Raw genomic sequence first — 60,948 nt, forward strand, 5'->3', positions numbered from 1 at the left:
TATAAAAATATTTTAGAAACATTATATCTTCTTTACTTAAGAGTACAGTTATAGATAAAAAAGAGGGATAGATCAATAGATTTATATCTAAAATATATTAAGGATACAAATTTAGTATAACAAAATTATTTAAATAAGCTCCATAGATAGATATGTAAGTTTAGTCAGAGATGAAAAAATTGTCTCATTGTTCTAGTAAAATCTTTAACCCATTAGTGACGAACCGGCTTTTAACGCCCGGTTCCAGAAAATGCCAAAAAAACTGGTTTTCAGTTTCAGGATTGAATCATGCTCGCATGAGCCTACCCTTTACTGCGCTGTTTTTCAAAACCCCCCCGGAGAGAAGCGTTTCTATCTATTAGGTCGGCCACAATCTTTCATCGAAAATGGGTGAACCAAAAAAAACAAGGTGATTTAAAATACTTCTTCTAACTTTTTTGTTTATGAAGTAAAGTTAGTGATTTTTTTCGTGAAATTTAAAGTTTATTGGCAACTACATTCATTTGTGAAATCGTATTATTCAAATTATTATTTTTTATATGATTTTTTTATCGTTTAATTATGTTCTATATAACTCCGGTTCGGCGTGAGTAAAAATACCCGAAAGTTTTATTGCCCGGCTCGGCGTGAGTAAAAATACCCGGTTTTAACTTTTCAACCATTAGATATATTAGATATTTTTTATCATTTATTATTCTCTTCAAATGTAAAAATTTCTTTATTTCCCAATGATAAATATAATTGATAGATAGATAAATAAAAGGATCAATAGATAGATAGATAGATAGACTGATATATAGGGATAAGACAATGGCCGATAAATTTATGTAGATTCCCAATGATAATCAACAATTGTTAGATAGATAAATAAAAGGATGGATGGATAGATAGATAGACTGATATATAGGGATAAGACAATGGCCGATAAATTTATGTAGATTCCCAATGATAATCAACAATTGTTAGATAGATAAATAAAAGGATGGATGGACAGATAGATAGATATATCTTGGTTTAGACTTTATTACATAAATATTTTTAAGGGGTGACGGGATATGTTTTTTTTCTCTCAAAAAAAAACAATACTATTTTAAATTTTGATTATCTTGTCATAGCCCTACAGGATGGGGGCATAACACACGAAAATTCAATTATTATTACTTGTAAATATGATGGTTTTAGGCCATTTTCATTATCTTGTCATCGCCTTCAGGATGGGGGCGTAACTAACCAGTATTCTATGCAAATTTGATGGTTTTAGGCCATTTTTGTTATCTTGATATTACTGTATTATTCTATTCTTTTGTTTGTGATATTTTTTAAATACTTTAGGCCAAAGATATGTAATAAGTCTTTTCTAGTCTTTCCTTTATCAATAAGAATTATATTTTTTTTTATATATTTGTCAATTACTGATACTACTAGAATAGTTGCTACTCTATAATTCACTTTGGACGTTCAAAAATTACATTATCAATATCCCTCCCATTATTATCAATACAAATATTAGCAAAAGTTTTAAAACTTCCTCGAAATGGGCTTTTTTAACCGAAAACGGCGGCACCTATAGCCAAAATCTTAAATGTGATATAAATTGTTTTGTATGTTAGTTGTAGCTCTATCAATTACATGAGGTTATGTAGTTTTCAATTACGGATCGTATCAAAGTTCTAAAAAGTGTTCATCTCACTTTAGGCGTTCAAAAATTACATTTTTAACTTTTTTGGCCAAAAAACCGGGTATTTAGGTCGCAAACGGGCTTTAATGCCGGGGGAAAGCACCAAAAAACGCCAAAAACGGTTATTAATGCCGAAAGGTTTTTTTACTCGCGCCGAACCGGGTTTTATTGCAACTTTCCTGTGCACGCCACTAGAGCAAAACAAAAAAATTGGAATTCCGTTTTTACCATTATAAAGCTTCCCTGAGATTTTCAGCTCGATCGGTCCATAAAAGTGGCGCTCGGCACTAATGGGTTAATATCAGGGTAACCATAATATGCTGCCTACAAAAGACTGGTCCTTCCTAAGTAGAGATATTTCATGTTTAGAAAGTATTGTGTTATGTTGAGTTGAGTTATTGAGACACACTTAGAAGGAAATGATTGTAAACAAAGAAATTATATAAATAAGTTATAAAATAGTACAATTTTTGCACACTTATTCACTTCATTTGTTGAAATTTTAGTTTCTTGAATTAAAGTATTTTTTTATTTGCTGTTGAATAAAGGGATTTTATGTGTGAAAAGGACCTACAGCCAAAGGTTTTTAGATAAAAAGTGTAAGGAACAATTAATGGGACAAATTTGTATAAGATATTCTATATGAAAAATGGAAAAAAAATTCTCCGTTTTTGGGAAGCTAAATAAATTGATAATATACCACAACTTCTTTTTTAAGTTTAGGCCTTGGTAAAGCTATAGGCTACTTTTTTGTCTCATTCTTACCCCTTTAAATACATAGCCCTTAGAAACATGGAGGAAAAATATGCATCTTATAATTTATACTCACCATCAGAGTTATTTTCTTTAATGTTGGCCCCAGCATCCAAAAACTTTTTTACAAGTTCAGTAGATCCAGTTTCTGCTGCTTCCAATAATCCTAAATAAAATACTTTTGGAATATTAGATATCTAATCCTTATAAATATTTTGAATCAAATTCTAGAAAATTCTAGGGGAATCAAGGGCACACAAAAAACAAGTCAAAAACCACAGTTGAAAATATTTATAAATCTTCCCTGATAAGCATTACCCCTTCAGATCAGCAGTTTTCAGGGATTATTAGCATCAGACAAAAAAATCTTACTACTTTACATCATAGGATAAAAAAAAATGTTTCCAAGCCTAGACAATGTTGATAGCTAGCACCAACATTAAATTACTATTTGACTGTTGCTTTTCTATGGAGTCACAAAATACATACCTTGCGGTAAAACTGGGCTTGATGAGCTGTTATCAAAAAGCAATACTAAACAAACCTAAAAAATATATGCTAAAAATGAGGGTCAAGATCTTTTAACAGCTTGGGATAAAAAAAGGGAAGTTGCCCTTAAATATTTTAGAGTTTTGCTATTAGATCAAGAAGGTAAAAGGGTAAAAATTGCTCAAGGTCATATAAGGTCCAACTATATAATGTAAATAATACTATAAGGAATAATCATAAAAAGTGGTAATTTTAGGGTTCTAGATCATTTTATTGTAAAAAATGGTTTGCTCCTTTTTTACTTTACCTCATCCTCTTCTCTGACCATGGAGGAACCTACTGACCAATATCAAAGGACTATAATAGCAACCTAAATTGATAAGAAAAAAATCCTCTGTCACAATATCTCCATATTCTATATCCATTGCAAGCATGTAAATAAACTAACTTTGAATCTATACACACTCTCACACCCTACACACACACACACACACATGCCTGTATACATTCAGGGACACACACACCCAAACACATACACACATGTCTATATACACTCATGAACACACCACACCCATAACACACACACACAGACATGCCTATGTACACTCAGGGACACACCGAACAAACTCACACACACACATTCTTATAACATTCAGGGACACACCACACTCATACACACACACACACACACACATGTCGATCTATATACACTAATGAACACACCACACCCATACACACACACAAATACCCATATGCACTGAGAGACATACCACACCTACACACACACACACATGCCTTTATGCACTCAGGGACACACCACACCCATACACACCCACATGACTATATACACTTAGGGTCACATTACACCCATACATACACAAACAAACAAACACACATGCCTATATACACTCAGTGAAACAACACAACCATACACAAACACACACACGCACACATGCCTATATACACTCAGTGAAACAACACAACCATACACACAAAGGAGTGGGGACAAAACACCTAGTTTAAAAATACCTAATTTAAAAATGCATAATTTTATAAATGTCTAATGTGACAAAAAACCTAATTTATAAATACCTAATTTAAAAATGTCTAATTTAAAAATACCTAATTTCAAAAATGCCTAATTTTATAAACACCTAACTATAAATACCTAAGTTTAAAAATACCTAATTTTAAAATACCTAATTTAAAAAAACCTAATTTTAAGCATATCTTAAATTTATAATAGACAAATTAAGAAAATCCATTTTTAAAACAATTGAGTAATATGTATATTGAAATGATACAAAAGTAAGATATTAAGTTGAAAATAGGCAATTTATGAAAATGGATTTTAATCATAACTGAAAAACAAATACAACAATTTACGATTTTTCTATTAATTGGGGTGCTAGATTGATTCCTAGATTTTCAGGTTTTCTATGGTTTTCTCATTTCCTATTCAGGATTTGCGGCTGAAATTATAGGGGATTGAATATGCTCAATTTCTTCATATTTTTATCAAGTTTCTTTAAGATTTGTCTATTAACCCATTAGTGACGAACCAGGCATTAAAACCCGGTTCCGAAAAATGGAAAAAAAACGGTTTCCGGCTTCATAATTGCATCATTCTCAGTATGAATCCCCCCTCTACTACCCTGGCTTTCATTTCCCCCTGGAGCAGGCAGTTTTGCTTACTTCCGTTTGCCGTTATAGCTCAACAAAGTTTGAAAATCATGAAAATTCAAAATACCCCTTCTAACTATTTTGTTTTTATAGTAAACGCTGATTTTTTTCGTGAAATCTAATGTTTATTGACAAGTACATCTATTTGTGAATTCGTTTTATTCAAACTATTATTTTTTATATGATTTTTTTATCGTATTTTTACGCCCTATTATGACCCGGTTCGGCTTGGCCATAAATACCCGACAGTTTTAATTACCGGTTTTTATTACCCGGTTTTAACTTTTCAACCAATAAAAATAACAGTTTATGTCATTAGTAAGGGTTTGAGCCACCCTAATAACCCTAGTATATATTATATGTGTAACCCAATAGTTTTATGCTCGTTTTCTGATATGTAACACCCAAATTTTATATGTTCTTTTTTTGTAGTGTGTGTCTTTTAAACTGGGTTTTTTTAACCAAAAAGGGTGGTACCTATAGCCGAAACACTAAATTTGAAATAAATCGCTTTGTATATTACTTGTAGCTCTATAGATTACATGAGGTTGTGTAGTTTTCAATTACAGATCGTATCAAAGTTCTAAAAAGTGTTCATCTCACTTTGGGCGTTCAAAAATTACATTTTTCAATTTTTGGTTGAAATAACCGGGTTTTTACTACAAAACCGGGTTTTAATGCCTGGAGAAACCGCCCAAAACGGGTCATAATGCCTGGTTGGTATTTATGGCCAGGCTGAACCGGTTTTTTTTGCAACTTTCCTGTGCACACCACTAGAGCAAAACAAAAAAATTGGAATTCCCTTTTTACCATTATAAAGCTTCCCTGAGATTTTCAGCTCGATTGGCACTAATGGGTTAATTGTGGTGCTAGATCGATTCCTAGATTTGTAAATTTTCATGATTTTTAAGGTTTTCTGATTTCCATATTCCATCAATATTAATGTTTATTGTATGACACTGCTTTATAGTAATTTTTTCAGATATCCAGTCATAATTTTTTAGCTTCGCTACTTATGGATGTTGTCATCCTTGTTCTCATATTACTCAGATGAAATTGAAGGGACTATTCCCAATAATAGCAAAAAAAAACATCCTTTGTCACACACCAAATAGCCTAAAACCTGATAATAGCCTTAACTTAACCACAATTTCCTAAAAAGTGTTGGGTGATCAATTCAGCAGTTTACAAGACTTTACTGGACAAACACTAAAGTAGAATTGATATTTTGATGTTAAAATCTTTGTGTTTTGTATATTTTAATGGAAATATACAAAAAACAAAATGAATATTTTATCTGTACAAAAACGAACTCTGAATTTACACGTCAGCAATGAATTATTAGTGTGAAAAGGGGCACATTATTACAATAAATATTTAGGTATAAAATGTAATTAGAAATTCCAATGAATAACCAAGGTTATGCAAAGATAACAAAAAAAGAAATGCTATGTGTCTAAAACATGAACTTTAATGTTACCACATCACTTATAATAATAGTTATTTTTCACATCATATTATAAACAGCAGAATTGTAAGATTAAAACCAGTTTAGATGCCAAAGGCACAGGCTAAAAAACAATAAAATGCTACGTGTCTCAAACAGGAATCAATTTATTATAACACGGATGTTGCACATGATTTTGATGTACTTTGATAAAGCAATGCTTGCAACTGGTTAAAATAATTTTACCCACCATCCATCTGTTTTACCCCATTCCCTCTCCTCCTATTAGTTGAATGAAATTACCAATAAATGAGGTTCATATTAGCAACCTAAATTGACAAAAAATTTACCTTGTTCAATATATCCATGTTAATCATATATTTATTAAAACATGAATTGAACTTATTATGTAAAATAAATTAATATGATTTATGTCATTTAGACTGATGAGGGTGCAATGTCCACCGAAATATATTTCAATAAATAGCTGGGAAGTATAAAAGACTTTTTCACTTAGTGAATTTATCATTAATTATAAATAAATTAATAGAAAGAGTAAAAGTATTTTGTTAAATTGTTTATTTATAATATAAAGATAACAATAATCTTCTGATTGAAACTTGATGTTCTTTAGGTGGAATAATGTCAGATTATTTAAAGAACAAGGTGACTGTATTGGACCCATCCTTCACCTCATTAACTGAATCTCCACCTGGTATAGCTTAATGAACAATAATAATCTCCTTTCCTTTCTTACCTCCTAAAAAAATATTTTTTATAGTACTTTACAAGTTTCTCTTTAAAGAATTATCATTTACGTGCAGCTGTGCCTCTAGCTTCTAGGGACTTTTTTTAGGGAGGGAGGGGAGAAATGACACAGCTATAGCCGAAAACCAAACCTAAGATGTATAACAGGCAAAATCAAGAGCATTTATGAATTGGTTGTATTTCTATCCAAGATGCCTCTGATGAATTAATTATGATGATTTATCAATTTTGTCCCTCCTCTTCAATGTTTGGATAAAATTTATGAATAAGCCTACCGTGTTCTCTAAGTATTTTTATAATTTCTCTATTTTCTTTAAAATTTCTTCAGTGGGTTCTAGAATATACTCAGAATATTCTAGAGCATGGTCTAGAGCTGTTTTACCTATAATTTATAGTTTATTTAAATACTCTGTCAAAATACCTCCATTGGTATGTAGTCATAATAACATTTAAATATTGTTAATGTTGTTGGTGTGTCAGTCCACTATATAGTTGAAATAAACTATAATTAAATTTAACACACAAAAACAAAATGTTTCTTGTTTTGACAGGGTAAATGTACAAGCATCATAGCAAAGTATTACTGAGTAGTACAAAATTAAATTTAGATATTTAGGTATATTTCTAATTTAATGTATAGATAGATAATAAGATAAATAAATAAAAAAAGTGGTCAGTTAAATAAAGAGATAATAGAAAGAAAGATAAGTGGTTGAATAATTTTTAAGATAAAAAGATAAATAGAGTGATATATTATTAGAGAGATACATAAATTGATATAAAAACAGATGAAATATTATAAACTAACCATAATTATCTTTAGTGTTGACTTTAGCTCCATGTTCTAGCAGCATCTTCACTATATCTGTTTTTGTTGCAAGAATAAGGCTGGTCAATCCTAAATATTAGGTACATTCAATGTAATATTTTTTCAGACTAAATAAATAGATAGATAAATATTGATTTTATAGAAAAATAGATGTAGTGATAGAAGAATAAAAAATAGGATAGGAGAATGTATAAATAGTTTGATATAATATAATAAAGTTGCAATTTTAGAAATATAATATGATAATATTATATAAATAACCTTCATTAGTTTTGGCATTGACATCAGCTCCATGTTCTAGAAGCATCTTCACTGTATCTGTTTGTCCATTAGATGTTGCAAAAGTAAGGCTGGTCCTTCCTGTATATTAGATACATTATAGTTCAGAGTAAATAGATAGATAAGTATATAGATGTAGAAATAGACAAAAAATAGGATAGATAGATACATAAATAATTTACTAAAGTTATAATTTAGAAATATAGTATGATAGTATTGTGTAACTTGATTATCTTTAGTGTTGACATCAGCTTTGTGTTCTAAAAGTAGCTTTGCTATATTTTTGTATCCGTATTCTACTGCATAATTAAGACTGGAAGATCCTTCATAGAAATATTTAAGATAAATTATTTATTCTGTACTTCAGAGCATAGTTATAGATACATTGATAGATAGAAAGATACATAGACAGATAAATAGATAGAAAGATAGATGGATAATATTCCTGGCCATCAAGGAGGCCAAGGATACATTGATCATATAAAAGATTGAACTTACAAATGTATTATAGTTGTATTATGTACTAACCATAATTATCTATAGCATTAACATCAGCTTCATATTCTAAGAGCACCTTCACTATATCAATTTGATTTGACTTTGCAGCCCATATAATACTAGTCTGACATATATAAATATATTAGATATATTATTTATTCTGTTGTTTAAAGTAAAATTATAATACAAAAATGGTGTCAAAATTAGGTATAAAATACTAACTAACCCCTATTATCTTTTTGATTAACAATAGCACCAAATTCTAGAAGCATCTTCACTATAGTTCAGAGTAAATAGATAGATGAGTATATAGATGTAGAAATAGACAAAAAATAGGATAGATAGATACATAAATAGTTTACATAAATAATTTACTAAAGTTATAATTTAGAAATATAATATGATAATATTGCGTAACTAACCTGCATAGTCATCTTTAGTGTGGACATCAGCTTCATGCTCTAGAAGCATCTTCACAATATCTGTCAATCCATTAGATGTTGCAATAGTAAGGCTGGTCATTCCTATAAATCAGATTCTTCCTATATATTAGATACATTCTATATTCTGTAGTTCAGAGTAAATAGATAGATAGATAAATAGATGTAGAGATGTAGACAAACAAAAATAGGATAGATAGATACATAAATAGTTTTATAGAATTTACTAAATTTAAAGTTTAGAAATATAATATAATAATATTGCGTAACTAACCATAGTTATGTTTAGTGTGGACATCAGCTTCATGCTCTAGAAGCATCTTCACAATATCTGTCAATCCATTAGATGTTGCAATAGTAAGGCTGGTCATTCCTATAAATCAGATTCTTCCTATATATTAGATACATTCTATATTCTGTAGTTCAGAGTAAATAGATAGATAGATAAATAGATGTAGAGATGTAGACAAACAAAAATAGGATAGATAGATACATAAATAGTTTTATAGAATTTACTAAATTTAAAGTTTAGAAATATAATATAATAATATTGCGTAACTAACCATAGTTATCTTTAGTGTTGACATCAGCTTCATGCTCTAGAAGTAGCTTTGCTATATCTGTGTATCCATTATCTACTGCATAAATAAGACTGGAATACCCTTAATATAAATAATTTAGATAAATCATTTATTCTGTACTTCAGATAGATACATAGATAGATAAATAGATATAAAGATAGATGGATCAAATTCTTGTCCATCAAGAATACAATGATCATAAAAAATTTTGAATTTACAAATATATTATAATTTTATTTTTTACTAACCATCATTATCTATAACATTAACATCAGCTTCATGTTCTAATAGCACCTTCATTATATCCCTTTGTCCTGACTCTGCAGTCCATATAAGACTGGTCCTTCCTAGATATGAATATATTAGATACATTATATATTCTGTTGTTAAAAGTAAAGTTATAATACAAAAGAGTTTTTAAAAAAAATAAGATAATACTAACTAACCCATATCATCTTTATGGTTGACATCAGCTCCATAGTCTAAAATCATCTTCACTGATTCTGCAGATCCAAACCTTGCTGCAACATCAAGACTGGTAGCTCCTAGATTAAAATCTATTTGATACATAATTTATTCTTCATTTCAGAGTTAGTTATACATACACAGTAAGATAGTAAGATAGATAGTTATCTTCAAAAAAATTTTAGATAGAGAGAGAGACATACATTTTTTGATAGAATCTTGTAAGACAAATTACAATTATAGTATTATAATATTACGTAACAATAACTAACCACCATATTCTTTTGAAGATTCTTTGACATCAGCTTTATGGTCTAGAATAATCTTTAATGTATCTATGTTTCCATTCTCTGCAGCATAATGAAGACTGGTACTTCCTAGATATAGATATATTATATATACATATTTATATATGATTTAACATAGAATGAATAACAAAAAGTTATAGGTAATACACTGTGTTTCGTAATGATACTCTTCAGTTACACTAACATTTTGATACTGACAATAAAATCAAAATTCAAAAGTTTCAACGATTTTTACAAAAAACATTAGAGGATTTTTCATGACATATAATTTTCTGAGTGCAGTTATAGAATTCACAGATATACAGATAGATGGACAATGGGAGCAAACTCAGAATTTATAAAACCAATTAAAACCCTCCAAAAATCATAAATCAGAAAAATTCCAAAAAACAAAGATAACATATTAATAATATGTTACTAACCATAATTATTTTTTGCATTGACATCAGCTTCATGTTCTAGAAGCAACTTTACTATATCTGTATTTCCATTCTTTGCTGCCTCCATAAGACTGGTAGTTCCTAAATACATCACATATTCAGTTTTGCAAAGTACAGTTATTGATATATTGATAGATAGACAGATGAAATGCTTGACAAATAAATTATAATAGTACTAACTAACCCCAATAATCTTTTTGGTTGACATCAGCTCCGATTTCTAGAAGCATCTTCACTAAATCATAGTTTCTATACCGTACTGCATCTATAAGACTGGTTCCTCCTAGGTATAAAAATATTTTATAAACATTATATCTTCTTTACTTAAGAGTACAGTTATAGATACATAGAGGGATAGATCAATAGATTTATATCTAAAATATATTAAGGACACAAATTTAGTATAATAAAATTATTTAAATAAGCTCCATAGATTGATATGTAAGTTTAGTCAGATAAAAAAAATTGTCTCATTGTTCTAGTAAAATCTTTGATATATCAGGGAAACCATAATATGCTGCATACAAGAGACTGGTCCTTCCTAAGTAGAGATATTTCATGTTTAGAAAGTATTGTGTTATGTTGAGTTATTTATACACACTTAGAAGGAAATGATTGTAAGAAGAAATTATATAAATAAGTTATAAAGTAGTAAAATTTTTGCACACTTATTCACTTCATTTGTTGAAATTTTAGTTTCTTGAATTAAAGTATTTTTTTATTTGCTGTTGAATAAAGGGATTTTATGTGTGAAAAGGACCTACAGCAAAAGGTTTTTAGATAAAAAGGGTAAGGAACAATTAATGGGACAAATTTGTATAAAATATTCTATATGAAAAATGGAAAAATTCTCCATTTTTGGGAAGCTAAATAAATGGATAATATACCACAATTTCATTTTTAAATTTAGGCCTTGGTAAAGCTATAGGCTACTTTTTTGTCTCATTCTTACCCCTTTAAATACATAGCCCTTAGAAACATGGAGGAAAAATATGCAACTTATAATTTATACTCACCATCAGAGTTATTTTCTTCAATGTTGGCCCCAGCATCCAAAAACTTTTTTACAAGTTCAGTAGATCCAGTTTCTGCTGCTTCCAATAATCCTAAATAAAATACTTTTGGAATATTAGATATTTAATCCTTATAAATATTTTGAATCAAATTCTAGAAAATTCTAGGGGAATCAAGGGCACACAAAAAACAAGTCAAAAACCACAGCTAAAAATATTCATAAATCTTCCCTGATAAGCATTACCCCTTCAGATCAGCAGTTTTCAGGGATCATTAGTGTCAGACAAATAAATCTTACTACTTTATATCATAGGATAAAAAAAAATGTTTCCAAGCCTAGACAATGTTGATAGCTAGCACCAACATCAAATTACTATTTGACTGTTGCTTGTCTATGGAGTCACAAAATACATACCTTGCGGTAAAACTGGGCTTGATGAGCTGTTATCAAAAAGCAATAATAAACAAACCTAAAAAATATATGCTAAAAATGTGGGTCAAGATCTTTTAACAGCTTGGGATAAAAAAAGGGAATTTGCCCTTAAATATTTTAGAGTGTTGCTATTAGATCAAGAAGGTAAAAGAGTAAAAATTGCTGAAGGTCATATAAGGTCCAACTAAACCCCGAACAAACATATTATGCAAATCTGAATTTTAAAAATAGCAGCTTTATTATTCATGTAGGATGATTTTACAATAAATATGAAATGTAGATGTCTCTTTTGGTTACAAAATTCCACTGTTATTTTTTAATTAATCAGCACCAATAAAGCACAAGATCTCAAAAACAGCATTTGGGAGTAATACTGGTGAACAAACATATTATACAAATCCAAAACAAAGCAACAAAAAAAGTTTTTTTTGCACTTTTCTCCTCTTTTAAAGATTGATTATGATAAAATAATATTTTTTTAATGGATTTATGCATTAATTATTATGAAATATAGTATAAGGCAGAAATTAATGATTTTTCTAAATAAGAAATGCTTGAAAAAATTAAATTCAATCCCTATCACTTTAGAGGACAGCTGCTAACCCCCAGTCTTATGGATGAACCTAAATGCATGTTAAAGATAAAAATTACCCTGAAAAATATACAAAAATGTTTTTTTATGTGTTAAAAAAATTCATTTTAAAATCTTGATTTTGAGGATGATGACCTTTAAGATGCCCCTATTGGTGGTGATGGTGAGCCAAATGTTATCAAAGTGCATGTCCATGATGACAACTTATATATTAACATGTATTTAGGTTCATCCATAAGACTGGGGGTCAGCAGCTGTCCTCTAAAGTGATAAGGATCGAATTTATTTTTCTCAAACATTTCTTATTTAGAAAAATCATTAATTTCTACCTTTATACTATATTTCATAATAATTAATGCATAAATCCCTTAAAAAATTATTATTTTATCATAATCAATCTTTAAAAGAGGAGAAAAGTGCCAAAAAACCTTTTTTTTTGCTTTGTTTTGGATTTGCATCATATGTTTGTTCACCAGTATTTCCCCCAAATGCTGTTTTTGAGATCTTGTGCTTTATTGGTGCTGATTAATTAAAAAATAACAGTGGAATTTTGTAACCAAAAGAGGCATCTACATTTCATATTTATTGTAAAATCATCCTAAATGAATAATAAAGCTGCTATTTTGAAAATTCAGATTTGCATAATATGTTTGTTCGGGGTTTATATAATATAAATAATACTATAAGGAATAATCAAAAAAAGTGGTAATTTTAGGGTTCTAGATTATTTTATTGTAAAAAATGGTTTGCTCCTTCTTATGATAAATAACTAGGACATTATGAATACTGTGTGAACTTCAACTACACATTTTAATTAAATAACATTAAGTTTAGGAGAAGCTGAATAAGGAAAAAGATAACTTACTAAGCTAAGTCTTGTCATGTTACCAAGTTCACAAATAATATAATACTGAGTATGAGAACTTGCTCTTTGTGGAATTTGAAAGTAAAATCAATAAAACCTGTAATTTACATTTTTTTTCTTTGTTAATGAAAGTAAACTCAATGTCATGTATAGAGCTTAGCTACCATAATGGATATTAAAATGCATGGATATTGTTAAATATTCTTACATACCATGATAATTATTTCTCCCACCTGAATATTATAACAATACACCCCCCTCCTTATCCTTCACCCCTTTTTTACTTTACCTCATCCTCTTCTCTGACCATGGAGGAGCCTACTGACCAATATCTAAGGAAATATCTATATTCATTGCAAGCATGTAAATAAACTAACTTTGAATCTATACACACTCTCACACCCTACACACACACACACACATGCCTGTATACACTCAGGGACACACACACCCATACACATACACACATGTCCATATACACTCATGAATACACCACACCCATAACACACATACACAGACATGCCTATTTACACTCAGGGACACACCAAACAAACACACACACACACATTCTTATAACATTCAGGGACACACCACACCCATACACACACACACACACATGTCTATATACACTAATGAACACACCACACCCATACACACACACAAATACCCATATACACTGAGAGACATGCCACACCTACACACACACACATGCCTTTATGCACTCAGGGATACACCACACCCATACACACCCACATGCCTATATACACTCAGGAACACACCAAACCTATATACACACACATGCCTATATACACTCAGTGACACAAAACACACAACCATACACACACACATACACAAACACACACACAAACACATGCCTATATAAACTCAGGTACACACCAAACCTATACACACACACACACACACATGCCTATATATGTACACTCAGTGACATAAAACACACAACCATACACACACACATACACAAACACACACACAAACACATGCCTATATAAACTCAGGGACACACCTTACCCATACACACATGCCTATATACACTCAGGGATCCACTACACCCATACACACACACACATGTCTATTTGCACTCAGGGACACACCACACCAATACACACACACATGCCTATATTCATTCAGGAATACACCAAACCTATACACACACACTCACACACATGCCTATATACACTCAGGAATACACCAAACCTATACACAAACACACACACATGCCTATATACACTAAGGGACACAACCCAACCATACACACACACACACACACACACACACACATGCCTACATACACTCAGGTACACACCACACACACACACTTACATACACACACACACCACACACACATACTAATACAACAGGGTACATCATCATCATCGCCATTTATCTCTTCTTTCCAGAGCATAGGCCACGCACAATGGTTCTCCATTTATCTTTGAATTGGGCCTCAGTAGAGGCTTCACTGAAAGATGAAAAATTCTTTTTACTCAGTTCTTCAAGGAATTCTCTCCTCCAGGTTGTTTTTGGTCTACCTGGTTTCCTTTTTCCTGTGAAGGGGTCCCAAGTCAAGGCTTGATAGGTTAAATCATCATGCCCTTTCCTTAGAGTGTGCCCCAACCATCTCCATTTTCTCTCTTTTATTGTCAGTTTGATGTCTGACATATCACTGCACTCTAAAAGCTCAGCATTTGTGATCTTGTTTGGCCAAAAGATCTTGTGGATTCTCCTAAGACATTTGTTGACATATGTCTGAAGCTTGGAGACCACTGCTGTGTTTAGGAACCAAGTTTCGGCCCCATACAGCAAAACAGACAGAACATTTGACTTGAAAAGTCTTAACTTGGTCTTTATGGAGATGTAGTTGGAATTCCAAATTTTGTTCAAGCTGGCAAAGGCTGTTCTAGATTTGTTAATTCTAGCTTTAACATCTGTCAAAGTGCCTCCAGCTTCATCAATTTTACTTCCAAGATACTCAAAGCAGTTAACATCCTCAAGAATTTGGTTTCCAATAGTTATTGGTTCTTGGGAGTTTGCATTGAATCTGAGTATTTTAGTTTTTGGAACATTTATTTCAAGTCCAACTTTCTTGGAAGTTTCAGCTATCATGTTAGTCCTTCTTTGCATTTGACTTCTATTGCTTGTTAACAAAGCAATATCATCAGCAAAGTCCAGATCTCCCAAATATTTGGGATTGCCAAATAACTGCCAGCGAATGCCATCATTGCTTTCACAGTTCTTCATGATCCAGTCAATGGCAAGGAGGAAAAGGAAGGGAGAGAGAAGGCATCCTGACACCTGTTACAATCTCAAAAAAGGTTGATAGTTTACCTTTATACATAACATTTCCACCTCCTTTATGATAGATAGCTTTAATGATATTGATTATCTTTTCTGGAATGCCATAGTGTTGGCAGATTTTCCAGAGTGATTTCCTGTCTAAAGAATCAAATGCTTTTTTGTAGTCAATAAAGTTTACAAAAAGCTCAGAGTTCCATTCCTTGGATTGCTCTATGATGATTCTTAGAGAGGTTATCTGATCAATAGTGGAACGGTTTGGTCTAAATCCAGCCTGATTAGGTCTTAGCTTTTCTTAACCTTCTTCTTTATTCTATTAAGAAGAATCTTACTAAGGATACAGCCAGGTACTGAAAGAAGCATTATCCCTCTGTAGTTTCCACATTGGGTCAAGTCTCCTTTTTTGGCCAGTATTGAGATATGTCCATTTTTCCAGTCCTCTGGGCATAACTCATCATTCCATATCTTAGTGATCAAAGGTAGGAATGCCTCAGCAGATGTGTCTAGGTCTGCTTTCATGACCTCAGCTGGGATGTTATCAGGTCCTGCGGCCTTGTTATTTTTCAAACTTTTAATGGCCTCTTTGATTTCCAATAGATTTGGCGCTCAACAGTCAATGTCAAGTGCATCTGAGGGTGGAATCTCAGTTTCTTCCTCTGGAACTGGAAGATTCAGCAGTTCAGTGAAATGTTCTGCCCATCTATTTAGAATATCCTCATCAGTTTTAAGGAGTGAACCATCCTTGTCCCTGATGTGTGATCCTGTTTTGTGTACTTTGCCTGCAATGCTCTTAGTAATCTCATAGACATCTTTCATTCTATTTTGATTAGCAGCATTTTCTGCTTGGAAGGCAAGGTTTTCCAAGTGTTCTTTTTTGTCAATTCTGACACTTTTTTGGATTTCCCTGCTGAGCCTCTTATACAGGTCTTTATCTTCTGGAGAGTTTCTAGAGAGTGTCTTTTGTCTTACCTCTCTTCTTTGATCCATGAGATCAATGGATCTTTGAGTGATCCACGGCTTTTGGTTAGCCTTTTTGAAACCTAATTTTTCTTGGCTGGTATCATTATAAACTTTTTTGATACCTTGCCAAATATCTTCCACTCCATCTTCCTCTTGAAGAGTCAGCAACTCAAATCTATTCTTTAGAGTGAGCTTAAACTCTTGCAACTTTTCAGAGTTTTGGAGGGTTGTTAAATTATATTTCTTCCTGGGGCTAGGCTTTGTGTCCTGCTTTTTAAATCTAAGCCGAACTTTAGAAGATAGAAGATAATGGTCTGAATTAACATCAGGTCCTCTTTCAACCCTGACATCAAGGAGAGAACCTTTAAAGCGTCTAGATATACATATGTGGTCTATCTGGTTAAAGGTTCTTTGATCTGGTGATCTCCAGGTGGCAGTATGAATCTTTTTGTGTTTAAAGATGGTTCCACCAATGACAAGTTTGTTTTCAGTACAAAAACTTACAAGTCTATCACCATTGTCATTTTCCTTGCCATTACTTAAGCCTAGGCCATATCTGCCCATAACTTCTTCTAAATTCTCATTATTACTCCCCACTTGAGCATTGAAATCTCCTAGGAGCATGGTCAGATCCTTTTCTTTATGACCATTTTTAAATACAGAGTCAAGCTGGTCATAAAATTCGTTTTTGACCTCTGTATTTGCTTGTTCTGTAGGAGCATATGCTACTATAATTCTCAGTTTGATATTTTTTACTGAAGATTTGAAATAAGCCTCCATAATTCTAGGACCATGGGGTTGCCAACTGATCATGGCCTGCTCTGCTTGCTTGGTCAGCATAAGAGCCACCCCTTGATTATGGCCTAGATCCTCATTCATATGACCTGAGTATAGTATTTTCAAGCCAGAATGATGTTTAAACTCTCCATTGTTTGTCCACCTTGATTTGGTGATAGCCAGGATGTCAACCTTGGCTTTTAGCATTTCTCGGCAAATGTTTTCTGTCTGGCCTGACCAAAACATTGTCCGAACATTCCAGGTGCAAATTTTTGCTGGTCTGCTGGAATTCAGAATCATCCGCCTGACTGGTCCGTTAGCGGTTTCCCAGCCAAACATCAGGGTACATATAAGGTCATATTTTCATAAATTTAACACAAACTTTGTAAATTATTATCATTACTTAAATCTGACTTACATCCTTCCTTCCTTTAAAGTAGGCTAAAACCTGTTATAGCTAAAAAAAACTTCCCTGAAAATTTTAGAATGTTTTTTCTAGTTGTTTTTAAGATCTAACTGGATATTACAAATATTGCTCTAGTATAGTTTTATAACAAAATTATTTTTGTAATTTACAAAAATAAAATTAAGTGTAATTCACAAATATTGTTCAATAAAAGGCTGTATGTAGAGGATCCAAGTGATAGATCTTGACAGTTGTATCTTTCTTGGTTCTAAATCCTTATAATAAAGTAACAGGATGTGTGTTTGTCTGTATGTCTGTCTGTTTGTCTGTCTGTTTGTACCAAATTATCTTGCTAACTGCTGAACCCATCAGGTTCTCCTTAACAGGGTAGCTTCTGATAGGTCCCAGGAAAGTTTATAACTATTTTGGGGGATGGCACCACTACCCTCCCAAGAGAAATCACCCATAGAAAAAAAAAATTTTTATTTATTTTTTAACTAAAATTAAAAAATGGGGGGGGGGTGGGGCACTTCCCATCAATAAAAAACTTTTCCTTCCCCCTAATTTTTTTTAAAAATCTAAAATAACAAATTGGGTTATCAAATTCAAATCTCCCCTCCTCAAGTGCCCCTAGAGGCCTCTAGCCGCTAGTAGTACAGAAAAGAAGAGAGATAGATATTTGTATATTGATGGATAATTAGTTATATATATCATACTAAAGGGTGAGCAAAAAAAAAATACGTAGATTTTCAAAATTCAAATTGCGCGGCTTGTGTTAATAGTAGAAAAATGTTACATATACCATGAGAACAAATAAGAAGCCTATTTTTTTTGGAAATATAAAAACTATTCCTCTGCTATAGTTCAAGAGCTACATGTTAAAAAGTCCCAACTGATTTAAAACTTGACTTGCGAGTAAATTTTGGGACATTTTACCTCCTAGCTCCTAGATTATTTGTAGTACAGGAACCATTTTTTATATTTCTAAAAATCACAGTTCATAGCGGTTCTAAGGGTATGCGTAAAATTTTTCTACTATTAACACAAGCCAGGCAATTTGAATTTTAAAAATCTACGCATTTTGTTTTTGCTCACCCTTTATATAAAGCAGTAGGTATTTATTGTCTGTAGAGTAATAAGCCATGCAATTTGAATTTTAAAAATGAACACACATCTTTTTGCAAGAATTATTGTCTAATATTTACTAATATACTCGCAAATCAAGTTTTAAGTCAGTTGGGACATTTTAACATGTAGCTCCTGAACTATAGCAAAGGAATTCCAAAAAATAGACTTCTTATCGGTTCTAATGGTATGCATAATTTTTCTACTATTAACACAAGCCGCGCAATTTGAATTTTAAAAATCTACACATTTTTTTTTGCTCACCCTTTATATAAAGCAGTAGGTATTTATTGTCTGTAGAGTAATATCTATGATTGATTTTCAATTTTAGAGAAACTTCACTTTGATCCCTGGATCGGTTTAGGCTATTTCCTGATTTTATACTCCTTTGAATACAAATCCTCTAGTTTATAGGGAATCTATATATGAATGGATAAAAAGATATTTATATATGTAGATATATAGTCTTTGAATTTATTTATTGTACATTTTATGCAATTAATGAAACCTAAATTTTTTACTGCACAATTAAAGCTATAAGTCTATTACAATATTTATTAAAATAATCCTACCTTTTCTTTAATATTTTAGATATCTCATACTTATGTACTGTAAATCTCAATATCATTTTCATTTTAATATAACTATATGTACAGTCATTGTAAATATTCTGAAATATATAAAATTGTTGCAATTTTGTGTGAGATAAAAGTAGTAAAATTAACTTTGATAACAGAAATTAATAATAGACAAATCAAGAAAATCCATTTTCAAAACAATTGAGTATATATATATAAATATTGAAATGATACAAAAATAAGATATTATGTTGAAAATTCGGCAATTTATGAAAATGGATTTTAATCATAACTAAAAAGCAAAAAAAAAACAATTAATAGTAAAAATTAGTTTACAGGGTTAGTAATAGAATAGAATATTGGAAGCAATAAGAAAATAAAAAAAAGCTCATTGTATGTAAGTAGGTAATTTATATATCATTCTTCGTAAATAGTTGAATTAATACATATAATAATAATATTTCATCTTTATACTTTTCACAACAGTTGCACTTAGAATCTTCACATCAGCCACTTGTTGGAACCAAGCTATCTCTAGTTCCATCAGGATGAAGATAGATAGGATTTGCAGTTTGATCCAGTTTTCCTTCAAAGAAGTATCCAAGAACTTTCTCCCCATCAGGATAGATGAAAATACCTGGACCATCTGGCTTACCCTTCCAGAAACCTCCAATATAAACAGTTCTGTGTTTGGATAAGAAGGAAATAGAAGCTCCCAACTCTTCTAGGATACCATTCTCAAAGGTTCCAATTAGTGTAGCTGATAATGGTTCACTTTTCAGACCAAAACCAGTTTGCAATCCCTGCTTCATCTCCCCAATATAGTAGCCTCCAACATGTCCTAGTTCTCCAAAACCATCCATAATAATTCTTGCTATCTTTCTTTTTGTTACTGTTACAGTATCTCCCAAATAATAATGTTCAGGGCTACCAAAGAATAAGTTGTCTATGTCATTAGGATTGTTGAAACAAGATTTGATACCATCCTCATTAAAACATTCAATTTCACCATTAGTAAAGTTGACAACTTTAAAACCTTTTCCATTATAAGTTGTATTTTTGTGTGGGGGATATGTAAAGACCAAATCTGAAGTCATTGTCATTCCATGATAAATTTCATCATTCTTAATTTGTCCATAGAAACAAGTTCCATTAGGCCATAACAATAATCCCTGTCCTTCTCTTTTTCTACTGCTCCATTGACCATTGTAAATACTTTTATCTTTATAAACCATTTTTCCATAACCAGTAAAATCATCATCAATCATTTCTCCATCATATTCTGCCCAAATCTTATTAGTTTTAAAAATATATCTTCCCCACCCATTTTTCTTGTCTTGTTTGTATTCTCCCTCAAATACGTCTCCATTAGACCAGGTTTCCACACCCTTTCCTTGTTTGACACCACCCCTCCATTCCCCGTCATATCTAGTTCCAATAAACCAGGTAAACACTCCCTGGCCATGCCTGATACCATCTTTAAAGTCCCCTACATATATGTCTCCATTAGACCATGTATACACACCATGGCCATCTAGGGCACCATCTTTCCATTGCCCATCATATTTGTTTCCACTGGCAAAGTTATAAACTCCTTTCCCTATTTTAAATCCATCTTCATCTACATGTCCTCTGTAAACATCCCCATTTTCATATTCCACCAAAAATTGTCCTCTCATTTTACCTCCTTCAAAATAACCAGTGTAATTGTTTCCATTTGCAAGATTGAAAACTCCTTTACCATCTCATAATCATTAACATCTCCTGTGTAAACATTTCCACTAGGATACTCCACAACAAACCGTCCAATCATTTTACCATTTTTAAAATAACCAGTATATTTTTCTCCATTAGCAAAATTATAGACTCCTTTACCTTCTCTGATTCCATTTTCATCTACATCTCCTATGTAATAATCCCCATCATTATATTCTTCCAAAAACTCTCCAGACATCTTGCCAGCTTCAAAATAACCAGTAAATTTGTTTCCGTTAGCAAAGTTATAGACTCCTTTACCTTCTCTAATTCCAGCTTCATTCACCTCTCCTCTATAAAAATCCCCATTATTATATTCCACTAATAATTCTCCAGACATCTTGCCATCCTCAAAATAACCAGTATACTTATCTCCATTAGCAGCAGTGAGTGTTCCATTCCCCTGGGGTTTGCTTTCTCTTACATCACCAGTAAAGACATTGCCATTGCCTACAGTTATTCCATTTGTTTCCTAAAATGAAATAGTTCTTATAGAAAAATGTCACAGGGCTAGGGCATTAGACAAAAAAAAAAAGAGTTTTGGTTAATTTATGTAGTCAATAAAATGAATTAAGTATTGCCAAATATATGTATACATATACTAAAACTCTTTTTGACCTCTGATGTTTTTTGTAATTATTTCATCTAGTTGTTATTTAAGTAAAGAAATAATTATCACACCTGAATTTTTGTCATTAAAATGACAGCAAACAGGAGTTTAGGAATTTGTCTTGATTTTACAACAAAGAATCTTCTACAACAATCCTAAATTAGAATAAGTACATTGTAAATTTCTTTTGAAATAATTAATTTAAAAAAATAAAGGTTTTGTGAATAATTTTCAGATCACTAGGAAATCATTATTTAAATTATCTATAGAGTGTAACAAAAAATAATTTTTGATACTGGAATGGAATGTAAATTGACAATCTCCTTTATAATCCTTTTTCTCTCTACCACAAAACATATAAAAACAACAATAGTAATAAAATTATTAGATACCTGGATCTTTTGTTCTCCTGTTAGAGTATATCGCCTCCTCATTTTCAATTAATTTCTGTAAAATATTTATATTTCAATTCATTATTCCAAAATTGTAACAAATATTCAGAATTAGTTAATTACACTGTTCTAACTGCATACAGAATGCCACAAGTAGACCCAATTTGAAGCCTACAGCTTCAATAACAAAACATTATAGTTATTTAAAATGAAATTTTAGGTATTATTTGAAAGTTTTCCACACCTCACACCTCAAAGAAGGTGTCTTAACTTTTATTTTTTATAGCTAGTGGGTGTTTTCAGTAAGTAGTAGATGTAAAATTTTCCATAAAATTTAGATATGCAATTGTTTTTTTTTGTAGACTATTTTTTAAAAAGTAATTTAAGGCTTTAAAAAGATTAAGTCAGTTTTAAGGTACTAAAACACAACAAAAAAAAGAAGAAAATTGCCATTATTAACAAAAATAGTAAGATCTTTGATTTGACACCATACTTTTTTTTAATTCTGTTGAGTAATTATTGAAAAAATCAATTTTTTTGAACCCACAAGAATAAAAAATTTGAACTTAAATATATCATTACACAGGCATAAGAAATAGGTGTTTACATATACTTTTAGAATGAGAAAAATATTACAAATCCATTCTAAGCAAAATTTAAATTAAAAGTTTACAAAATAATGAATAAACTACAATAAAGGAAACATCTTAAATCCTTGTTGTGAGAGTAAAAATGGAAAGGGTGTAAAGAGGGGGTGAAATAAGTGATGTCTGTATAACATTTTCTAAATTTTTGTTTACTTTTTTTCAATTTTACTTAAAATGTATTCGTAATATTTTTCTGATTCTAAAGGTATATATGAACTTATATTTTTTATGCCTGTGTTAGGATATATTTATGTTCAAAGTTTTGATTAAACCATTTTCAATAATTACCTGACAGAATTAAAAATGTAAGGTTTCAAATTTAAGATCTTACAATATAATATCTGTAATCCTTTATATTTGTCTATCTATTCATTTGTCTCTCAGACAAAGACAAATAATTTAACCCAAAATTATGAAAAAATAGAGCAACCTAAGGTCTGAAGCATCAGATCTCAGAAATACTTTAATGATTGAATTTTCCATTTAAGAGAATCTTCACATAGGTATAATATTAAGTAGAATAATGTATGTCTGCTGTCTGATTGGACTCAACTATTCAGGAATTTTTAAATACTGGTTCTGTTGTGGTTTTAAGCTATTTTCTTGGGGGTTAGGGACACCCCTAACTCCAGAAAAACAATGAATATCCCCCCCAATTTTTTTAAAGCTAATAATAAAATTAGTACACCCCTTTTTTTTCATTCATAAAATTTAAAAAAACTTCCCCACATAATTTCTTTTCTTATGCAAGCAAAAACAAATAAATGGGATGGTAAAACCCTCATCACACATTGGGACCAAACCCCTTCAAAAAATGCTATTTTCTTGGGAGATTTGACACCCACGAACTTCCCACCCAACTAAAAAAAAATATTCCTCCATAATTTTTTTTAAAAAGCAAAAAGTAAGCAAAGCCCCTAGAGGCTAGGGGCAGAGACACTATTCTTTATAGAAAGTAGAACAATGTTTGCAAGTCTGTCTGTCCTTCTGAAGCTTAAGATCTTGGTAAATGGTAAACATACTGGGCTTTACTCTGTAATAAATATACCTACTTGTTCTGTAATGGTTTTAATTCCTTGGGGAATGGGACATCCCTAAACCACTAAACAAGAAATATTTCCCCACACAACAATTTATGAAATTTACTTCTTTTTCAAAGAAATTACTACTTTACCAAAAAATTAACTGGCGTGTAAATTTTATTTTTATTTTCATCTGCAGAAAATTAACCCTTACAGATAGAGAGCTGTGACTTCATGACTTTTAAAGTTTAGTAATTATATGTCAACAAGAGTTAATTTTATAAGGATATCTGGTCTGTGGCGATCGTGATGTCCGGTCAAAGTCAGTTAGGCAGCACCAAAATTAGAAAAATTCTAAATAAATCTTAATTTCTTCATTATGACTTTTGTGTATAAGGTAGAGACCTAAAATTTTTTTGTTCAATACTTAGATATCTTTGAACATCTGACAAAAGTAGTGATATGACGGATTGACCAGTTGACCACTCCCTTACCTATTTTATGGCCTTTTTTCAAATTCCTACCTGAAATTTTCCTGTTTGTAAGCTGCCAGCTGCCAATTTTCAAAACAGCTCTAGATCAGCCAAATTTTTTATCTATTCTTTTTTTGTGGTAAGAAACAGATAAAATATTAATTGGCGCCGCCAACTGCTGTTTTACCACTGTTGTTATAAAGTGTCCTTTATGTCCTAAAATTTGGTTATCCTAGCTTTAACATTGGCTGCTCTACAGCTGTTTGAATATTAAGCGGGTGACCACTAAAAAGCAGCTAATGAGCAGTCTGACCACTATGGCTAGAAAAAGTACAAACTACGTCTCTAAAGGGTGAGCAAAAAAAAATGCATACCTTTATAAAATTTAAATTGTGCGGCTTGTGTTAATAGTAGAAAAATGTTATGCATATTGTTAGAACCGCTATGAAGTCTATTTTTAGGAAATATAAAAACGATTCCTGTGCTACGCATAGTTTAGGAGCTATGTGTTAAAATGTTCCAACTGACTTAAAACTTGACCTACGAGTAAATTTTGGGACAATTTACAATCTGGCTCCTAAGATATGCGTAGCACAGGAACCGTTCTTATATTTCCAAAAAATACAGTTCATAGCAGTTCTAATGGTATGCATAACATTTTTCTACTATTAACACAAGCTGCGCAATTTGAATTTAAAAAATGTAGGCATCTCTTTTTGCAAAATATCTTCTCTAATTTTTAGTTATAATTTAAACTTTACTCGCAAGTCAAGTTTTACATCAGTTGGGACATTTTAACACGTAGCTTCCTAACTATACGTAGCAGAGGAATCGTTTTTATATTTCCTAAAAATAGACTTCATAGCGGTTCTAACGATATGCATAACATGTTTCTACTATTAACACAAGCCGCGCAATTTTAATTTTAAAAAGGTACGCATTTTTTTTTGCTCACCCTTTATCTGTAACAGGAGCTGAGATAAAGGAGCCAATTTATTAAGTCGGGAATTGGGGCCCAATCTGTAAGGGTTAATTTTTATCCAAAAACATACTTTCATATAGAAAAAAGGAGGCTGAGCTCATTAGTATATGATAAAATTTAATATTTTATGTAACAATGTAAAACATACTATTAACAGCAACATACTCACTTTCACTTAGGCCTAAGCAGGCATACAGCATACTAGACTGGGTGAAAGTTTTTTTTAGTTTCACTGCCTAAGGCAAAACCTGTCTGCTTCTTGGGTAAATTTCTAATCAAATATATTTATTCAATTTCTTTTTAGAGAATGATCCAAATGTCGTCTTTGCTTTAAGATATTAATCATATATGCAAAAAAAGTTTATAAATAGATTTAAAACAAATGTAAAATGTAACTCTTTCATTTATATAATATGTTGATATTTTATTTTGAATAAAGTTGATATGCTATAGATTTTATTTTTAAAGATGATGTGTATTTGTGATGATATTTTTTTTTTATTTATGTGATGCTTTTTTGTATCAAGTCACTATACTAGGGCATGAATATTGCTTGGAATAAGGGTTGGTTTGAATGAACAAGTTTTCTCTCCCCACTTTCCATTTGTAAACCTTTGTCAGAAAGTTAACTTACATATACTCACAATTTTCTGACAAACAGAACATTTCAGATATCTTAATTAGCACCTACAAATACTTCTTACCCTACATCCTAGATCTAGATAGGTAAATAAAATCAGAGAAATGTTTAAGAAAAGTCAAAAGTAATTAGTTTACCTTTTTATTTTTTCCTTACATACCTGGACTATTTTAACTTTGTTCTTCGAATTGTGGTAGATTAATTAAGTAATGGAAACAGTATACAATTTGAAAAGAATTAAGACAGAAGTAATTGACACCAAATCACTTGATATATCAAAACAATTGGATTTTAATAGAAATCTTCATATGATTTTATTGAATGCTGAAATTCCTAGTCCTTTTCTGAAAACCCATTTGAACATAATCTCTTGTGTTGGTATTGCAATGAAACAAACCTTTAATGATGGTTTATGGTAAAGAAGGACATTCCCCAATTCTAAACCATTTAACATCTTCTTAAAAATGTGCAGATGTGTTATTTGTTATGCTACATTCAAATAGATTTTCTCTGCACAAAAAAAAATTAAAATTTGTAATTTACACAATTTTTTATTTTTGTAATTACAAACAAATCATCTCACACACACACAATTGTATAACCACACACCCACACATATACACAACACTCACACACATACACACCTCACACACACACAGATACACACCACACACATATATTTGCCATTCTCTTTTTAAAAGCGAAGCTTTTCTATAATTAAAGTTGGTCCATCCGTATGTCCGTCCAAGATAGTTAGCTTTTATTCGTTAATTTAGGCATGTTAGAATTGTCCTATTGATTTCAAACTTTGCATGGTGATTCCTGTAATAGTTAAGTATGATTTAGAAAGCGTAGCAACTCTATAATCATTACCAGAATGTCCGTACGTTCATTTTAAACATGTTAATTTTTCTACTTTTTTAAAAGCAAATTTTTATGTGAACTAATTATCCGTTTGATCTGATTTTTGGTATATTGATTCCTGTGACAACAAAGAACAATATTATAAGCGAAGCAACTCTATAATCAAGTCCTAAAAATGTAAGTATGTCCATAAACATTATCCTGTATCAAGCAGTTTTTCAACAATTTACATACAATTTTGCGTCGACTCTTATACTTTTATATTCTGATTATTCAGTTCAGACACTATACAGGTGTTAATGTCCGTTTGTCCTATAATTAGGGTCGGTCTGTACGTCCGTCCGTACGTCCGTCCGTACGTCCGTCCGTCCGAGATAGATAGCTTTTATTCGTTAATTTAGGCTTGTTAGAATTGTCCTATCGATTTCAAACTTTGCATGATGATTCCTGTAGTAGTTAGGTACGATTTTGAAAGCGTAGCAACTCAATAATCATTACCAGAATGTCCGTCCGTCCATTTTAAACATGTTGATTTTTCTACTTTTTTAAAAGCAAATTTTTATGTGAACTAATTATCCGTTTGATCTGATTTTTGGTATATTGATTCCTGTGACAACAAAGAACAATATTATAAGCGAAGCAACTCTATAATCAAGTCCTAAAAATGTAAGTATGTCCATAAACATTATCCTGTATCAAGCAGTTTTTCAACAATTTACATACAATTTTGCGTCGACTCTTATACTTTTATATTCTGATTATTCAGTTCAGACACTATACAGGTGTTAATGTCCGTTTGTCCTACCGTTGCAGTGCTTCGCTTTTATGGATGTTGTCATCCTTGTTATGTAATAAAAACATCCGATTAATCTGATTTTTGATTACTGATTCCTATTGCAATAAAGTACAATATTATGGGCTAAGTATCTCTATAATCAAGAATACAATATGGCAGTATGTCCTTAAACATAATTCTGTATTTAAGAAGTTTTGCAACAAATTTACGTTGGTATAATTTTGTCAAACCTTATATTTTCATATTTTGTATATTCAGTTCTGACACTCAAAAAAAGTTAATGTTCGTCTGTCATATCGTTTCAGAGCTTCACTCTTATGGATGTTGTCATCCTTGTTATTAAAAAGAGAAGAATGTAAAAAATTTTTGTGTCATATCATAGACAACTTTCCAAGGTTAGTAAAACTAAAAATTATACGAATAATTTGAGTTTTTTTAGCCACAAGGGGCCGAAGGACCAGGCTTCATAGTTGGTATTAGGATTTGTTTTATCATAAATAGAAAATTCTCTGTAATTGTAATATAAAATGATAGATGATTTTACAGTATGGCTTAGAACCGGTGTTAATCCAACAGATATTATTTGATTTCATCGCCATACTAAAAAACTTTTTAAAAAATAATTTTAAATCATGTAACCTCCAAAGTAAAAAATGAAGTTTTCCACAAATAAAGAAATTTAAAATCAGAGTATTAATGTTAAGGGTTAAGAAAATTGGCGATAAATCCCCAATGCTAATGAAAAAAGTACTCATTCTGTAGGGGACAATGGGCTGTTTTTTTTACACAAGTCCCCAAAGTTTTATAATAAAATTTTCTTATTTGTTGCCTTAACAACTTTGGGGATTTTTAATAAATTATTTTTTTCTTCTTAATGCATAAACTTGCGGGAACTTTACCTTTACTATGCGGGGCTATCCTGTACCCAATATAACTTTCATCTAAATTAATTAAAAGCCACTCCACTCTCTTTATTTTCATTTTTTTTAAAGCATGGGAAGGGGGGGGGTCTTTTCTTGACGAGGCCAGGGATTTAAAGGGATAAGATAATGGCCGAAAAGTTGATGTACATCCCCAATGATAATTCATAAAATTACCCCTTCCATAGATCACAATTAGTGGTTGAAACGTTTGAAGACTCGACTCAATGAACCAACCAATCATAATTTCAGGCAGACCCCAAAGTTGATAAGCTAAGAAAATGTTTATATGAAACTTCGGGGACTAAAATTATAAACAGCCCATTGTCCCCTCTCTCTCTCTGCGAAGAGTCTATTACAATACAAAATATTCGCGTAATAAAGCATATTTTAAAAGAAACATAATCACACATTTTATCTTTTTCAAGCAATGCTTTTCTATAATTAGGGTCCGTTCGTCCGTCCGTACGTCACAGTTTTTCAGTTAATTTTAAAAGGTTAGAATTGTTCTATCAACTCCAAACTTGCATGGTGAATCCTGTAATAGTTAGGTATGATTAAGAAAGCGTTGCAACTCTATAATCTCTATATACTCTACAATCTACCAGAATGTCTGTACGTCCATTTCATACTAATTTTTATGTGATAAAATTATCCAATTTATCTGATTTTTGGTTTACTGATTCCTAGGAAAACAAAGTACAATGTTATTAGCAAAAGCATCTTAAATCAAGTCTTAAAAATGTAAGTATGTCCTTATTTCAAACAAATTTATATACAATTTTGTTTCGACTTTTATACATTTATATTCTAATTATTCAGTTCTGACACTCTGACAAGTGTTAATGTTCGTTTGTCCTAATGTTTCAAAGCTTCCCTTTTATGGATGTTGTTATCCTTGTTTGTTAAACAGGCTAGTACTAGTTAATAGTGAGGCTACTCTACATATAATTACTTTTTGTCTGTCTGTCTGATAGTCCGTAAGGTACAATTTAGAAAGCCAGAAAGTCCGGAGGTCCCTTGAAAATATGTTTATTTCTAAACATTTTTTTGTGATGTAAATTTTTTTTTCATCTGAATTTTGGAATACTGATTCATATTACAACAAGGTACAAAGTGATAAGCGATAAGCATCTCAATAATCAAGTCCTACATGTGTATCCTATCGCAATGACCTTGTGCTGACTCTCAGTTTTGTCTTTGAAAATCAACCAATGTTAACGGGAATATTAACACAGCCAAGTAACAGAAAACAATTTGCTAGCAGGCGAAAAAGGTCCTTGGAAATTGGGGGGGGGGGGATTAATATCTGTATACACAAATATACCATAGATCTGTTATTCCAATAGAATATAATAATAAACATGATTCTAAGAACAAAGACGACATTCTAATCAGACTCTATATTAGGAAAGTATAAGAAAGACAAGCAGACAAATTGCCTCGGGCTGTGAAAGTTTTGTTTATATGTCTGTAGTAAAAGCCGGACAAAAATCGGTCATAAAGTCGGTCAGGGAGCGGTCAAACGGTCATAACACCACTTTTCTTAGAAGGTAATTGATATATAAGTATTCACCAAAAAAAAGTTAGGTTTCTACCTTATACACAAAAGTCATAATGTAGAAATTAAGATTTATTTAGAATTTTTTTCTAATTTTGGTGCTACCCAACCAACTTTGACCGGACACCACGACCGACACAGACCAGATATCCTAATAAAATCAACTCTTGCCGACGTATAATTACTAAACTTAAAAAGTCATGAAGTCACAGCTCTCCATCTTACCTACAAAAAAAATAAGATTGAAAAAACTAGATCTGTAAAGGAATACAACTTTTTCTAATTTTATCTATCTAAATAGATAACATAAGTAGTAATGTAGGAATGTATTGAAGGAGGGTACCACCAACCTCCCTTCTTCTTCTCTTAAAGGGGAGGGTCGATTTACCCCCCCCCCCTTAATAACACACTTTAAGTACACATAGAAGCCTCTAGGGACGTAGCCGCTAGTACAAAATAAAACAATGAAAACCAAAGTCCAGACTTCTTCTATAATATACAAATCATTATGAATTATACTGTTCTCCAAAGTTTACTCAGGGAGTAAATTATTTTTCATAATCATATTTGGGGGTGTACAATGTACGTCAATTTATCCTCTATTGTCTTCTCCCTTCCATTATTTGCTGTCATTATTGTTCTGCTTATGTAAATAATTAATTATCCTCCTTTTTATAACTTCTTCAACATAATTTGTATGAAATATTAATCATTTGCTCAGAGATCTATAGGGATAAGGCAATTGCCGATAAAATGATGTACATCCCCAATGATGATACAAACAATTACCCCTTCTAGTAATTAAAATAATTGGTTAATACTTAAATTAATGAATAAACCAATCAAAGTCCCCAAAGTTGTTAAGCCAACGAATAGGAAAACGTTTTAGTAAAACTTTTGGGACTAGTGTAATAAAGAGTTCATCGCCCCCCCCCCCTCTCTTCAACATTGGTTTTTCCATTCGTCTGCTAATTAACTGCTATAAACCATCCCAAAACTTAGTCTTAAAATTAAATAGCCAAAACCACCACAGAACCTATTTGAAGCTTACTTAAAATTAGAAAAGAGAACCTAATTAGCTAAGTAGTTATAGAGATCTTAAGTTTCAGCCGCCAAAAAATCCTTACTACTTTATATAAAAAGGATAGCAATGTCTTATTTGAATAAAATATCAATCATTCTCTAGTATCGCAACCTCTCTTAAATATAGCTTCTTTCCTTTTGCCTGTACATTAACCTTGTTTTTTTTTTATCTTACCAACCTTTCTTAACTATACAAAAGCGGATACGTCACTAGATGCCTCTAGAGGTATTTGAGAGAAGAAGTTTTGGGGTGGATTCAGTGAGCCAAACAAAAGGCATTATACTAAAAAACACAAATTAACCAAAAATAAAAATGTAAAAACGTAAGTAAAGGTTAAAAGAGCTTATAAGATTTTATAAGGATTTATAGCTTTGCTGCGTTTGGACATACCTAACTTTGGTGTCCATTTTATGACTTTAGGAAAACAATTTTGGTCAATTGTTAATGGATTTTCGGACAATAAAATTGGTTCAATTATTAATGCATTTTTTTTAACTCTTTTGTATATTTTATCAAATTTTGTATATTTATTCATGCATTTTTTCCATTAATTTTTACATGTTGTCAGTCAGGGATAGTGTAATGGTGGTAAAAAATATAAAACCCAACTAAAATCAGAATTGGACACAAACAAGCGGCTACTTGACCCTTAATTTTCAATTTTATAAAAAAAAATGGGGAGGGGCGTACTTTTCTCTTGATAGGGTGGAGGTACCCCCCTCCCAAAAAAAAAAGTTAAGAACCTTCCCTAAACTTACAATATACTTCACTGAAAAAAAATTATACTGGTCAAGTGTTTATTGAGATCTTAAGGAAGCTTTTTAAAGTCTCTATAAAAACTGACGTCATAATGGCCTATCATTGGTTAATTAAAATGTATACTGGCCTGCCATTGGTAATTTATTATGTGTATTGGTCATTTGTATATTTTATCACTTAATAATTTTGTAATGACAAGTTTGTTTATTTATTCATGCTTTTTTTCCATTAATCTTTACATTTTGTCAGGGCTAGTACACTGGTGTTAAAAAAAATTATTACCCTTTAACTTCTGTATTTGGTAGCTACCAAAATCATAATTGGACACTTTATCACACAGAAGCGGCTACATGATCATTCATTCTAAATTTTTAAAAATTAATTTAGGGGCATTATTTTCTCCTAAGATGGTGGAGGTACCCTCCCCCCCAAATAACCTTCCCTTGGCCTACAAGATACTTCACTGAAAAGAAAAACCACATTGGTCAAGTGGTTATTGAGATCTCAAGGAAGCTTTTAAAAGTCATATAAAAAATGACGACATACTTGCCTATCATAGGTCAATTAAAATGTATACTGGTCTGCCATTGGTAATTTAGTCAGTTTAATTGTATATCATTGTTAATTTGTAATATATGACGCAATTTATTATTTATAATACAAAGTAGAACGGTGTCTGTCTGTCTGTCTGTCCGTCCGTCCGTCTGTCCGTCTGTCTGTCTGTCTGTCTGTCTGTCTGTCTGTCTGTCTGTTTGTCTGTTTGTCTGTCTGTCTGTCTGTCTGTCTGTCTGTCTGTCTGTCTGTCTGTCTGTCTGTCTGTCTGTCTGTCCGTCTGGTGGTTTTACGCTATTTTCTTTGGGGGTGGGACACCCACAACCCCCCCCCCCAAAAAAAAATTTTAGGCAGTTACTTCACAATAAATGGCAGCACCAGAAATACTTAATTTTTTTAAAAATCACCTCTTGGGGCAAAGCCCCTAGAGGCTAGGGGCAAAGCCACTAGTAGTAAATATAAAGAACTATGATCTTAAGCTGCTAAAATATAGACACACAAACAGATAGAAATTTGGTTGTTTATCCCTGTATCCATGAAAATTGTGAAGTACAATTCTATTTGATATATTGATAATGTAAAGAAGTAATGATTGTTGTTAGGAGCAGAGATACTCTATAGTTGAAACTTGGTGGGAGTGTGGACAGTAAATTACACTGGTACCCAAAGTTTTTAAGCATCACATTGGACACTTTCCCTGAATTGTGATTGGTTAGTTTCTATCTAGTAGTGTTCAAACTTTTCAACCAACCATTATGATCTACAGAAGGGATAATATTTTTTTTATATCTGTATTGGGTATGTTCATCAATTTACTTATTCCTTTAAACGGTTACAATGTATGTACTTAAGAAAAAGACTTTCAAATGATGGAATTCTAATTCAGAGTTGAATTTTTTGTAATGAGTTTTTCTAAACTCTAAAAAAAAGGTTTTTAACTAATATGTTTCATTCAATTAACTATTGTATATTTTTATTGCTAGACGTTCATAACATATTTATACTGTTTGTTGTTGTGTTTTTTAAAAATAGAATTGCACTCAATCTAATAATGTATTTTAATGTAAAAACTAATGGCATTTTTTATTCTTGTTTTTTTCATTAAGGTTGTCATTTTTAAGTATAAAGATATCAGTAAGTCAAAGGTTGAGCAATGGGAGGGGAGGTTTATAGAATCTGTATGGTTTTGGTCTTTCTGACCATTTTCCAGACTGTTTTAGGGTAAATCCTTATAATAAAATAATATAATAGGATCTGTGAGTGTCTGTACCTAATATTGTTTTGCTTTACAATGTAGCTTCTCATAGGTCCTGGAAAAGTTTATAAATATTTTTGGTCCAGTACCACCACCATCCCAAAAGAAATAGTCTCTAGAAAAAATTACTCCTGCAAAATTAAAAAGAGTTGACAGTTGACTCCCCTCCAAATAATTTTGATTTTCTTCTTCTTTTAAAACTTAAATAAACTTGTTTTGTGATACATCAATGGTTAAGACAATTGATGATAAGTTGATGTACACCCCTTCAATGTTAATCAATAAAACATCCCTTATGTACATTAGAAATTAATGTTAGAAAATTATAGATACTGCCAGTTTTTACCAACCAAACAAAATTTAATAAAAGTCTCCTTTGTGAAGTAAAATAAAACTTGTGTAAAATTAATTTACAGTCCAATGTTCACTCCCTCCCTCAGTAAATTTCTCTGGATTTACCTACACATATAAGTATATGAAAGACAACATTTGAAAGAGAAATATGGTCAGTTTAAACAAGAGCAAATAACTACTAATACTCCTTTGAAAATGTACTTTTTTAAAAACAGATGCTGTATTTCATAGGAATGAAGTGTTCAAAAAGACAACAAACATAACTGCAACATCTTTTCAAAAGGGAAAATACAATATTTATCTTTTAAACATTTAAAAACTACTTTTAGAATACACAATTACAAATTTGGGTTTTTGGATGTGAATTACAATTGGAGGGCTAACAATTGTTAGAGACATGCAATTATCTTAAAAAAAACTCTAACCTAAAAATTTTTTAACTATCCTCTTGACCAAAAAAGAATATATTAAATGAAAAATGTGAAAGTATACATCTGCTGGCAATATTGTTATTTCTCAATACAATTTTCAAAAGTAAATTTAACATACATTTGAATTGTATTTTTAAATAAAATGCAGTCAGTATATTCCAATAGAACAGCAAGAAGTATTTTACACTGTGGAAAACATTGTACACATGCAAACTCTAGTTGTAATGTATTCCACTACAATAAAACAGGTAAATGATTTGAAAATGTTTGATACTATAGCACTTTATTATAAATTTTACAAAAAAAGTGTGTTCTTGTTGTTTAGTTAGCTCTAGCCCGCGTTTTTTTAGATATAAATTTTTAAATGAATAAAAGAATGAAAAAATACCATAATAATTCGGGTGCTAAAGCTGGGTAATTTTCTTGATTGAAAATTTAGGGATTTAATTTTTTTTTATTTTTAGATAATGTATGCAAGATTGGTAAAATATCAATGTTGCAAACTCCAGGTGATACAGATGTTTAGTAATCTGCCAAATTATCTAGACTAGAGTGTTAGGGAGAAAATAGTAATCTGCACTAATTAAGTACAAATTTCCTTCTAATTAAAGAATAGAAAATGTTTTAACCCAATCAAATAGAGGATTTTTTTTTATTTGACTATAATCCAAATATGTGAATAATTATCGTTAAAAGTAATTTGTTTTTAATTGTAAAGAAACTTTAAAAAGTTCTGATTTTATAATTTTAGTTGAAGAAAGTGATAAATTTAAAATCTATGTGAAAGTTAGTGCTTTCAAATCTATCTACAATAAGTGCAGGTTAATACTTTGTTTGAGTATGTAAAATTTAGTAATAGGCCAAAAATTTTATAGATTCTTATAGATGCAACATTGCCAAAACTTTTATAGATTCTTTTATAATATGATTTAAAATTATAAAAAAACAGAAAATTTTTAAATTGATAAAATAATTTAAAACTTAATTCTAGTGGAACAAACAGCTGTTGTGACAAGTAAGACTTTTATTATATTATTGTCTTTAAATTTAAATTTGGAACAATTTGACAAAATTGCTGTATACAAGTAGGTTTAAACCATCCCATGTCTTAAGTTTGAATCTTACATTCAAACCAATCCAAAGGCCTTTACTAAGCTTTAATAAGATAAAGAGAGCCAAGCAAGATTTCAGGAAACAAATAAGAAACTTAATTTTTTTTATAGAATAGGATTTGTATTAAAAAATGGTATACTTAATTTAATAATCCTGTTAATTCTTATTTGATTTATTCATTACTTCTTATATAGACAATATTCTGGAGGTGGATGTTTAGAGGAGGATGGTGATTGTGACAATGACAATGATTGTGCAAACAATTTAGTTTGTGGCAATAATAACTGTCTCAAGTAAGTAATATATCTCAATCTGCGAATATGGCCTAACATGTAGTGCATCAGCTCATTGTCAGGAATGTGATAGGTTAGGTAGGTAAGTAATTTATCTCTACATCAAGGTAAATTTGTTTTACCTGGTCTGTGTTTTAGTTTTGGTGCTAATTAAAGCATGCCATAAATTTTAGCTTTAAGAATATCTTTACCCTTGTAAAGAAGAAATACTTTTAAATTTACAACAAAGGACTTGATTGATCACAAAATATACTTTAGTTGTCTGATATGTGTATTTAAATTATTACCCAAGCCAAAAAAAAAGGGTATAATTCAAAGACTCATGTCTGAAATTCTATTTTTCATGAACTTTTATTGTTGTAGATATCATACAGAAGAGGGTCATTGGGATGCGGAAGATGATTGTTGTGAAAGAGTTTGCAGGTTATTTATATTATTACTAAAGCCCAAAGTTATTAAAATTTTTAAGGATTATTCAGGTAATTTAAAATATAAAATGGTTTAACAAAGCCAATCTTTCATTAATAATTTTTTGATTAAGAAAATCTACAATGCATAATGCATAACTTCCTAAAATTGCCATTATGTGAATATACTTATCTGTATCAACTTCATTATTTATGTAGGCCTGATAACATTTGTCAAGAAGGTGGAGGAACTTGTAAGTTTGATGAAGATTGTTCTGTAAGTTCCTAACTTTTAAAAATTTTTATTATGAAGATAATACATGAATAATAATACAGGCTTCATTGAACTATCATTTTTGAAGTAATCCATCCATGTCAAATGGACTCTGTTTTTTGGCATATAATTTTACAATTAAATAATCAAATTTAATCTTTAGCCATCAACAACATGTGGATTTGCCACTTGTACCAACAGTACCATTTTTCCTTCGTGAGTTGATTTCTTTTTTTCATTTTATATAAATTATAATGAATTCAACAATAGAAAACAAGTTAAAATAAAAATATTCAGGTCATCTCATCCAATGAATTCAAAATATTTTGGATCTAATGATTCTTGCTGTTACAGACCATGTAATAGCAGGTAAGTTTACTTAAACATAATTTTGATTTGGAATGAATAATATGATACATTTTGTTTATAATCAAATATTAATTTTTGTAACACTTTCAGGTATAATCGGTGTGGGCATAATGAAAAAGGATGTTTATTTGATGCAGACTGTAAGACTGGCTATTATTGCAAGTGAGTTTTTATATAAATTTACAAATTGCCCCTAGCCTCTAGGGAAGTGCAAGAAAACCACTCCAGAGCTTTGCTATAAAGTACCCCCAATTCTGAGCAGTGTTTTCTGAGATCCTTTGCTTCTGACAAAAAAACCTTATCACTTTATACTATAGGATTACAATAGTGTAAAAGAAAAGTGAAATTAAGCAATTTTTCTTGGTTTAAGGTGGACAGACACTAAAAACTATTGTGAAGATGTGGATGAATGTAAAACTTCCAGTGGACAAGCATACTGTGGGTAAAAGTTGATATAAATACAAGAATTACACAATACAAAACTTATAGAGCAAATCTTTTAAATTTTTCATTGTAAAACTATATTTTAAGAATAAAATTTTTTAGACAAAATGCAATATGTACAAACCTGATAGGAAGTTATGAATGCTCCTGCAAGTCTGGTTATACTATGTGGTATGGTAACCAGGGTTGTAGCGACTCCAATGAATGTAGATACTGTAAGTGATAAATTTTGCAAGCAGAATGTATATTTTTTTATTGCATTGTTATTTGGGTTTACAATTTAAAAAAAAAAATTGTTATAAAATGCTATTTCTTAAAAATTTAGATTACATTTATTGTGGTTATGTGTTGAAATGTGTTAACTATCCAGGTGGTAAGTAAAAAGATTATGAATATTAATTTATAAAACTTTTAATTAAGTGATGGTGTAAATTTTTAATTACAGAAAAAAATTTGTATGTGAACTAATCATATTTGTTATTTTGTATATTTATTTGCATCAAAAAAAATTGTTCATAAATATAACACTTGAATTTTCTTAGGTTATCAATGTGTTTGTGATCCAGGATATTATAAATCTGGATCAACTTGTGTTGATATTGATGAGTGTGTTTTTGATGGTGAGTCATCGAAGTCTATTGAATATAAGAATATATAATAAGTTTATTGAATATATATGATTTGTTTAATTTGTCTGTAACCTCAGTAACTAATTCATGCATGCAGGAATGTAGTCTTTCTTCCTATCTTACACTCTGTCTTAGACTCAAAATCTGGAATTAGTTTTCAAAAGTATTTCATTAATGAATATCAATATAGATTAGTATTTGGTTTAATTAAATTAAGTTAACATAATTTTCATTTTATTAAAGATTTGTAAATAAATATTATGATATTACGTACAATTAAATCCCAGATGCATTGACAAGTTGTCCAACAGCAGAGAAACCAGGATGTTGGAATACAAAAGGATCTTATTCTTGTACAAGTAAGATACTAGAAACATTGTAATAATTAAGGAGTTCATTTAGTTTAGAAATAATAGTTTATAAGTAAAATACTTTAACTATAACATGTTTACTATTTAAGATGAGGTGATATTGATCTATGGTGGCCCTTACAATAAATGGTACAGAGGAAGTATTGGAATATGGAACTATGAGCTCAGAAAATTTCAAGGATTTTGTGATGTAGGATGGGGAAAGTATGTTTTGCTGTCTCATTAAAAAAGTTTTGAGGTTGCCAAATTTTTGGATATTGATGTCCCAAAATGGTTTTGCCTTATTTTATTTTTAACTAATATTTAACTAAATTTTGAAGTTGTAATGTTTTGTATTAAAAATTTGAATTTAGACAAACTGCAAATGTCTTCTGTAAACAAATGGGATATGTTAGTGGATCTCTGAAAAGGTAAAGTGTTTGAAACAGCTAAAATATATGATGTACAACATATTTAATTTTATTTCAAGTATGGCTTCAAATCAAATTAATATCCGCTGGATTAGAACTGGTTCTCAGCCATACTGAAAAATTATGTATATCATTGTAATACAGAAAATTTTTCACAACAATTAAAATTATAATCATTGACTTATTATTTTGCTTATCTTTTCTCTTATGTAAGTGAAATAATTTCACCCTAACTTGTCCAGTATTAATTGTTTTGTACTTTTGTCTTCATAAAGTGGAATCTTTCTTGTATCATATTGTGTATAATTAAAACATACCTTTCTCTTACACAATTTTTATAACTTGTTCAGTGGTTACTATGGCTATGGATCTGTAGATGGGATAAACTTTTATGCAAGTAATGTGGACTGTACAGGTATATTTCATCAATTTCCAACTACTTATTTTATATGAATCATTATTGAGACAATATCATATTGTAAATGCATAACTATTATTATAATGTGTCATGTTCACAACTTATCTTGGCATGAAAGAAACCCTCAACAAATTTAATTTGGAAAAAAATTACAAAACCTATACATAATTTTTAGCTGTCATTGGTGGGCAATGCTAAGTAATAATAAAAACTTTTTATTTGCCCCCCAAATGTTATTTAGATTATACCTTATATTGGACATTTTAGTACTTTAATCTTTAAAATCTAATGGTTGGTGAAACCTTTTTTAAATAGGTTTCTATTCAATTGAGGGAAGATGATGTGAAATCCAGATTAAATCAGATTTATCATTCATTAAACTGATAATCATGTAAGAAATGTTTGAATCCTGATAAAAAAAATTCAAATGCTTTTTTAGGAACTGAGACAAACATACTTGACTGTCCCATGTCAAGGGTTCCATCTACCTCATGCAGATATACTAGTCAAAGTAAGTAGAATAGAAGCAAAACTTCAAAAGGGTTTAGTTTTATTGTTGGAATGAGTTTTTTCTGTTATGGCCTCAAAACTGATGATATGGTGGATTAGGACTATTCATGAGCTATTCTGTAAAATCATGTATAGAATAACATCATTATCATAAAATGATAACTATTTATTAAATAAATTTTATTGACCACACATTTATCTGCATACTAGCTTTTTAATGTAATCTTAAATTAAATGATATTTTACTTATTTGTTTATATTTGATAGTAGTTTTACTATTTCAGCTGCTGGTGTATATTGCAGAAGTTATGGATAAAAAAATGCTAATTGTTTATTGGTTTTTATCAATTTATGTTACCAATAGAAATATATTGTATATGCACTATTTTCTTATCTCTAACCTAAATAAATCAAATGTTATAATAATAAATGAATATTTGGTATTGATTCATGTTCATTTTTCCCTATTCCTAAGACTTGCATAGAGGTTGAGTGTCATTTTAATGAGAATTTTATTGGTAAAGTGTAATCAAACAGGACAAACACAGATATCAGATTACCTCCTTAATTACCTCTAACAAGGTCAACTACTAATAATTAGTTTTAAAGAGTAAAGAAACAAGTAAAGAAACAATGGGCAGGTCTAAAAGAAAGGACCTAAAGACAAAGGTTGGTAAGAGAAGCAAATTATGACTTTAAATCAGTTATAGTCAGAAATATTTGTATCAAACTGGGTACATGCACAAAAGTGTTTAGCCCTCTATCTCTAATGGGAGTTGAGATAATAGAGGGGGTCATTCAACACCCCTCACCCAACCAATTAAGGTGCTGAAAGGGGTCTGACTTTCATGGGTATAGAGTGGGAGGGGTTGAGTTCAATACCCCCCCTGTCTATCTTTCTATCCAGCTCTCTTATAGTTATACATGTTTGGTTATCTACCTATCTAAATATCTTTGTCTAATAATCTTTTTTTATATTTGTTTATCTTTGTACCTAAAAAAAAGTTGTAGCAGTGAAATAATAATAGGCCAAATCCTTAAAAAATTAATAGGCTGGATAAAAGAAAAGAGTAGGAGTTAGGGTTTCCTAATAACCCGCAGATATGGTTCAGTGGTTTTCAGTTGGGGAGGTGTCGAGTTAGAGTCCCCAGACCACATCAATACTAAAGATGTAAAAATTAGTACCTACTGCTGCTCTTTCAGGCGTTAGAGATTTAGAGTAAGAGTAGGGGGGAAGCCTTATCCCTAAATCAGGTATGCATGGGTGGTCCTGGGCATGGTACACTAGTGATCGAAAAACTTTGCTTTAGGTTGACTGAAAAGTCCCTGTGGACTAGCATTGTGTAGTAGCTAGCTAGTGTGTTAGTGGCATTTGTTGGTTCATTTACTTGTCATCCTTGAATACTAGGCTGACTAAAAAAGTCCCTAGGATTTGAGGTGACTTCATTGTGTTGTTGTCAAAACAGCGCCACGTCATGTGCCTTGGTTGCATTAAAAGTTGCAATAATATCGTGATAAAAATCACAAAACCTTAACTCACCATCCATAAGGTTGAAGTGTAAATTACCCACAAGCCCTAATTAAAGGATACAAACTCGAATCTGCGTCATACCAAAAAAGTTAAAAATGGTACCTACCTGCTCTGTTTGGCACAGAACATCAAAGAGTTTGAGTAGGGAGAATGCCTTGGCCCCAAACAGGCGCAACTCACTACCTTGCATAGTTAGGATCTCCATGCAGACAAAGATCATGCAATCAAAGGGTTGGTTGTCTGTAAAGTACTGTACCACGGGTATGAGGTGAAGGACCAAGAGCCTGGCCTTGAGTTGACAAGTTGACTGTTCAGTCCAGGTGCAATTCACCCATACAACATTATTATTAACATTAGGGTTGCCTAAGAAAGTTTTAGGATTTGACTTATTATTCTTTATTTTGAAAGTATTTTAAAATTAATATTTTTTTTAATTGGTCTTATTTCATTTAGTTTAAGTAATAAAAAATAATCATATTGAAATTTCTTTTGAATTTTTACCAATGCTTGATAATCATAAATTCTTTTTCCAATACATGCTTAATTTTATAATTTATTGAAATTTTTTAACAAGCTTACGTCAATAAATATTAATCAATATTCTTGATAATCTTTAATCATATTTCCAACAAATATTATTAATTTTATACTTATTTATGTAAAAAAAATTAAACATAATTTTTTTTGGGTATAGTCCCTTTTGTGGCAATGGCAATTCGGCATATTTTTAAAATGGCTTTTAATAGGTTATTTTAGGTTAGGTTATATTGGTTATGTGATTGCCCCGCTGGGTTAGGCAATTGAATACAAAGGGTTAGAGCCCATTTCAGGGACTAGAAATAGGATAAAAGCTAATGTGAAAAATATGAAGATTTGACCCTTAAGGAGCGTTGCCACAATAGGATCTATACCCTTTTTTTGACAGGGAAGGGGGGGATGGTAGCATTTTTTCCCATCCCTATAATTTGATTTTGTTAATTAATGTTTAATTATCTTTCTGTCCTTCTATCTGTCTATCTGACTTGTGTCTATATTAGTCTGTCTTCCAAGAGAAATCAAAACTTGAAAAAAACATCCTCCCTCAAATTTTTTTAAAAACTAAAATGTTAACTGAAAAGTGTAATCCTCTTCCCCCCCCCCCCTCTTATTTTAATGTGCTCTTGGAGGCTTCAAGGGTCATAATCCCTGGTAAAAGTGAAATGAAAGTAATTATTCTTTCAGTTGCATGGAACTATCAGACAAGCAATATTTTATGACACACATAACATATAATAATAATAACAGTATTATAACACAGGTTTTAGATATTCAAGTACAAACAATAAAATTGAATTTAAATAAAAAAGAAATTAAAGGAACCATGCAAGAAAAAAACTGCTTTAACTAATGAAAGACTGCCACGAGTAGACCTAACACAAAAAATTTGAAGCCTCCAGCTTCAATAACAAATAAGTTATTGACATTTCAAAATCATATTTTTATTACAATGAAAATTTTGAAAGTTTTTCATTGCTAATAATAGAATTTCCATTGTTAAAATACATAGCCTAGAAAGAAAATTAGAAGCTTAAATTTGGCAGAAACTTAGGATGCTAGTAACTGATAACATTTTTACAATAAAAACACCATTCTTTATGGTCAAAATCTTTTTTAAAAAATTCAGTTTAATTTGTGTTGTATTGAGAGTACTGTATCGTGAGAATGCCAGCCTTTAGGATTTCCAGCCAATGAGAAGTCTGAGTCCACTGAACAACCAATCACAGCTAAGCATCTGTATTACTTACATTAGTTTAATTTTTTCCCACTATGATTTTACACTTTCAATCGCAATTTAAACCAAATTTTTAAAAGACATTTTGACTATAAAAAAGGGTGTTTTTATTATATTATCAGTTACTGGCAGTCTAAGTTTCTGACAAAGATAATTTTGCTTCTAGACGACGTATTATAATAATGAAAATTTTATTATTAGCAATAAAAAACTTTCAAAATTTTTACTGTACTAAAATAATCATTTTGAAATGTCTGTAAGTTTTTTGTTATTAAAGCTGGAGGCTTTTTAGGGTTTTGGGTCTACTCACGGCTTTTAGCAGTTAAAGTGGGATATTTTTTGCAGGGTTCCTTAAAGGACAGATAATTCAAATGATAATTATGTACAGTGTCAGAGGACTAAACAATCTGGTGAGAGTTATTATAATCATAATAAACATGTTAAAACCAAGGCATTGGAGAATTTGCTTTCAAATTTTTGCACTCATGATTTTCATTTTTCAAATGGTCCAAGCTGTGTTAAGTTATTTACAATATCCCATTGTTATGCAGACATCTGTATCTCCTTTTCTTGCTGAGCATAAGAAACCAACTTTATATGTGTGTCAAGAAAGCCAGTTTAGCTATCTTGTAGCCAATGACAATGGCTACAATTACTTTTCTGATTATATGGGTGGGCTGATTCATGAAACTGAACATCTTGGCTGGATGGGAACTAACAACAATGTTACTGCTGAGGACCTTTTTCATATTCTTTATGAAACTAATTACACAGATATGACTGTTCAAGAATTTAACAATTGGTCTAATAGTTCAATAAACCTTGTTAACAATAGTTTAACATTTCTTTTTCCACATGGCTTCTGTATGGAACTGAAATATTCTACTAGCTATAAATTTTTGTTCGTAAAAACCTTTTCTCATCGCAATATTTTGCTTGTTGATCCTAATCGAAAGAATTTGCTGAGAACAGAAGAAAACTCTGAAGCCTGGATGAGTGTTGGCCCTTTGCCTAATGGTCTATATGAAGCTGCTAATTATGAAGTAAGCATTGAAATTAACAATGATAGGCTTAATGATGGCAAAAACTGTATACATTATGAGAATAGAGGATCAACATATGGGGAGTGTATTGAAAAAGCAGTCAAGGATCAACTTATGAAATGGTATGGATGTCTGCCAGTTTGGTTTAGAGCACCATACTTTCACCATCTCTCTACTAAAGACTAAGCAAACCACCTTCTGATCAATGTGTCAATCCTATAACACATTTCAAAGATTCAGATAAGCTAACCCTAATTAGATTTCAATTATGGCATCTTATAATCAATCAGGATATGGATTGTATGAAGGATTGTTTGCCTCCTTGCATTTCTATGAATATCAAACCAAGACTTAAGACATACAGAGGCAATTTTAAACACAGAGCACAGCTTGAACTTGTTTGGGATGACCAGGTGACCATAAACAAAGCTGTCCACAGCATTGAGTTCTTTGACCTTATTGTTGAGTTGGGAAGTGCTCTTGGGTTGTGGTTGGGGTTATCAGCTGTTAGTCTTCTTGATTATGTTGTTGAGTATTGGCATGTTGTGTCCAGGGTGTGTGGTCAGAAAATTGCAAACAAGTAATTATTATAGTAAACAATTAGTCAATATGAGAAATATCAAAGATGTCATAGAATTATGTCTATAAGGAGGAATGAGAGGAGAAGTGGAAAAGGACACCCCTAAAAAAAGATAGATTTTTATGATATCTCACATGACACTTTGAGCTTTCTCATCAATATTTGATAATGTAAGGTTAGGGATCTTAATCCTGTTTGAGTAAAATTTTAACATCACCATAATAATACATACAATGATATGATGCAGTTATAGGATGGATATTGTAAATCTACTTAATTTTTTTCTTTTTATTGTATAATGTATTTTTTTCAAAATAATCTCAATTACTAATAATATTTTTGATAATCTACAAAAAAAATTTTCTTTGAAAAAAAATATCTTAAATTCCTACAACAGGAGATTATTTATTGTATATATAGGATATATCATAGTAAGTAAGGTTAAACATAAAACAATTGTATTTTTATGGATGTTTTAATATTGTAATTATTGTAATTGTAAGTAAAAATCAATGATTAACATTTTAATTGCAACCACACAGGATTTATTTTAATGGACTTAGTTATGTAGATTATGAAAGTATAAGTTTGGTTAGTTGATGTTAAAGGTAAGGTTAAATTAGATATGGATTGATTTTAATCCTGTGTATGTCCTATTCTGATTCCACCAAATTTTATACAGAAAATGTTAAAATTTTGTTAATATAACCAATAAGTAAAAAATATGGAACCTTTGACTTTATTAAAATCTTTCTACTTTGTAGAAATATTTAGTAACTTATTGAACTCCTACTAATTATAGCATAATGTATTTTTAAAAATATTAATGGTATTTTTAAAATTTAGATTTTATATTTGAAAAAAAAAACATTTATTTTTAAATATTTAAGATATTCAAACAATAGGAGAAAATTTTATATGGTAATATATAAATTTTAAAATAATTTAATATAAATGTAATAAATGTTTTTATATTAAAACAAAAAAAACCCAATAAAATGCCTTAATAATATTAATTAAATAAATAGATAGCAAGGTTAGGTTTGTTTGTCTTCTACAAAAGTCTGTTGTAATGAATTAATGAGTGGATTTGGGCTATTTGTTGAATGGGTTTTAGGCTTTTTTTTACCTCTCTGCCATTCAAATGCAAAGCCCCTACATGCTAGGGTAGGATGTCTTGTGGCTCTGTGAGCACATTAAGCTCTCAATAACTGCTAGACAGATATGGTTCCTCTATACTGGAATGCTTCTTATAGTCCCAGAAATTCTTATAACTTTTTTGGAGGAGGACCCACAAAACCTTAAAGGCTAAATTAAGTTTTAAAAAGTAGTTTAAGGGTTTAATATCTCGTTGGTATTTGCTACTGAATACACAAAATAAACTTTATAATAACATAAAACCTTACCAGGATTAATAAAGAAATGGCCTAAGACTTAATCAAAATTAAAATTAAACCCCACAGTGTGGCTTGAAACCATTTCCTCTAGATTAAGTAAAAAGGAGAAGGGTATAATAAGTTTTCAAATTCTTTCATCATACAAATTAGGTTTAGTAAAAAATCACAAAACCTCTCTATTAAAATCAATATGAAAATAAAAATATCTTGAAATTAAAACATAATACCAAACTTCGGCCTCAGCCACCCTAAGCCTCACTCAGCCAAAGTCACAGCCATATTAGCAAACAATTTTTAGCAGTTGGTGCGGCTATAATACTAATTCAAATAGCTTAGACATAACTGAAGTATAAGTTGCAACAACCCGCACTTATTTGAGAACGTTGGTTGGCATTGAATAATAGTTGTTTATTGCATCGTATGATAGACAGCTTTCCGTGGATATTAAAATGAATAATTATAAGATTAAAACCAGTTTTGTTAGCCCGAGGGGACGAAGGCCCAAACCAACAAGACTGGTATCAATTTTATGATTTTATTTTAATATTTATGGAAAATTCAAATTGTCTGTAATCCTATGCTATTACTATAACTATTGAGAGTGTTAGAGAAAGAAGAAGGCATAATAGCTTTAAACCTTTACAGGACCTACCTACCAGAAGCTACCTTGTAAAAGAGAACCATACAGGTTCAGCAGTTAGCGAGATCCATTGGTACACAAATACATACTTTTACTTTATTATAAGGTTTATCTACTTTAGAGAATATTTCTTTTCCCGACGACATTGCATATTATCTTTCTGTGTTGCAAATATAAAATTAAATAAGACAATGATGACACCATCCTTAGAAGCTAAGCTTCAAATCAGAAGGAAGTACAAACGAATAATATTTCTAGTAGAGTATCTAAACTTAATTAAGTTACAGACAATTTTAATTAAGTTTAGATAAAATTGTAAATAATTTTGCTGTCAAATTGATTTAATTAAGGATAATGTATAAGGACATACTTTCATTTTTAGAATAGTATTAAAGGGATACTTCGCTTATATTATCCTACATTGTTGTCCTAGGAAATTAATATTACAAAAATCAAGGCGATTAGGATAATTATAAAATTTGAAAAGTTAAAAACCAACATGTTTTAAATGGACGTATAGGATTTTTGGAAACGATTATAGTGTTGTTACGCTTGCTGAATCGTATCTATCTGCATATTTTAACATTAATAGTACAATTTCAACATGTCTAAGTTCATGAAAAAAGCTATTTGTTACAGACAGAAGGACGGATCGAACCCTAATTATATTAAAGCTTAGCTTTTCAAAAATATTTAGGGTATGTTCAATTTTAAAAATAGTTTTATTTTATCAGTAAAAGAGTAAATTATAAATCAAGATCGAAATAAATCAATTTAATTTGATCTCTAACTATTGGGAAAGAAGGTGTATTAACTTTTTTGCTTTTATTTAAGATAGCTAGCCGGTGCTTTTAGTAAGTAGTAGATGTAAAATTTTTCATAGAATTCAGATATGTAATCGTTTTTTTTGTAGACCTCTTATTTTTTTAGTAATTTAAGTTTTTTAAAAAAATGATTAAGTCGGTTTTAAGGTACTAAAACCTTTGATTGGCTAGTTTAATAGTTACAATTAAGTGTTGCCTGTAAAAATATAATATTTTAGGCCATTTTTATTTTTTTAAGTTTTTACTTTTTTTCAATTTTGCTTAGAATGGATTCGTAATATTTTTCTGATTCTAAAGGTATATATGAACCCATGTTTTTATGTCTGTTTGAGAAAATATTAAGGTTTAAAGTTTTTAATAAACCAAGGTTAAAAAAATAGATTTTTTCAATGATTATCTGGTAAGCCGAGCGTACTCGGCCCACAGGGTAACGAGTTCGGATTCAACGGGCCCTAGCCTTTAAGTATTCTACCAAACAAACAAGCAGGATTCAATCATACAGAATTATATATTTAAACTGAATAATATTTACAAGTTATGTTTACTATATATATACAACAAAAATATGACAATAGTTAGGTTTGAAGGGGGTGTGGGGCGCTAGGGCTTAGCGCCCGACGGTAGACAGGCTGTGGGGGCAGCGGTGGTAAAAGGGGAGGCAGTGCCTCCCGATTATATAAGTGCATGATGGACTCGTGATAGTTGCATGTTCAAGTCCCCTCCCCACATTTAGGCAGGCTTAGTTTGACCGCCGGGTGCGGGGTTAACAGCGGTCATGAGATGGATAGTGATATAATAGGATTAGTGCGGGGGGTTTGTTATCATAAGTCACAGCGAAGCAACTCTGTATTCGGCCTGTCCGTATGGGTGTCGTATTACCACAACCTCCCCTTCAAGGGTTGCGTGGCTCCTGAGCCACCAGGCCTTGAACCTGGGGATACGACAGCCGGCTCCTGCGTCGGACAGGCAGTTCCTGGGGCACAGCTCGATGGAGGACAGCTCGGGCTACACAGGCTCCTCGGGACACTCGTTGCTCGGTCTGACTGTGGTTGGTGATCAGCATTGTCAGCTCCTGGTTGGCTTCTAGGCGTGGGTTGGCCACGGCCAGGCCTCGCCGCTGGAAATTCTGCCTCGTCTGCAGGATCAGTTCTGTCTCGGCTGGTAACTGGACACGGAGGCCTAGGCAGATTCTGGTGGTTCCTAAGGGTGGAATGGTGATGGCAAAGGGCGCATAGAATTCCATGGGGGCGCCTGCTTGATTCAGGTTGCTTGGTCTCCTAGCTCCTACCCGGATGGGGATGGCTGTCATCAGCAGGGGGCACATGGCTTCTTCTTCTTCTTCTGGGGCGGCTTCTTCCATCGCAGTGGCTGGCTCTTCTCCTACAGGTCCGCTGCTGGCTGGCAGGTTCTCCATGTCTGCGTCAGGGTTCCAGATGGCATCTCTGAGTGGCTCTGGAGCGGGCGGCGGCGGCGGTGGTTCGTTGGGTTGCTCCTGCAGGTTTTCCTCCACTGGGTCACGATCTTGGCCGCTAGGCTGTGGGGCGACTGCGGCTGGCTGGTGCACTGGGAACTCCCCTGGGTTGCTAGCTGCGGGCGCCGCCGCTCCCACTGGCAGCTCGGTGGCATCCTCGTCGCCGTCCACGTCAACTTGGATGTCTTCTGGGATCTGGTGGGCAGTCACATCTCCAGTGTATTTGCGCAGTCGGCCTACATGCGCGGTAACTTCTGAGATCCTGGCTACTGGAGAGGCAGGTTTGATGACATAATGGACTTCTGTAGCTTTCCTCACTACTTTCCAGGGGCCAGTCCATCTCTTGGTAATCTTGGCTGCCTTTCCTGGCACCAGGCGAGGGGCCAGGTACCAGACCAAGTCTCCAACCTCATACTTGGCCGTGCCTTCGTAAGCTGCCGCGCTCCTCCTGATGGCTCCCTCCTCCTTCTGCTGGATGGCATCATAAACTGCATAGTAGCGCTGCAACAGAGCTTGGACGTTAGCTGGAACTGAAGCATATTCGGTCTCTGGCAGCCGTAGCACCATGTCCACCGGAAGTTTGGCCTCTCTCCCAAAGAAGGCCAGGAACGGGGTCACACCAGTGGATCTACAGGCCTTGGTGTTGTAGGCAAAGGCGATGGCAGGCAGGTGGGGCTCCCAGTTGTTATCGTCTCTGTCTAGGAACAGGCGCATGCCTGTGTTGAGCGTCCTATGAAACCTCTCCACTCGGTTGGACTGCGGATTGTAGGGTGGTGGATGTGTCAGGCCAATCTCGAGCCGGGAGGCCAGTTCCTGGAATACCTGGCCGGTAAATTCCATTCCATTGTCGGAATGGATCTTCAGGGGGCATCCGAACGTGGCCAGGTGGCGGTGCAACAGGGCTTCAGCCACCGTGAGGGTGCGCTTGTTGGGGATGGCGTAGAGGCTGACAAACCGGCTAAATCCATCTTGGCAGGTGAGGATGTAGCGGTTCCCAGCTGGGGTCTCTGGCAGTGGCCCCACCAGGTCGATGAATAGGACTTGCTGTGGATACCCCTGGCGGGAGGGCACGTGGATCCCCTGCTTCAGCCTCTCCTTGGTAACTTTCTGGACACACTCAGGGCAGGTTTGTACCATCAGGCGGACGTCACGAGCCAGGTTGGGCCACCAGAAGTGCATGGCAACACGGGCGATAGTTGCGTCCATCCCAAAGTGCCCAGCCATGGGGGTTCCATGGGCTAGAAAGAACGCATCCTGCTGGAGGGCCGAAGGCAGCAGGTATCTTGTCCTCTCTCCTGTCAGAGTCTGGTCGGTGGTGGTGAGGCAGCCATGCTCGTCAAGCCCCAGGGCTGAGAAGCGGCTGGCGTACTGCTGCTCGTCTCGTTCCTTGCCACGCAGCTCAGCCTTGGTTGGGGCCTTGCCATCAGCCACCCATTGGCGGACACGGAGCAGGAGGGGGTCCTGTGTCTGGGCTTCCAATACTCTAGCTGAATCCAGTCGGGCGGCAGGAGGCCGGCTAGCTGTGGGCTCCCCTAGCTGGGCCAGGTTGTGGATATACTCAGCCTGCTCTGCTAATTCTTCGGCGCTAGCCGTTGGCATGTTGGCATCTTCCCGGCGGCTGAGGGCGTCGGCGTTGGTATTCTGGGTGCCAGGCCTGTGGCAGACGGTAAAGTCTAAGGCCGCTAGCTCCTCCTGCCAGCGGGCCACCATCCCTGTGGATGTGTTCAGTGATTTCATCTGTAGCAGGGCAGAGGAATCAGTGTTGATCTGGAAGCTGCGGTAGGACAAGATGCCGTGGAATTTTCGGATCCCATAGATAATGGCGGCCATCTCTCCCTTCCAGGACGGGTAGCGCGTCTCAGGGTCGGTTGTCTTGCGCCCCACGGCGGCAATCAGCCTCTCCTTGCCCTCCTGGCATTGACTCAGTATGGCAGAGATGGCGCGGCTGCTGAAATCTGTGGTGAGCTGGAACACTGCTGGTAAATCAAACCTGGGCGGCGCTCGGATGGGGGCCTGCCGGAACTTGTCCTTGAGTTGCAGCAGCTGGGCTTCCATCTCAGGCGTCCAGGTTAGGGCCTTGGCCGTCTTCTGCCGATTCATCTCGTAGGTGAGGTCTGCATACTCTGGGATGAACAGGCGGTAGTATCCAAAGAAGCCCAGCAACGCCAGCAAATCCTTGGGGGTGCTAGGGGCTGGCCAGTCCAAGATGCGGTCAATATAGTCCTCTTGCATGGCTATCCCCTCTCGGCTGAGGGTGTGACCCAGATAATCCACCTTGGACCGGAACAACTTGGTCTTGGCTGGCTTGAGGCGGATCCCTCCCCTGCGGTGGGCTTCCAAGACCTCTCGGAGCCTGGCCAGGTGGGCCCAGGTATCCTGGTGGAAGGTCAGGACGTCGTCAAGGTATGACTGGAGGTTGGCTGTGCCTAGTGGGTTTAGGACCCCTGCAATAAACCTGGAATAGACAGACGGTGCCGTAGCTAGGCCAAAGGGCATCCTTTTCCATTGGTACAAGCCCCTGGGGGTGGTGAAGGCGGTGCAGGGCCGGCTATCCTCAGACACACGGATGGTGTAGTATGCGGCCACCGCGTCTAGAGCACTGTAGACACGGTGCCCGCCAGCTCGTTCCACCAATTGCTGGATCCTAGGCAGGGGGTAGCTGTCCAGCTCCAGACACTTGTTGAGGGCCCTGTAGTCGACGGCCCAGCGGGTGCTCCCGTCCTTCTTCTTGATGGGCACCAGGGGGCTGCTCCAGGCGGAGTCCGACGGCTCTATGACTCCTTCCTGCAGCCAAGTGTCCAGTTGTTTCTCCAGTTCAGCCTCTTGCCGCGGGTTCAGATCCCTAAATCTCTGGCGGATCGGCTGGGTCCCTGGCTTGAGGCGCAGCTGCAATTCAACCACATCTGTGCAGCCGGGGGTAGACTTGGAGAAGACGTCCCTGTACTCTGACAACGTAGTCCAGACCTCCTTCTTGAGCAAGGGGTCCTTGCGTAGGAACTCATTGTCTTCCATCTCCAAGGCCTCCCACAACTCTTGCATGTCTATAGGCTCAGCAGGTTCTTGGATCGAGTGGAGACGCGGGGGAGGTGTATCAGAGACCTCCAGAATGTCAGGTTTGACCAGCTCCCCTGCCACTGGGAGGCCAGCATCCAGCAAGAGGGGCACCTCCCCCTCATTTACCACCAGTACTCTGAACACAGTGGCAGAGCCAGGCCTGTGGGCATACAGGCCCTCTGGAATAACAAGGTCCTCCCCAAACCTCTGTTCTGGGGCAGCTAGTTGAATGGCATCCTTGGTGCGATGGCCTACTAGCTCAACAGGGACTGCCATAACTCCGCGGCCAGGCAGGACCACTCGCTTGGCTGTGCGGAGCTGGGGTGGTTGACCGTCAGTTGGAGTGACAGCGCTCAGCCTATACGTGGCTGGTGAGGGGTCAGCCTTGGCTCCGGGACCCACCGGCCGCGACTTGACGGGCTCGGCTTCTGGAGAGGCTGACGTGTCGGAGCCAGGCTTGGCTCCGGGGGCGTCCGGCCACGATTTGACGGGCTCGGCGCTGGGAGAGGCCAAAATGCTGGGTCCAGCTTTGGCTCCGTGGGCGTCCGGCCGCGACTTGACGGGCACGGCGCCGGGAGAGGCTGGGGCCTGAGAGTTGAGTGTGGCTCCGGGTTCATCAGACCGCGACTTGACGGGTCTGGACTCGGGCTTGGCTGGTGGACTGGCTGGAGGTCCCAGGTAGAGGGGGCCAGGTGGACACGGCTGGCCGTTGATAAAAATGTCGGAGGAGAAGATTGGTTCTGGAGGGCTGGCAATCTCAGGAAACGTTGTTGGCAGGCTCTCCCTTGGCACCTTGGGCACTGGGGGCAACCCCATGGCTAGCAGGTTGGCTCCCTTGTGTGCGTTGAGCTCAGCGTCCACCCAGTGTGTGCCTTTCTCAACCACACGCGGCTGCTCAGGCAGGGGGCCTGGCAGAGGCCCCTCATAGCTTAGCTCTCTCTCGGCTGTCTCCCGGTCAATGGGGACGCCACGGAGTGGGATAAACTCCCCACGCGCCCACAAGCAAGGTGGTTGCATGTCGAAACAGAGCCTAGTTCCGAACTCCTTGAGAAAATACCCTCCTAAGTTCAGAGGGTGGGAGAGATTTCGGACCACAGTCACGTGGTATAGATGGAGTATAAGAGTGTGTGAAACTGCCATATATAACTCTTTTAATTTTCCAATTACCTGGAGGGGCTGGCCTTCCTCATTAGCAGTCAGGATCTGGGTATTGTCCGGAATCAACATGCGTTGCACGCCCATCGCGTGCATGAGGTGCTCAGAAATTACAGCAGACCCTGGTACACGGTTGCCAGAATCAACCATGGCATCAACCTGTACATGCTGGGCAGGGTCAGGAGTAGGAAACCTCACCCTGATATGGCAGGGGAAGTGGAGGTCCTGCCCTTGAGACAAGGGGGCCTCTCGTTCGGCTGGGGTTGGCAGAAACTTTGGTGGTGGCCGCACCGCAGCTATGGTGGTATCGCTTACCATGGTGGCTTAGACTGTAGCTTCGAATCACTAGAGCTTATTAATTATCACTTGGTCAACAATTTTATATTTATTTTTATCACTTGGTTGACTTTTTATACACAATGATGTGTTGTTATCACTAGGAGCTCTAGGTGTGATTCTGGAAGCACTGGCAGCAGGGAATGTCCGTCCTGCAAGGTTCAGAGGGGTGACGGCGGTAGGGAATGACCCGTCCTACAGCGCCGCTGGTTCGAATCCCGACAAATGGCGGCAGGGAATGGCCCGTCCTGCAGCGCCTCGGGTTCGAATCCTGGGAGGCAGCGGCAGGGAATGTCCCGTCCTGCCGTGCCTGTGGCTCAAAATCTGCTATCCGTCGCAGTGGTAGGGCTTACTTGTGTGCTGAAGCTTCGCAGCCACACATTGCCTTCTTAGGGAGACCAGTACACAGCTGTCTGTCTCGTAGGTTTGGCCTGGGTGTCCTGGGGCTTGTCCCAGCTACACTTGCCAATTTAGACTCAGTTTTGTAGCCGTCTGAGCTAAATTATCCGGTTGCCGTGGCTGCGCACCTAGCGCTACTCCTACACGACACGGAAAAAGCGTCTTAACTGGCGCTTTTAGCAGGCTAAATCTGCTTGCCGTAGGCCAGAGGCCCACATATTGCGTTCAAAATGATGGAAATTCGACCTAAAAAGGCCGTCTCACGGGTCAGTTGGCGGCTGATTGTCCCCTTACTTGCCAAAGGGTCCAATCAGAGGTAGAATAGGCTAGTTTCTGTAAGGCTCGATTGAAACACGCTGACACCAAGTTCTGGTAAGCCGAGCGTACTCGGCCCACAGGGTAACGAGTTCGGATTCAACGGGCCCTAGCCTTTAAGTATTCTACCAAACAAACAAGCAGGATTCAATCATACAGAATTATATATTTAAACTGAATAATATTTACAAGTTATGTTTACTATATATATACAACAAAAATATGACAATAGTTAGGTTTGAAGGGGGTGTGGGGCGCTAGGGCTTAGCGCCCGACGGTAGACAGGCTGTGGGGGCAGCGGTGGTAAAAGGGGAGGCAGTGCCTCCCGATTATATAAGTGCATGATGGACTCGTGATAGTTGCATGTTCAAGTCCCCTCCCCACATTTAGGCAGGCTTAGTTTGACCGCCGGGTGCGGGGTTAACAGCGGTCATGAGATGGATAGTGATATAATAGGATTAGTGCGGGGGGTTTGTTATCATAAGTCACAGCGAAGCAACTCTGTATTCGGCCTGTCCGTATGGGTGTCGTATTACCACAATTACTCAACATAAATTTAAAAGTAAGAAGTCAAATTGAAGATCTTACTATTTTTGTTCATACTGGCCATTTTCTTCTTTTATTTTGTTGCATTTTAGTACCTTAAAACCGACTTAATTATTTTTTTAAAAAACTTAAATTACTTAAAAAATAAGAGGTCTACAAAAAAACCGATTGCATATCTGAATTCTATGAAAATTTTTACATCTACTACTTACTAAAAGCACCGGCTAGCTATCTTAAATAAAAAGCAAAAAAGTTAATACACCTTCATTTAATGAGCATGGTATGACAAAAGGGTAAACCATAGTATCATCCAATCTAATTATTCAGGGAACTAAAGGGATAAAACAATGGCCGATAAATTGATGTACATTCCCAATAATGATACACAGAATTATGTTCTCCGTAGATTACACTCAGTAATTGAAACGTTTGGACAAACACTTAATGAACCAACCAATCGAGTCTTCAAAGCCATTAATTAAGAAAACATTAATTCAAAACTTTAGGGACTAGTGTAATAAACAGGCCCATGTCCCCTCCCTCCCTGCATGCAATTATTACCATAATTGAAATAATAATTGGTGAAGTAATAATTCACCTCTCAACTCTAATAAATCAGATCGTCACGGCTTTTCTCTACAAACAATAGAGATAATACTATTAGAGCTATTCTTAAAACTAATCGAGGACAACTATGTTACTAAGTATCTCCAAGACAAACACTTGAGGCCGTTTTTAACTTTTCATTTTACAGTTCTGTAATTTTAACAATATCTTTAATCATAATGTATCATAATTTTTATATTTGTAGAAAACTGGATATAATACGATGCTAGACAAAATTTTTTGGTTTGATAAGTCTAGGAGAGTGTCAGAACTTAATAAACAGAACATAAATTTGTAAGTCTAAACGATGTCTAAATCATACTTAAATGTTATAGGAATCATCATGTAAAGTTTAATAGGACAATAATTCAATATATCTTGATTAACAAAAGGAGCTTAACGTTACGGACGGACGGACGATTCGATCCTTATCATAGAAAAGCTTCAAAAAGGTATAGTACTCTATTTCCATAGGTCTTTTGTTTTGACACATTCTATAGTAGATCTCGTTCAAATTATATAGGGTTGCATCGAATATTCTATTATATAAAGTAGTAAGGTTTTTAGTTTCTAGCTTAAGATTTCAATAAATACTGAACAGATTGAGTTTCACATTTTATGAAAGATTCTTATAGGTCATTAAATGGTCTAAATGGCTATTTAATTCTAGTATATAAGTTTGGTTTTAGGCTATTTTACTTACTCCTACAAATACTTAGATCCTAGATGCTTCAAGCGCAGCCGATAATTTTAGTTAAAGAATCTATTTTCGATGTAAACCTATATGACTCGCGTGATCATGTACTTATTTGTGTGTGTGTGTTTGTGCGTGTGTGTGAGTGTGTGTGTGTGAGTGTGTGTGTGTGCGTAAGAGTGGGAGAAAATATTTGAGTTATTTAGCTATAATTGGTGTTGATCCCATACCATGACCCCACACACACACACACACACACATACACACACAAACTCACACACACACACACACACTCACACACACACAATAACAGAGTTTCTTAGATAGCACAAACGTAGGGATCTAAAGGGATAAGACAATGGCCGATAAATTAATGTATATCCCAAATGATGATACACAAAATTACCCTTTCTCTAGATTACAATTAGTGGCTGAAACGTTTGGACACTTAATGAACTAAATCAAAAGTTTACAAAAAGCTAACAAATAAGAAATGTTATTACAAAACTTTGGGGATAAGTGTTATAAACAGCCCAATGTCCCCTCCCTCCCTGGCGCAAACCAGAGCAGTAGTGTATATCATCCTTATATGTAAAAGTAACATGATGTTTGTATTAAAAGATCTCGCGAATCGCTGAAACTATAGGATTGTTCCTTACATTAAAGCTTCTTTTAGGTCCAAGAAAGGTTTTTAACTGTCGTAGGAGAGGTTACCTCCAGCCTCTCAAGAGAAATTGCCCCTAGAAAAAGTTAATGAAATATTTCTTTTCTTTAGAGAAGTTAAAAAAAGTTTATAAAGTAAGGAAATTTTTCAAATATAGACAAATAGTTGATGGTTTTCCAATATGTACATAGATAGTTAATTTTCATATTCTTCTGCTATCTAGTTTTATTCATACAATTATCCATATATCATATAAGTAAAATTAGGACATGAATTGCGCCGTAAAACAATGGATATATTATTACCAGGATGTTGCACCAGATTTTCATGTACTTTGATAAAGTGATGATAACAGTTGGCTAAATAACGATACCCCCTATCCACATCCTTTACCACACCCTCCCTCCTACTGGTACTGACCAATAAATAAGGTCCATATTAGCAATTAGTTTTCCCCTGTCAATATATCCACGTGTATCTTATATCCATTGTCGCGCCGTAAAGAAATTGTGTGTATGGTGTATGTAACTTTATGACATGCGCCCCAAGAGATGACAACAAAAAAATTCAAAAAAAAAAAATTAGAAGAACTAAAGAAATCTTCTACAAAAGAAATTTTCTACAAAAGAAATCTTCTACAAAAGAATTCTTCTACAAAAGAATATTTCTACAAAAGAATTCCTCTACAAAAAAAAAAAAAAAAAAAAAAAAAAAAAAATGGGAGTTATTTTTTTGGTTTTGGGGGGGGTTGGGGGTGTCCCACCCCCGAAGAAAATAGCTTAAAACCATCACAGGACCAATAGGTATATACCCTGAAGAGTAGAATCCAATCGGTTCAGCGGTTACCGAGATCTTAAGGGACAGACAGACGGACAGACGGACAGACATCAAGCTACTTTGTATTATAGATAACTTTTTTTAGGTGCAAAGTTTTTCTAGAATATTGCAACTTGACAATCTTTTAAGCATTCATTCATATCCTATTACGTAACCTATTAAAGTTTTTATTTATTGATTTCTACTTCTAAACAAATTGGGTTATCTCTCTTAGGTAAGTTTCACATAGGTCATGTGATGATTAAAAGCTATCTTATTTTAATATTTACGTCTTGTGATGGTTTTAAGCTACTTGTGTAGCCTCTCTCTGTCCTTTTAAATACGAAGCTCCTGGAGGCTAAGGGCGTAACTGCTAGTATATATAATAGATATGTCTGTTTGTCAGTACTAAAGGATCTCACCTACCTTTATATAGTACTAGCAGCTTCGCCCCTAGCCTCTAGGAGCTTTGCCCCAAGAGGTGATAAAAATTTTTTTTTTGGCGAAATTCGTAAAAGGACCAAGGAAATCTTCTGCATAAAAAAAGGACTATGGAAATCTTCTGCAAAAAAAAATTAGGGGGGCAATTTTCATTTTTGGGGGGATTGGGGGTGTCCCATCCCCCTAGAAAATAGCTTAAAACCACCACAGGACCAATAGTTATATACCCTAATGATTAGAATCTAATCGGTTCAGTGGTTACCGAGATCTTAAGCTTCAGACGGACGGACGGACAGACCGACAGACGGACGGGCAGACAGACAGACAGACATCAAGCTACTTTGTATTATAGATATAATTATAAGTTTTAACACAGATTGTAAGAAGTATATAGTTTTTATTTAAAATTTAAGGTTTTTCAAAAAAACATGGCCTAAAGTAACAAATTTAAATATGTATATGAATATATTCTAATAAATGATGTATTTTTCCAATGATGATATACAAAATAACCCCTTTGGTAGATTACAATTCGTGGTAAAAACTTAAAACGTATGTACACTTAACTTAATGAATCAACCAAACAAAGGTCCCAAAGTTGTTGAGCCAACGTATTAAAATTTTGGGGACTAGTGTAATAAACAACCCAATGTCCTCTCCCTCCCTGATATATTCTATATACAAGTTTGGCATTGGTTTCAAGTACATGCACGCTCGCTATAGAAAAACAAGGATGACAACATCCATAAAAGCGAAGCTCTGAAACGTTAGGACAAACTAGTATAATGTCAGAACTGAATAATCAGAATGCGATTGTATAAGAGACAAAGCAAAATTGTAAGTAAATTTGTTGAAAAACTGCTTGATACAGGATAATGTTTATGGACATACTTACATTTTTAGGACTTGATTATAGAGTTGCTTCGCTTATAAAATTGTACTTTGTTGTCCCAGGAATTAGTATACCAAAAATCAGACCAATCGGATAATTAGGTCACATACAAATTTGTTGTTAAAAATGTAAAAAAAAATCAACATGTTTAAAATGGACGTACGGACATTCTGGTAATGATTATAGAGTTGCTGCGCTTTCTAACTCGTACCTAACTATTACAGGAATCACCATGCAAAATTTGAAATCGATAGGACAATTCTAACATGCCTTAATTAACGAAAAAAGCTATTTAAAAAAGTAAAAAAATCAATATGTTAAAATTGGACGTACGGACATTTTGGTAATGATTATAGAGTTGCTACGCTTTCTAAATCGTACCTAACTACTAAAGGAATCACCATGCAAAATTTGAAATCGATAGGACAATTCGCACATGTCTAAATTAACGAAAAAAGCTATCCGTTACGGACGGACGTACGGACGTACGGACGGACGGACGGACGGACCGACCCTAATTATAGAAAAGCTTCGCTTTTAAAAAGGGAAATCTCTAATTTTCTTCAATTGCATTCTTCTCTGCTAAAAGTAATAGTTGAAACAATCCTTTTTAATAATTCTAAATATATATTGCATCCACACACAAGCATGGGGCTGTGGTTTTACCTCCCCCAAACCCCCCATAAAGCACAATGGGGGGTTGGGTGGTGACCTTACCCCTGTTTCCTGTCCCCTTTATCAGGGAGGCAGGGGACATTGGCCTGTTTATTACACTAGTCTTCAAAGTTTCATTTTAATGTTTTATTACTTGTTGGCTTTAAAACTTTGGGGACTTTTATTGATTTTTTACTTTGGTTCATTAGGTGTGTCCAATCGTTTCAACCACTAATTGTAGGGGTAATTCTGTATATTATCATTGGGGATGGTAATTCTGCATTTATTATCATTGGGTATGTACATTCATTTATCGGCCATTTTCTTATCCCTTTAGATCCCTGCCCCTCTTTATACTTCTTCATAAACTGCAGAAGCTGACACACACACACACTCACTTCCACACACAGACACACACACACACACATACACACACACACATACACACACACACAAACACACACACACAAACACACACACACACACACAATGATTTATGAAGCAATATGAAATAATGAGCTTTGAGGCAAATTTTGTCGCGGAAACCAGTGCTCTATGTTGGTATCAGTCAGCTGTAATGGGAAAAATAAATTGGCTAAAAAATCATAATCCAGTATGGCTTCAAAACAGATTAATATCCGCTGATTTAGAACTGGTTCTCAGTTATATTGAAAAATAATTTTTATCATCGTTTTACAGATAATTTTCCACGAATATTAAAATTAAAATCTTATAATTAACCAGTTTTGTTAGATGCAAGGGGCCGGTTAGATTTAATCAGGGTTACCAAAAACTGGTTTAAATCTTTCAACTTTTCATTTTAATATCCGGGGAAAGCTGTCTCTAATATGATAGGATATATAACTATTCTAAATTACATTCTATTACATAAAGTATATTTGTCGATTAAACACCTCCTCAATTTTGCAAGGGGGGTTGATACACACCTTAACACTCTCTCTTTTTACGCCTCTCTATCCAACCTAGTCGATTTTTTCTTTCTAATTTTCTTACCATTTTATCCATGACAACTGTGGAAGGACATCCCAACACACGCACG

The 60,948-nt window shown here is 33.9% G+C and overlaps 5 protein-coding genes and 1 long non-coding RNA gene across 6 annotated transcripts; 2 read left to right on the forward strand and 4 right to left on the reverse strand.

Annotated features, from left to right (window-relative positions):
* Window positions 1-7,096: 7,096 nt before the first annotated feature.
* Window positions 7,097-8,882, reverse strand: LOC145312341 (uncharacterized). Its single transcript, XM_080151583.1, has 5 exons — window positions 8,847-8,882; window positions 8,455-8,548; window positions 7,909-8,007; window positions 7,627-7,716; window positions 7,097-7,200 (listed from the first exon to the last, which is right to left on the reverse strand). The coding sequence occupies exons 1-5, from the start codon at window positions 8,880-8,882 to the stop codon at window positions 7,112-7,114; spliced, it is 408 nt and encodes a 135-aa protein (XP_080007709.1). The 3' UTR covers window positions 7,097-7,111.
* Window positions 8,883-9,688: 806 nt separating this feature from the next.
* LOC145312342 (uncharacterized) lies at window positions 9,689-13,580 on the reverse strand. The gene is made up of 8 exons (XM_080151584.1): window positions 13,563-13,580; window positions 12,088-12,142; window positions 11,675-11,764; window positions 10,843-10,941; window positions 10,641-10,739; window positions 10,183-10,287; window positions 9,892-9,990; window positions 9,689-9,792 (listed from the first exon to the last, which is right to left on the reverse strand). The coding sequence occupies exons 1-8, from the start codon at window positions 13,578-13,580 to the stop codon at window positions 9,689-9,691; spliced, it is 669 nt and encodes a 222-aa protein (XP_080007710.1).
* Window positions 13,581-19,941: 6,361 nt separating this feature from the next.
* On the reverse strand, window positions 19,942-21,403 carry LOC145312668 (uncharacterized). Its single transcript, XM_080151928.1, has one exon. The coding sequence runs from the start codon at window positions 21,401-21,403 to the stop codon at window positions 20,231-20,233; it is 1,173 nt and encodes a 390-aa protein (XP_080008054.1). The 3' UTR covers window positions 19,942-20,230.
* LOC145312669 (uncharacterized) lies at window positions 21,400-22,538 on the reverse strand. Its single transcript, XM_080151929.1, has 3 exons — window positions 22,482-22,538; window positions 22,161-22,244; window positions 21,400-21,951 (listed from the first exon to the last, which is right to left on the reverse strand). Exons 1-3 carry the CDS (start codon window positions 22,521-22,523, stop codon window positions 21,400-21,402), a joined length of 678 nt encoding a protein of 225 aa, XP_080008055.1. The 5' UTR covers window positions 22,524-22,538.
* Window positions 22,539-35,314: 12,776 nt separating this feature from the next.
* LOC145312343 (uncharacterized) lies at window positions 35,315-36,923 on the forward strand. The gene is made up of 6 exons (XM_080151585.1): window positions 35,315-35,330; window positions 35,573-35,642; window positions 35,813-35,836; window positions 36,129-36,227; window positions 36,591-36,650; window positions 36,854-36,923. The coding sequence occupies exons 1-6, from the start codon at window positions 35,315-35,317 to the stop codon at window positions 36,921-36,923; spliced, it is 339 nt and encodes a 112-aa protein (XP_080007711.1).
* A 1,893-nt stretch (window positions 36,924-38,816) lies between these two features.
* LOC145312670 (uncharacterized) lies at window positions 38,817-40,060 on the forward strand. Its single transcript, XR_013877076.1, has 4 exons — window positions 38,817-38,925; window positions 39,075-39,131; window positions 39,482-39,546; window positions 39,989-40,060. It is a non-coding gene; the product is annotated as an uncharacterized LOC145312670 (long non-coding RNA).
* Window positions 40,061-60,948: the final 20,888 nt, after the last annotated feature.

This window comes from Acartia tonsa, chromosome 2, assembly GCF_053477335.1.
Source record: "Acartia tonsa isolate MP-2025a chromosome 2, ASM5347733v1, whole genome shotgun sequence".
NCBI classification, from domain to species: Eukaryota; Metazoa; Arthropoda; class Copepoda; order Calanoida; family Acartiidae; genus Acartia; species Acartia tonsa.

Bases quoted from the DNA above. Each gene is read 5' to 3' on its own strand.
- LOC145312341 (XM_080151583.1), bottom strand. From the start codon at position 8,882: ATGAAGCTGATGTCCACACTAAAGATGACTATGCAG. The intron at 8,549-8,846 runs GTTAGTTACGCA...TATATATGTCAG, and splicing joins CACTAAAGATGACTATGCAG to ACTAGTATTATATGGGCTGC. The intron at 7,717-7,908 runs GTTATTTATATA...CCTAATATTTAG, and splicing joins CAATGCCAAAACTAATGAAG to GATTGACCAGCCTTATTCTT.
- LOC145312668 (XM_080151928.1), bottom strand. From the start codon at position 21,403: ATGAGAGGACAATTTTTGGTGGAATATGAAAATGGGGATGTTTACAGA.
- LOC145312342 (XM_080151584.1), bottom strand. The intron at 11,765-12,087 runs GTATGTATTTTG...TATTTTATTTAG, and splicing joins AAGCCCAGTTTTACCGCAAG to GATTATTGGAAGCAGCAGAA. The intron at 9,991-10,182 runs GTTAGTTATTGT...ATTTTAATCTAG, and splicing joins ATCTTCAAAAGAATATGGTG to GAGCTACCAGTCTTGATGTT.
- LOC145312669 (XM_080151929.1), bottom strand. From the start codon at position 22,523: ATGAGGAGGCGATATACTCTAACAGGAGAACAAAAGATCCAG. The intron at 22,245-22,481 runs GTATCTAATAAT...ATTCTAATTTAG, and splicing joins CAGGAGAACAAAAGATCCAG to GATTGTTGTAGAAGATTCTT. The intron at 21,952-22,160 runs GTGTGATAATTA...ATTTCATTTTAG, and splicing joins TTTTAATGACAAAAATTCAG to GAAACAAATGGAATAACTGT.
- LOC145312343 (XM_080151585.1), top strand. The intron at 35,643-35,812 runs GTTAATACTTTG...ACTTAATTCTAG, and splicing joins TCTATCTACAATAAGTGCAG to TGGAACAAACAGCTGTTGTG. The intron at 36,651-36,853 runs GTTATTTATATT...TTATTTATGTAG, and splicing joins TGTTGTGAAAGAGTTTGCAG to GCCTGATAACATTTGTCAAG.